Source organism: Lissotriton helveticus, chromosome 1_2 (genome assembly GCF_964261635.1).
Source record: "Lissotriton helveticus chromosome 1_2, aLisHel1.1, whole genome shotgun sequence".
NCBI lineage: Eukaryota > Metazoa > Chordata > Amphibia > Caudata > Salamandridae > Lissotriton > Lissotriton helveticus.
Genome location: NC_136058.1, coordinates 244,439,907 through 244,511,995, shown reverse-complemented (window position 1 = coordinate 244,511,995; position 72,089 = coordinate 244,439,907). Strand labels below are relative to the sequence as shown.

Sequence of the window (72,089 nt, the reverse complement as noted above, 5' to 3'; positions counted from 1 at the left end):
GTTAAGAATGGTGGTGAGCTGGTGGCTGATCTTGTTGCTTCCGAGGTTGAAGAGTCGATGGGGCATGAGTCGGTGGTTGCTCCTGAATGGATGAAGTTCATCAGGGTGGTTATTGTCGGTGTGCTAAGTTGTTCTCATGTAATGAGCGGGTTATTGGTGGCTGAGGTTGGAGGGTTGGGGATCAAAGTTTCTGTAGATGGTTGTTATCTTGTTGTGGAAGTGGTCAGCGAGGATGTCTCAGGGGTCCTGTGAGGGAGGGATTGTGTTTTCTGTGGCTGACAGGCAGGTGAACTCTATGATGATGGTGAAGATTTCCTTGGTTTGCTTAGCTCTGGCCTCAATCCGGTCAATCAGGGCCTCCTTTTTTACAGCTCTAAGCTTGGTCGGTGTGATTCCTGCTGGTCTACCATCTTATATCCTGTTGTTTACACCTGCATTTTGATGTGCTGGGTTCTGGTGTGTACCGACTGGCTGGTTTGGTGTGTCTGTAAGTTTTGGCTGGTTTAGTTGGGGCGACTGAGATGGCAGCACGGGTGATCCAGGTGTTAAAATTCTCTATGGTCTGGTCCAGTTTGGTGGTGATGTTGGGCTGTGTGGTACTGATGGTGTCTGTACTTTGCTGCTGAGTTGCCTTGGTCCAGCTGTGGTAGGGAGCACTGTGTTGGTTGGGGACAGTGCACTGCGAACCAGTGAGGGTGATATGTATGATTTAGTGGTCCGTCCAGGTGAGTTCCGAGGTGTGGCTGTATCTGATTCTGTTGCTGGGCATAAAGATGGGCTCTAGAGTGTGTCCTGCTTTGTGTTTGGGGTCAGTGACTATCTGCTTGAGGCCAATGTCTAGTCTTTCCAGGAGGTCAGTGGAGTTGGTGTTGGTGGGGTCGTCCAGGTGGAAGTTGAGGTCTTACATGAAGATTTAGTGTTTGAATTTGACGGCGAGTGAGGTGATGAATTCAGCGATGGCTTCGCTGAGGCCAGTTCGAGGTCTTTGACTGTGGTTTTGGTGTTGGTGCAAAGCAGGAAATTTGTGTGCTTCATGATTGGTGTGGTGTTGTCAATGGTGATAGTGCAGGTGATAGATTGCTTGTGAAGGATGGTGATGTCTCCTCCTTGCTTGTTGATGCGGTCGTGGTTTTTCACCTTGTAGTAGCTGGGAGTTGCCGTAGGTATGTCTGGGGCCAATGTGGAGGTGAGCCATGTATTGGTGATGAAGGTCGTGTTGTGGTCAATGGTGGAGATGGTGTCCCAGATTTTCGTGACATGTTTGCAGAGTGATATAGCATTGATCAGGAGGCAGTCGAATTGTTTCAGGGGTGTTGTAATCAGGGTTGGCATGGGTTATTCGATGTGGTGGTGGTGGCCGGTTTTAGGGTGGCGGTGATTCAGCAGTGGATGCAGGTGAAAGGTCCAGCTGTGAAGTGTGGCAGCAAGACAGCAGGTGTTGTTGTGTGCGGGGTCCAGATCACAGACTTTTTCAGCGGAGTACCTGTGGGATTGGGTTTCTGGCGCTGGCCTTGATACAGGCGTGGACGGGCGCAGATGACTTGGCTTTGAAGTACCAGCAGTGTTGCCATGCTGTGGCCTCAATTAAGTAGTCCCTGGAGGTGGGAAGGGATGTCTGGATGGCTGGAGGGCAGGGGGCTTGAACAGTGGAATAAAAAATGTCACAATGGGCGGACTGGAGAAAACAGGAAGAAACCGTCACGAACAGCAAAGCAGGGGCCAACAGCAGTTGTACAAAATGGGTTACACAACACAAATCAATACAATACACTACCTGGCATAACATAAAATATTTCTCTCAGCCAAATGATACTTTCATGCAGAAAATCACTTTATCTAATAATGGCAACAACAAATTCAGTGAGAGACAATGGCTCAAACCACGGTTCAAGCATGGTAGAGGACCGGGATAGTGCCTCTGTGCTATGTGGAACAGCAGCGGGGGAGTGGTGAGCATGCCCTAATAGTACCCACTGTTACTGGAATACACCCCTAAAGAAAATAATGGAGGTAGGTACATACTACAAAAGAGTAAGTTACTAAAAAACTGTGAGTTGTTATAAAAGTACAGTTAGTAAATACTAAAAAGTAGTACTCAAAAATGTAAGTTACTGCAAACAAAACTTACAACAAAATGCATCTTCTGAATCAGGCCCTCCATTTAGAAATAGTACCGCAATTATTTTTTCATCAAGGTCAGTAAAACATTTTGACATGCAGACTTAAGCATACTTTTAACAGTAGCAGTAGTCTTCCTAGTGATAAACTACAGCATCCCATAGTGGTCCAATGAAAAACTAGTGTACTAACAGTCTATATTTATGACAAGACTCTGGCACACATGAAGTGGTCTTGAAGCATTTCCTTGAGAAATTAGCACAATGTGTGAGTTTTTTTGTCATAGAAATTATTGCAAGTGGTTTAGAAAGCTAAACAACACATCTTCTATGAGTAATCAAATATCTTTCTCTTCCATGCCAGGATAACATTCTGACATGCAGACTGAAACATAGGCTTTCAACACCAGCAGCCCTCTGTCAGTTAACTCCCCCCTCCAGTGTTATTCTGCGGCTTCTGACAGAGTTCAAATTAACAACTCGTATGCTAAGTATCTGTATTTATGACAGAGATGTGGCATAATTGAAGCTATCTTGATGGAATGAAGGCTGTAAAACCTTAACTATTTGCTTTAATAGTGAACAAAATGAGGAGGTTATTTTTGTCTTAGAAACTACGATTCATTTTCTAAAAAACTAGAATGAGGACACATTTTCTGAGTCCTCAAAAATCTTATTCATCTATTACAGTAAAGCATGTTGACATGCACAGTGAAACTTGTACTTCCAACACTAGAAGCAGTCTGCCAGTTAAGTCCGTAGTAACATTATTCTAATGAATAACTAGAGGGCTAATATTTGGTATTTATGACAAATGTGTGGCGTCCTTGAAGCTATTCTTGATGGAATAAAAAAAGTTTCGCATTTTTTCAACAAAATGAGTGGTTCTTTTGCCATAGAAATGATGGTTACTGCTCTAAAAGCTAAAACAAGGAGACTTTTTGTATGAGTTCTCATATATCTTGGTCATCCATTTCAGTAAAACATTTTTACATTCTTACATGCAGACTGAAACATAGTTTCATCACAGCTTCACCCTGCCAGTTAACTCTCTGATCAACTGCAGTTTCACCACAAGTTTCTTATGAGCAACTATAATGCTAACATTCTGCATTTATGAAAAAATGTGGTCAGCCAAACGCCACCTTGATTGAATTAAAGCTATAAAACTGAAAGCATTCATATAGAGTATATTGCTATAAACGACAAAATGAAGTGTTTCATTTTGTCATAGAAATCATGCTTAGTACTAAAGCTAATTTTTTATAAGTTCTTGAATATTTTTCATAATATCTTCCTCATCTATTTCAGTAAAACATTGTGATGTAGAGTCAAACATGTACTTTCAACACCTACAGCAGTCTGCCACTTATCACCCTAGTGATCAACTGCAGAATCACCACAGAGTTCCAATGAACAACTAGATAGATAATATTTTGTATTCAAGACAAAAGTGAGGCACTCCTGAGTGCTATTTTGTTGGAAATGTAGCAGTTGAAATTAAACTCTGTCCTGAAGAGGCCCTGAAGTAAATGAGCACTGAGCTGTTAGTACAGGCATGAAGCCAGGGGGAAACAAATATGAGGGGAGATGTTTGTTGTTATTTATCTGAGGCATAATGGATTTCTAAAAGGGCTAAACCTAGTTAAAGAGAGAGACTTCTGCATAAGTACAGCACTCCCTTGCCACATCTGTTTACTCAGTCTACCCATCTACTTGACTAACAGCTCCCTAATTCTAAAATAGTAACATTCTGGTACACCTATATGTATATTTAATTAACAAAATGTTATAGTGAAGTTTTAGTAATGTATGCTAATACAGAAATGTAACATAGAAAGTCAGTGAAAAAAACAAAGGTTAAAGTGTTGTTATACTTAAGTGTTGAATGAGTAAAAATCTAATATTTAAAACCCAAAAGCCCTCTGAAAGCAAAAGTGAATACCGATCACGGCTCATAATTTCAGGAAAGATGGCCGTTGCCATCAAAGGACTGGAAGACCAATATGAAGACAAGGACAGCTTCCTTACCAAGTCCATCAAAAAAATATAACCCAAAAACTTCTTCATCTCATCTAGATTTGTGGGAGTCCACCAGGTAGCTCTAGAGAGAACCCTCAGTCTGGGACTGTTGCCCCTCAAATACTGTTCAGCATACAAATTAGTCTGCTCAGCAATCTCAGTCAAAAAATCAATATCCATAAACAACTGAAAAAACTGATTATCCCAAAATATTTCACAATTCACTTTACACACTGCATCACCACTTAAGGCAGGCAACACCGGCTGCACCATGTTTGGATCAACTCAGATTTCAGCACTTCCAATGGGAAGCCATTGAGCCCAAGGCTGCAATCCAGAAGCCTCTTGCTGCACCATCGACACATCAGTGTCCTCCTCTAAAACAGCAATTTCTTCTGTACTGAGAGTAGCTTCATCCGCATTGAGAGGAGCTTCATAATCAGAAGATTCCTTGTGGACAGAAAACACACTGCCAGAATCTTGCACTTCCTCCTCTGTCTCAGATGCACTGTCAGTATCATAATCACGTTCAGAGGAAGATTCAAACAGCATACCAACAACCTGCTGAGCAGTAATCCTGCAACTAGCCATATTCCTTCCAAATAAAGGTAACTTTATTAGTCAACAACAACAAACACTTAGTAAAATAAGTAAGAAACAAAATCTGGATTTATCACAAAGACCTTTATACTCCAAAATGACATCACTCACTTACCAGTAACAGCTAGACTCACCTCCATCTACTCTGCACAGAGGGCAAACAATATCCCACAAAAAAATGTAATTAAAATAAAATTTCACATAAGACAACACAATACATATCATGTACAAATCCAAAAAGAATTTCACACTCAAAACATAAACTAATTATACTGCTATTATGACGCCACTTACAAAAAAATCATACATGCATTACAATAACACTCATTTAGAGTAAACGCAACAACAAAACATTTCTTGACAAACACATGCAAGTACGCAAACTGCAGCTCAACTACTGCCAAAACCGCAAACAGGAATCAAAAGCATTGCACTAGAATAAAAAGGTGAACTAAAATATTACAATCGCAAATAATGTGCCAGCCAACACACAAACACACCACCAGCCAAGCTGGGTGGCAGATGGCCCTAGAGATATGGGCAAAACATTCACTCCCAAAAGGGGAGTGACCCTGCACAAGGGGCCACTCCTCACAACAAAAATATTGCCCAAAAATAAAATCCCTGTTGTCCAGTGGCTTCTGCCCCCCTTGGGAGCAGGTGGTCCTAAAAGCATAAGGTCGATCTGCCCCTAATGGGGGCGGAAACGGCAATAATATTCACCCCCAAAAGGGGAGCGACCCTTGCCCAAGGGGCCGCTCCCCACAATAAAAATCTTTCCCAAAAACAAATCCCCTGGTGCCCAGTGGCTTTTGCCCCCTTGGGAGCAGATAGGCCTAAAAGCATAAGGCCACTCTTCCCCCAAAGGGGGCAAAAAGGGCCAAAATATTCACCCCTAAGTGGGGCGACCTTTGCCCAACAGGCCGCTCTCCAACAACAACATCTGCAACCTTACATCCCTGTTGTCCGGTGGCTTCTGCCCCCCTTGGGGCATCTGGGCCTATAAGCATACGTGTCCACGATCGCGATCTGAAATTCACCAGTTAAATTTAGGGGTCTCAGTTATATTGTATTTATTTTTTAACATTTCTGTCTGCATTTATCCATATTTAGTTTTTGCAAATTTTACTGTGACGATCAATGTTTACTTTTGCATTTTGTTAAAAAATGTAATGAACTAACATATTGCCACATTTATTTAATTGATACCCCCATACTTATTGCCTAACAGGTTTACTTTCAATGTTATTATTCCAACATGGGAGCCGATTACAATGTCGTTCAGAAAGACTCGAATGGGATTCAGTTTTGCAGAATCCGATTGAGAACCCTTTTTACTGAACGAATTCTACACATTTCCCAACGACCAATTACGATGCCCAGAAACTGTTCGAGCAGTCCGAATCGGTTCCGAAAAGCATTCGGACAGCCTGAGTCTTTCAGAGATAATTAGTACAGCTCTATGGACACCGTTTCCAGACAAAAGATTACAATGACCGATTTGGACAGCCGTTCCCATTCGGTCTACCAGAGATTAAACAGCTGTCGGACTCTGTCTTTGGGGCCTGTTACAGGCCCCCATCCACCGGGAGGCATACGAATGGGGCTCAGGGGGGTACCCAAGGGACCCCTCTTCCCAACCATGCACAATGTGGCAGGCACAATGGTGTGCCCGCCACAGGGTGCAAGGTTTTCCCCAACCACCCCTTTTTTCAATGGGAGCCTGTGTTATCGTTCAGAACACAGGCTTCCATTGAAGTCAATGCGAGTCCGACCAAACGATGTTGGGAAGCATCATAATCGGTCGTCCAGACCCGCAAGGCCCAATTCATTCGGAAACGAGTCCGAGACTGATTCATTCGGAACAGTTTCCTGATGACATCATAATTGGGCCTAATGGCTAGTGCGGTTGACCCCGAATCTGAGGAACCAGGTTCGAGTCTTGGCAATCACGCTGAACATACTGTGATTCATGTCAAATCACTTAATCTCCCTGTGCCTAACAAAAATGAATATGTCCTCATGAAATGCAACTGGTGTTATGTAAAGCGCTCTGATACTCAGTACCGGTCAAGTTCGCGCTATATAAAACTCTGTAAAAATAAAATTACAAAATTGGATGATAAATCAAACAGATTCTAATGAAAATATGCACATTTTAAAATAATACTTGTGAATATCTACACCATCTCTCTTTTTTCAACTCTGTTCCCTGTGAATCAGCACAGCTATTGGTATGTGAGTAGAATTAACAACATTTAGAAACACAGAAAAAACGAATTTCTATTTGTATTGCATATTAAAATAAATACAGCCAGGAAAATAGATATTATTCTGTCTGTATGCATCTGTAAATTCCATAAAAACTGAAAACTCTGAGCATTAGCTGTAGTTAACTGATCTCACTATAACGTGTGTCCCACCATGCACTGCCTATGACTTCATGTTAACACATCACTCCTGACATGGTAAATGACATCTTTGATGACAACACTCTTAACATCATACATTCATTGTGATACCGGACCAAATGTAGGTGAGGTAGCCGGTAAAAACATCAAATGGAGAAACTTGCGCTGTCTTGCTGTTCGTTGGAGTGCTTGAAATGTGCTTCTGCAGGTGATGGGAATGTGGGATGGGTATCGGTGGAAGTGTTGGATCGCAACGGGGTGTTGGCAACCTGCGATTGGGAGTTTCCCGCCTGTGGGCAGTTGATTGCAGGCTAGGCTGTATGGCTCACCCCCTACTGTCTATTCTTACATGCCGTGCACGCCTGGTGGCTGGCCACTCGCAGCTGGTTAGGCCACCCATGGGAAGGGGCTAGTTCTTTGGTCAATCTCCTGCTGCACATCCAAAGGCCATGCCCAGTGGGACGTGGGCCATTTGTGGTGGATTGGATGCATGGTCTGGCCAGGAGGACAACCCACCTGAAGCTCATGACCAAAAATCATGAACAATAGGAGGGTTGGCACACAGTAGGAGGGTTGGCCACCCATGGTGGGTTGGAAGCACGGCCTAGTTGCTAATTTTAACAATAACTTTGACACTGTTTGACTAATCTTTACCAAAGTTTCAAAACTAGTTTGTCACCCACTTCAACTGCTGTCTTGAAAGTATGGGGGTGATCCTTCAAGCAGGGGCTGAGAAAAATGGGGGGTCCCAAGACCCATTTTTCCCCATGCAATTTCCCTTATGGACTTTAAACACAACTACAGCCTCAACCGCTGGACAGAATTACGCCAAAGGTGGCAGAAAGGTAGCTCTTAATCCAAAAAGAGCCAGCGAATCCTAACGACCTAGTACAGAGATGTGATTTTCTGCCAACACTTCAACCATCAAGTCTTGACAGCCATCTTGGGACTCGCACTCAACTAGGTCCCAAAGAAAAACATTTAAAAAAAGAAAAGGGGGCAGGGCAGGACAACTCTGATTTCCTACACCAGATGGTGGGGTTCCCCAGGGACCCTTCCCCCCACCGGGCCAAAAACATTTTTTTCAAGGAAAATTGTGACAATTCGTGAATCCCTGCAAAACAATTTAAAAATCAAGGGCAGTCTCCTGTACGTGTTTAAAGATTAGCCCCTGGGTCAGCCAGTTCCCAGGTGCTTTATGTTTAATATGAAGTAGGAGAGGGACACACGTGGCCCCCCTCCTATTGCTCTTCACCTACCACCTCTTTGGGGCTTTATTTAAACAATGGAGGGGGCTGCACAGACCCCCCTCCTTGTGCTCGTTAGAGCCCCTGTTACCACCACCTCTCCGGGGCATTAATTGAAATTTTGAAGAGGGGGCCACTTAAACCCCCTCCTCTGGCTCACAGGAGTCCTGGGTACCACTGCCTCCCTGGGCTTTGAAACTAAATGGAATGGGGTCATTTGAGCACCTCTTCTACTCCCTGTAATGCCCCGGGGACCGCTACCTCCCTGGGTGTACAAATCTAAATAAAGAGGGAGGAAGCCAGTAATGGCCCCAGGGATTGCCAGCCCCCAGGGCTGGCTCCCAATCTTTTGAGGTGCCCACACTCAGGAAACAGCAGTTTTCCTTTGCTTGCCAGGAGCTTTGACAGCTCCCACCAAGCGACAGCAATCTATAAGTCCACTCACAGCAAGGAGGGGATTTTTCACGTGAAAACGGATGAAAAAATTATCCTCTCATGCTAGATGCGGGGAGCTGGCAGTGACCGCAGGGGCATTGAGGCTCCCTCTGTGGTCCCTGATGTTGCACACTGGGTGCCTTGGGCGGGCTCTAGGGCACCCAGAATCAAAAGGCAGGGCCCGGGGGATGGGGTGTTTGGGGCTGAAATCAGCCCGGGGAGGGGGGCTCTGCGGCCTACATGACATCATCTCCTCAGGGGGTGCATAGAATCAATTTGGTACCATCCAAAAGTTTCTGTTCCCCGAAAAACAAATGTACAGTTCATATTAGAAAGTGGAAACTACACCACATAGGTTTCTTGCAAATCTGATGTAATTCCGTTCAGCGCCTCGGGCTGTAGTCGTGTTCAAAATCCCTGTGGGAAATAGCATGGGGAAAACTCATTTTGGAATACTCCCTTTTCTCCGCCCTACTTGATGAATCACCATGAAACTTTCCAGACAGTAGCTGAAGGAATGGAATATGAGTTTTGAATATTTTGTAAAGATTCCTTAACCCCTTCGCTGCTAGGCCTTTCCCCCACCCCACCTTTGCTAAGCATTTGTGGCTATTTGGGGTAGTTCGCACTGGGGCCCCTGTAACTTTCTGTCCACATAAGGTATACACGCCAACTTTAGTTCCTTTCCTTCGAACATCTTGAGGATTCTAAAGGTAAGCTATTTTTTGATTTGTGGGGGGATATGCAGGAGAAAGTGTCTGTTTTTTTTCCTGCATTGAGTATCAACAAAGAGTCTGTGATGCTAAAATCTCCATCTTCCCAGCTTTCAAGAAAAGTTAGACTTTTGTAAGAAAACCAACATTTTCTACACAGTTTTAGCATTTTACTGGGATATGGCCTATTTGTCCTATTTTTGTGATTTCAACCTCCTTCCAGATAGTGGTAGAAATGGGTGTCCAAGCAACAATGAATCCTGGAAAGCTATACCTTTCTGGACAGTAGACAAAATTCTAAATTCAGCATGGGGTCATTTGTGTAGATCTATCAAGGTTTTCTTATTGAAACTAACAGTTGAATAAAACATATTGAAATTGAGTTAAAAAAACAGCCAATTGTGCCAAGGTTTTCAGCTGTAACTTCTTCTAAGTATGGCACATTCTTGAAAGAAATATACTGTTACATCCACTGGACCCTTCTGGTTGTGGTGATATTTAGGACTTGTGGGTTTACCAAGAACCCGGGATACCCAGAGCCAATGTTTGAGCTGCACATTTGAATGTTTTTTCATCATCGGGTATATAGCAATTCATGTGGTAAAATATAAAGAGTGAAAAATGGGTATCAAGTGCACCGAAAACGTGGGGGGTCCATCCAAGCCACACCTCCCTGGACTCCCCTGGGTGTCTAGTTTTCAGAAGTGTCTGGGTTTGGTAGGCTTCCCTAGATGGCCCCAGAATCCGAGACCAAAAACACAGGTTGTTTTGTGATTTGTAATTTTGATGTCTCCACAATACGTTTTGGGTCCTTCCCTACCGTGGGTACTTGGTCCACCCACACAAGTAAGGTACTATTTTTATCAGGAGACCTGGGGGAATGCTGGTTGTAGGAAATTTGTGTAAGCCCGGTGATCCCACAACTTTCCCACACAGAAATGTGAGAAAAATCTGATTTTTTTTCCAGCTAAATTTAAGGTTTGCGGGGGGATTGTTGGCAGGTAAGCATTGGGGGATCCAAACAAGTCACATCTCCTTGGACTCCCCAAGGTGTCTAGTTTTCAGAAATGTCTGTTTTTTTAGGTTTCCCTAGATGGCCGCCGAGCCCGGAACCAAAAACGCAGGTGACCCCCTTGAAAATCCTGGTTAATTTGTGATAGGTAATTTAGTGTCTTCACAATATATTTTGGGCCCTTCCATGTCGCAAGTACTTGGCCCACCCACACAAGTGAGGTACCATTTTTATCGGGAGATCTGGAGGAATGCTAGGTGCAGGAAAAAAGTATTTTTTCTGAATCCAGACGAATATGGCACAGTAATGCTAGGAAAATGTCTGACCATAGTCACATTTTGAGGGCTGCACGGCATTGTGGGTAAGAAAACTTTTTGGCATCCAGGAGAGGCACACCACCCAGTGCTTCCTATGGTTTTTAGTTTACAAAAATATCTAGAGTTTGTAGATTTTCCCTAGAGACAATCTACACCTAGGCAGAGAAAGACAGACAATACAAATATTACTCCCCCATCCATCCGTTTCTCAAGTACACACACATACTGGCAGGATTTGGCATGAGGGTGAGTGAAAGGTTCCAAAATTATATTTTATTAACAAAAAATTACACAAAAGTGAAATGGATTGCTAACAATTAAAGGTTAAACACCTGAACCAAATGATTCAGACCTTGTTAGCTGTAAAGCCACGTCAAGGTATCAACCTCTTTACATGTAATTCACACACCTTTCATGCTTGACACCCACATTCACACCACCAGCCGCGGATACAGCACATTACAACACTCGCATCTGACAACAGAGAGACAATGTACACCCTGACAGAGAAAGACAAAAAAGACACTTTTTGATTACTTCAACACTAACTATTCCTTAAGTACATACACATACTGGTTGGATTTGGCAAGAGGATGAGTAAAAGGTTCAAAATTTATATTTTAACAATAAGACATTTCACAAAAAAGAAATGCACTGTTAATAATTAAAAGGTTAAAAACCTGAACCAATGAATTACAGCTCATGAGCTGTAAATCCATGGCAAGGCACCAACCTCTTTATATGCCATTCAAACACCTTTCATATGTGACACACACAAGACCATTCACACCGCCAGCGTGGGTCCAGCACATTGCAACATTCTCATCAACAGACAGCACCATTTAATGGCCCATCACTTTCAAATGTCCATGTGACTGACACAGCAATCATACCAGCTGTCAGTTGACGTAGTGAATGCAGGGGCGTTTAGCTAGGAGTGTGTGTAAAATCCCAGCAGCAAGTCACTACTCACACACCACCAGCCAAACACCAGTCCACACACACCACCAGCCAAGTGCCAGACCACACACACTAGTATCCAAGCACCAGTCCAGGCACACCGCAAGCCGAGCACCAGTCCACACACACCACCAGCCAAGCCCCAGTCCACACACATCACCAGCCAAGCCCCAGTCCATGCACACCGTCAGCCAAGCCCTAGTCCACATACACCGCCAGCCAAGCCCCAGTCCATGCATACCACCAGCCAAGCGCCAGTCCACAGACATCACCAGCCAAGCGCCAGTCCAGGCACACCACCAGCCAAGTGCCAGTCCTTGCACAGCGCCATCATATTTTTTTAACAAAAAAGAAAACACAAACCAATGAAAGTAGATACAAAACTATAACTACAAACACAACAGCTGTAACTAAATACATCACACTAATGCCAACTGTGAAAGTGAAATAAAAATATAAAACAACACAGACCAGGCCGTTCACTTTTGCACTGACAGTGGCTCCCAAAAACTCATTTGTGTGTGATACAATCTGAAACACGTGAGCACAGACAGCTCAAGATTAGAAGGACATGCAGCACAGTACATTCGACTCTCCTTCTGCGTACCTCTTTGCAAACAGACCCTACATCTTGGCTGAAGAAGGAACGTAATCAAGAAAGTGGTGTTCTTTGAATCGAGCCACATCCTCTACCACTCCAACTCTAGGAACACTTGCCTGGTCCACTACAGCAAGGTTGCCTATCACAGACTCCTGAAACTGAACAAAAGTCATCCTTGACACTAGAGAACAATCCTTGAACACAACAAAAGCATTAAAAGATGCAGAGATTGATAGCCAACTTCTTTTACCAAATGCAAGCCTTACGAACAGCAGTGTAAGGTTCCAACCCCTGATCTACTCTATCTACACCACCCCAGTGCTTATTGTAGTCTAAAATGCATACAGGTTTGCGAACTTCAGTAACCTGACTACAAACAGTCACAGGTGAAGTACTTTCATCATGGGTGGTAGTTAGCATGTAGACATCCCTCCGGTCTACAAATTTCGCAGCTAGCATTACATCACTAGGCAAGGCCCTGTACTTTCCCCTCTTGAGTTTTTTTCAAACAAGCTCTATTCGGTAACCTTTACAGTTAAAGTGGATTGTGCCACAATCAATGGTGTCCACTTTAAAAACTTCCCTAAACAATTGCACAGCAATGTAGGGACAAATGGTGACCTTTTTTAAAAAGTCGGATACCAAGTTCCCACATAATTTTCTTACTAACTCCAAAATTAGACAGACAACTATGGGGGTCAATAGTGGAATCCCTAACAGTTTACACCCAGAAATTACAGACATATCCTGTCCTACTCTTGGACAACATATACATAATAATTCCATAACGTACCCTCTTGCTAGGAATGCACTGCCTACAAAACAAATTGAACTTGAACAGAACCAAAGTCTCATCAGCAGCTATTTCTTCACCTGGAGCATAGATCTCTGAAAATCGATCTACAAAGTGATCAAGGACAGGCATATCTTAATCAGGATGATCTCGTAGCAACGCTAAAGCATTCTCACCAAAATGCAGAATCTGAAGCAAAAGTGAATAACGATCATGGATCATAATTTCAGGAAATATGCATGTTGCCATCAAGGGACTGGTAGACCAATATGAAGACAAGAACAGCTTCCTTTTCAAGCCCATCAAAAAAATGAAACCAAAAAAACGTCTTTATCTCATCCAGATTTGTCGGAGTCCACTGGGTAGCTCTAGGGAGGGCCTGAGTCTGGCACTGTGGTCCCTCAAATACTGTTCAGCATACAAATTAGTCTGCTCAACAATCTCAGCCAAAAACATATCGTCCATAAACAACTGAAAAAACTGATTATGCAAAAATAAATGACAAATTCATTCTACGCCCTATATCACCAATAAAGGTAGGCAACACCGGCTGCACCATGTTTGGATCAACCCAGAGTCCAGCACTTCCAATGGGAAGCCTTGGAGCCACAGGTGGCAATTCAGATTCCTCTTGCTGCACCATTGACACATCAGTGTCCTCCTCTAAAACAGGCACTTCATCCGCACTGAGAGATGCTTCATCATCAGATGATTCCTCGTGGACAGAAAACTCACTGCTAGAATCTTGCACTTCCTTTTCTACCTCAGCTACACTGTCAGTCTCATAGTCATGGTCAGAGGAAGATTAAAAAAGCATACCTACAACCTGCTGATCAGTAATCCTGCAGCTAGCCATAATCCTTAGTAATAAAGGTAACTTTATTAGGTAACTTTATTAGTCAACAACAACAACAAACACTTTGTAAAATAAGTAATACACAAGAGCACGGGACCCACGTCTGGGCATACGCTTCCCACATAGGGTGAAAAGCAAAACACACAAGGTGATGGACGGAATATTGCACAATGGCAAAACATTCACCCCCAGTCACAGATCTGGGTTTAATCCATCGTTATTTTGCTCACCAAGCCACCCCAGCTCAGACATGGCCATATGCAAATCAGTCTTGACCCTGTGCCTCATGGGAACAGTCCAGCCCGAACTGCCAAGCCATGTCTTCCCTGGACCGGAATCAAGCATCCTAGGACGGGTTTCTGGCTATCAGCCATCTTCAGCCAGGATAGCTTGACTCCAGTGGCTTAGTGAGCACGGGACCCACGTCTGGGCATACCCTTCCCACATAGGGTGAACAGCAAAACACACAAGATGATGGACGGAATGCTGCACAATGGCAAAACATTCACCCCCAGTCACAGATCTGGGTTTAATCCATCGTTATTTTGCTCACCAAGCCACCCCAGTTCAGACATGGCCATATGCAAATCAGTCTTGACCCTGTGCCTCATGGGAACAGTCCAGCCCGAACTGCCAAGCCATGTCTTCCCTGGACCGTAATCAAGCATCCTAGGACTGGTTTCTGGCTATCAGCCGTCTTCAGCCAGGATAGCTTGACTCCAGTGGCTTAGTGAGCACGGGACCCACATCTGGGCATACCCTTCCCACATAGGGTGAACAGCAAAACACACAAGATGATGGACGGAATGTTGCACAATGGCAAAACATTCACCCCCCAGTCACAGATCTGGGTTTAATCCATCGTTATTTTGCTCACCAAGCCACCCCAGTTCAGACATGACCATATGCAAATCAGTCTTGACCCTGTGCCTCATGGGAACAGTCCAGCCCGAACTGCCAAGCCATGTCTTCCCTGGACTGGAATCAAGCATCCTAGGACCGGTGTCTGGCTATCAGCCGTCTTCAGCCAGGATAGCTTGACTCCAGTGGCTTAGTGAGCACGGGACCCACGTCTGGGCATACCCTTCCCACATAGGGTGAACAGCAAAACACACAAGATGATGGACGGAATGTTGCACAATGGCAAAACATTCACCCCCAGTCACAGATCTGGGTTTAATCCATCGTTATTTTGCTCACCAAGCCACCCCAGTTCAGACCTGGCCATATGCAAATCAGTCTTGACCCTGTGCCTCATGGGAACAGTCCAGCCTGAACTGCCAAGCCATGTCTTCCCTGGACCGGAATCAAGCATCCTAGGACTGGTTTCTGGCTATCAGCCGTCTTCAGCCAGGATAGCATGACTCCAGTGGCTTAGTGAGCACGGGACCCACATCTGGGCATACCCTTCCCACATAGGGTGAACAGCAAAACACACAAGATGATGGACGGAATGTTGCACAATAGCAAAACATTCACCCCGAGTCACAGATCTGGGTTTAATCCATCGTTATTTTGCTCACCAAGCCACCCCAGTTCAGACATGGCCGTATGCAAGTCAGTCTTGACCCTGTGCCTCATGGGAACAGTCCAGCCCGAACTGCCAAGCCATGTCTTCCCTGGACCGGAATCAAGCATCCTAGGACCGGTTTCTGGCTATCAGCCGTCTTCAGCCAGGATAGCTTGACTCCAGTGGCTTAGTGAGCACGGGACCCACATCTGGGCATACCCTTCCCACATAGGGTGAACAGCAAAACACACAAGATGATGGACGGAATGTTGCACAATGGCAAAACATTCACCCCCCATTCACAGATCTGGGTTTAATCCATCGTTATTTTGCTCACCAAGCCACCCCAGTTTAGACATGGCCATATGCAAATCAGTCTTGACCCTTTGCCACATGGGAACAATCCAGCCCGAACTGCCAAGCCATGCCTTCCCTGGACTGGAATCAAGCATCCTAGGACCGGTTTCTGGCTATCAGCCGTCTTCAGCCAGGATAGCTTGACTCCAGTGGCTTAGTGAGCACAGTACCCACGTCTGGGCATACCCTTCCCACATAGGGTGAACAGCAAAACACACAAGATGATGGACGGAATGTTGCACAATGGCAAAACATTCACCCCCAGTCACAGATCTGGGTTTAATCCATCGTTATTTTGCTCACCAAGCCACCCCAGTTCAGACATGGCCATATGCAAATCGGTCTTGACCCTGCGCCTCATGGGAACAGTCCAGCCAGAACTGCCAAGCCATGTCTTCCCTTTGGGAGATAGCATTTTGCTTTCGCTTGGAGGAAGCTGTGACAGTTCCTGCTAAGCGAGAGCAAACACTAAGTCCACTCCCAGCAAGCAGGAGCTGTTGAACTGCTTCTGCTTGCTGGGAGCGGAGATTTCATCTGTTTCTCTGCCCGATGTCATGAAGGCAGAGAAACAGATCAAAGAATTACTCACACTCAGGGAGCTGCATATGTAGCAGCTCCCTGAAAGCGGGAGTAATGCTGGCTCCCACAGGAGGGAGGGGGAATAAGCTAGGACCATGGAGGCATTTAGGCTCACCCTGTGGTCTTCATCAACGCACATTGGGTGCCCTGGATGGATTCAGGGCACCCAGGTAGATGTGACTGGGCCCCAGAAGCTGGGATCACCAGGGCTGAAATTTCACAATTGCAGAAAAGGCAAAACAGAGGGCAGAAAAAAGAGCAGAAAAGGCCAAACAGAGCAAAACAGGGCAAAACAGGGGGCAGAAAAACTAGCAGAAAAGGCCAAACAGAAGGCAGAAAATGAGCAGAAAATGCTACAACAGAGGGCAGAAAAACTAGCAGAAGGCAAAAAGGAGGGTATAAATACCCATTCAAACATCCATACAATCACTCAATCATCCGCTCCCTCACCCATACAGCCATTCACACAGACACTTACTCAACCAGTCACTCACATGCCCACTCACCCACCCATACAGACAATCACACAGCAACTCACTCACTCACACACCAATGCAGCCAATTACTCATTCACCCACACAACCACCCACACACCCACTTATATACCAATACAGCCACTTACACACCCATTCACACACCCATATAACCATTCAGACATATATCTTGACATGTATCTCACACAGATACACACAGCCACTCATATAATATAAGTTAGAAATAGTATCACACATTAGTAGCATACAAAGTATACTCATTTAATTTTTTTAGCACTCATAAACATTTAATAAACACTCACAGATGTGTTGGTTCTGTTGGATCCAAAGACTTGCTGGCAGAGCACCTTGAGTACCACTTCCAAGGGTCCAGGATTGGGATGGTACTACTTGAGAGGGCCGTACTCACAGATGGCATAGTCCAGGAGCTGGGTTCATGGTTGTTAAAAGCCTATTATGCCCCTGAGTTTTCTGATCAGATGACCAGCCAAATAGCCCACGGAGTCAATCTGGGGTCCTGAGTTTAGAGGTGCAGGTCCAAACCTTCTTATCCAGGCAATTAGGCTGTATAGCAGCAGGTCAGCACATCAGGGCAGCAGTCCATCAGAGTGGCAGTCATTTCAGCAGCACAGCAGCCTTTCTTCCTAGCAGAGTGTGCAAGTCCAGAAGTGTCCTGAAGAGTTGCTCTGAGGTCCAATATTTATACCTGGTTCCCACTTTGAAGTAGAGGAAGCTTCTAGAGTTTTCCACCCACCTGAAGGGTCAGACATCCCCTTCCTCCCAGTCCTGTCTCCAGTTTGTCTGGGGTCACAATAGACTAGTGACAATCCCTTTGTGAGTGTGCTCACATAGTGCCTTTGTAACACGCAAGTTTGGTAGGTGTCTGCTCCTCTCCCTCATTACCTCAGAGTGGACCCTTTTTCCAGCACCTATTTCTCGCTGTCTGGGAGCACAACACAAAGACCAACTGCTAGCTACACCTTGTCATGTGACCCAGGAACAGGCTGTAGGCACCAAACAGTTATGGCAAGAAAATACCAACTTTCTAAAAGTGGCATTTTCAGAATTGTCACTGGAAATCCAACTTTACCATTAAAGAGGGATTTTTATTATAATTATTTAGACAACCAACTCGATCTGTCTTCCTGTTCCAAATTGGACGTTACAGCTTATTAAATGCAATAGGGTAACTCCAATGTTATCCTATGGGAAAGGTACACCTTGCTGTAGTGAAAAATACATTTTTTAAATACACTGCACCAAGCCCTCTATGCTATTCAGGGCCTACCGTATGGGTAACTTATATATATTAAAAAGTAAGGTTTGGGTCAGGCAAAGTTTTTTTTTGCCAGGTTGAAATGTAAGTTTAAAACTGCACATACAGGCTCTGGTGTCAGGCCTTAGACATGTTTTAGAAGGCTACTTAAGTGGGTAGCACAATCAGTGTTGTAGTCCCACTGGTAGCATTTAATGTACAGGCCCTAGCCACATCTAGTACCATTTTACTAGGGATTTGCAAGTAAATTAAATATGCCAATTGTGTGTAAACCAATCCTACCACACCTAAAGGAGAGAGCATAAGAACATTAGCAGTGGTTAGCAGTGGAAAAGTGCTGAGAGCCCTAAAAGCCAATACAAAATGGGTTTAGAAAACAGGAAGGTGAAGGCAAGAACTTTGGGGATGACCCTGCAGAAAGGGCCAAGTGCAACACTACCCCCTTCCAGCTGAAATCCAGGATAGACTGATCAATACCTTGGTGGGATTCACTGCTTAGGCAATAGAACATGGACAAAGGCCCAGTCATGCAGGGGCACATGTCAGTTCTATGCCTGTCTGAACTCAGTGGGATCCCTCTGTCTATATTCTACTGAGCCATTGGACTGACCCATGGGGAACCTTTCTCCTCATCTGTGGTCCCCAACTTAGCAGTTCCTAACCTTAGATCGCTTTAAATGCACCCCAGTAGGCAGACAGTACCACCAAGTGATGTGGCACATTCTGTTCCTTGGATAAGACTTATGTCCTCAACCCAAGGAAACCTCTGCCCATAAGGACAGCAACCAAGAGAAGACTCTGACAGCTGTAAGTGTCAAGAGCCAGCCCCGGACCATCTACTACCAGGTGGAAGCTCTAAGCGGGACATTGGGTAGGCATCTCTTCAAACCTTGGGGCTGGCAAAGGGGGTATCTATGGGCTCCTGAGGTTTCTCTGACCTCTGAGGTTTCTCAGAGTCAGGCCAGCAGCCCTGGATTTAGGCACCCTACTTTCAATCTATCTCCGACCAGTTCAGTTGTGAACCAGGACTTCCAGTGGAAGACCACCACCACCCTCAGGAGTCACACACTCTGTCTTTATCATGCTGGGGTTTGCCTGGTGCAGATCTCTAGCCCTTTGTCTCCATCAAAGTGCAGGGAGCACCTCTAGGTCAGATGTGGCCTGACCAGTTTCAGTCTTGAGGTGCTCTGGTCTAAGAGGTGGTCCTTGGGCCTCTGGTTCTCTTACTGTGGACTGTTTACTCCTTCTTCCCCTCCATCAGGACCTCTGTACTCTCTCATTGGGAATGGTACTCTCATAAAACTCCACTGTGAGCGCGTCCTCTGAGGCTTCCCCTCCCACTTCTCCTGGCACTGTGGAACTCCCACCAGTGGATGGTTTATTGGTGCAGACCAAGTCGCCATGCTTGTGCTTCACCTGGGAGCAGGCACTAGATTTAGAAATAGGGTACCCGAGGCCTCTGCCCACTAGAACCTCCCCTCATATTATTATGAGGGATTTGGGAACCCTTTCCCCCCACTCCACACTGTACTAGGACCTGTCTGGGTCACTGTGTACATCTCCCTCACTCTGTTGGGGTGAACCTGAACCACCTTCCTTAGGAGCACTCCCAGGTAACTTCCTAGATACTCTGGTAATTGCCTAGATGTTTGCCTCCTTTGCAAGCTCCCTGGGTTCAGTAAGCTTGCAGTCAACCAGGTGATGGTGTAGCTCTGGAAAACAGTGACTGAACATGTGCTCTCTGGCAATCAAATTGTACAGCCCCCCATAGGTGTTTATCTCACTACCCCCCTCAACCATCCAGTGCCTTACACAAGCAATCCACAAAATCCCTTCAGGACGGGTGTGACTGTTTCTGACTGCCCCTAAACCTCAACCTGTACTTTTCTGAGGTGAGGCCATGTTTCCTAACAAGAGTTTCCTTCATGGGGGATATCTCATCCTGTCTCATTTCTCTAGGGCAAATAGGGGGCCCCTCCCCTCATTAGGTATATGGTTCCAGAGGCTAGCTCTCCAGTCCTCCTTAGGGATCCTATGCATCTCTAGAGGTACTTCATATGCCTCTAACTACCTGACTGTCATCCCCCCACCTCAAGGTTAGGTGTCAATTTCCTGGGTGGGTGGATTTTTCCTCCTTCGCTGGACCCTGTGTTTATGCTGCTGCCATTTCTGCTGAACTCTGACAGCTGTTTGGCCTTCAAATGCAAGTCTTTTAGACTCCGTTCATGAGCTAACAACATTGTTGGCTCTTCCAAGGCTCTCTCTGCCTCAGCCTTTATTGCCACTTTCTTTTTCTCCATCTCAAATGTAGGTATCTGCAGCCTAAGCTCCCTATCAGCTTCCTTGTTGCCACCTTCTCTGGAGACAGACCTTGGGATGACACACTGCTTTCCACCTTTGGTAGGATTCTCCAACTAGGGAAGCCAATAGAAATGGGTCAGAAAACAGGAGGGTGAAGCCAGAAAGTTTGGGGATGACCCTGCAGAAAGGACCAACTTCAGCACAAATATTGATGACAAGTGATTTTAGATTTATTCCAAGTGATGCAGTTGATCCTTGTATAATCTGACGTGAAAATGTGTTGCTGCTTTTCATGGTGTGCAATAATTTCCAAATTTGATTAGTAATGTTTTAGATTTAGTATGTCATAGATTGACAATGCTACAGTCAATAAATATGAATGTGTCTGTCCCGGATACCCACCATTTATAGTAGTCATTTGCTTCACACTCTTGTGTTGAGAAAAATCGTTTATTGTAAGAACATTTTCCTTCACATATTTCTACTATTCTCCCTGTTGTTCATTCCGAACCCTTCATTTTATGTCCACTTTTTTCTGCAATAACATATTCCAGTTTTGCATCATGTGCATGATTGTATATGTAATTTACATAACATGCACTCTAGTATGAGGCAGTGCACAGGTCTCGTGCCGTCCCTGATGTTAACAAAGTTGCGCCTGTGTCAAGCTTTCTTTAAAGGCAGTTGACATGTAGCATGGAATGTGGATTGGACATACAATGTAATGGACATCAGCGTGCAAAAATAATGTATTTCGCCAATTACTATTAAAGTCTTGAAATGTAATTTGGTTGATGATATAAATCTTTGATTATATGACATTACAAAATATGATGTTTTTTAAACGTATTATATACTCTTGCCACCGTAGGTCTGAGCCACCTTGTTGCCCTGCTCATACATAAAGCAGGGCATTTTCTAGACCCTATTGAATATTAAAGTAATTTTTTTCTACCTGCCCCACCACTTCCTCTCAGTAGCAATTGGTAGAGAATGATGGTGGAGGGGCAGGGGGAAGTGAGGTGGCGGGGCACAAAAAAAATGATACCACTTACCTCTGCCGCCAACCGCGTCTCTCCTCCTCTTCTACGGCAAGTCCCAGATCCAGGAAGCACCCAGGCTCCCCTAAGTAAATCACAATGCTGCAATACAACATTGTGATTGGTCTGAGTGCTGTGGATCGGTGCGTAGATGGGGGCTGGGCATGTTCTGGTGGGGAACATGCAAAGTGCGCATGACTGTTTATCTGGACCCAGACAGTTGGCCAATAGGTCATGTGCACTTGGAGTGTGCAAACCACTCTTCCCCTGTGCCTCCAGCCCCACCCTAACCTAGCCCCGAACGTGCGAAAAATAAAATGATAATCTATATGTTATCATCATTTTATTTTTCATGCTCAAAGAGCCGTGGGTCGATGCTCCTACGCATTAGCGGAAGAGCCGCCCCTGCTTCCTCTACCCTGGATAGATCATTTTGGGATACTTTTTTGTCTAAGTTTCAATTTTTCAGATGCAATAGTCCCAAATTATAATCAGCCTGGTCCAAAGTTACTGAAACCAAACCTATGGAGCCCTGGCATGCCGCTTCCTTTCTGTGTGCCTCTGTACCTTATACTGACGTGAACATGAGGAGAAGTAATGATTGGATAACTAGTGCACAGGATATTATTGGTACTCAAAAATAATCTCACCTTGGTATGCGGAAAAGTATGGGGCTGCTTAAGGGCACTAAATGATTTAGGACACTAGAGAGTGGACTGTAGTCCATCTGCTATAATCACTTATCTGTGTCAAATAAAAGATTATAAAAGATTACTTTAACAAGTGCTCTTTAAACTTGCTATCATTGCATCAAAGAAATTATTTTTTGAGCCTTTGAGATTGTAAAAAACTCTTCTCCCCTGATATTTAGACCTTGTTTTCTCTTGACTAAGCCCCTGTTGGATCAGTCGTTTGTAACCTTGCTTCAGTGGCCTGATGGGATACGGGTTGGAAGAGGAAAGGCATTACACTTCACAATGTATTTAGGGTGGACAGTGTAATGTCTTTTTGTTCCTGTCCCTCACAGCTAAAGAAATACCTTGCAGTGAAAAACAGAAAAACAATAATGGTCCCTACACTCTGGAAGTAAACTCACAGCGTTAGGGGACATCCGTCAGGGTGACAGAGGTAATGTCTCCTGCAACCCTGGAGGATGGAGAACCATCCACCAAACAGTAAATCAGGCCTTAAATGTATTTTGACATGTACTTCTGTTTTTACATAGATAACAGAGATAGTTATAAGATCTGTAAAGAGAGACAGAAACAGACACCCAGGCCCTAATTCTGTGGGCACAAGTCACATTGCTAAGTCAAACTTAGACAGGGCAAATATGCAAATACTTTCTAACTTACCAGCTCATCTTCAAGTTTCATAATAAAAACATAACAATACAAAATTAAATAAGGCAGTCACATGAATGAGTGTTGCTATTTTCTCTGTAAGCATTGGCATCCCTGCTAGGCAGGAGGGGATCCCCAAATGAAGTGAGCAGTCCCATGCCAGGAGGTGGAGAATACGCCCGAGTGAAATTCAAACTACACCACTGTAATTTGCGTAAATGTGGGAATTTATGTGATATAATATTATGTCTTTACGCCATGCCATGTAATTACGCTGCTATTCGTGGCAAAATTATAGCAAAGGAGCACAGCAACAACTCAGACACCCAGTGAGCAGCTGTTGTTCACAGCAGATGTGTTTTTCACCCTGTTTTGATGTTAAATGTTCCCTCACATCAAAAAATGACTAAAGGTCTTTTTCATGCTAAAATACAGCTTTAAATGACGGATTTGCATTCACGTAATTTCGCATAACTTCCCCAAAATTTCATGTAATTACTTAAAAGAAAATTAGGCACATTTTTCATACCTATAGTAGAGGACAGGGGCTCTGCTGACTTATAAATCTGGTGGCCACACACCAGGGCCTAAAAAAGTCCCTCATTATTATAACCTCCTAAGGTGGTGACTGATGTGTTGTACTGGTTAAATGTATATGGGTCTTTCTTGATGCACTTCACATATGTCATCTTCGGATCTTTGTTATTGGGTGGCACGACGATAATATTTCTAAAACAAGAACAACACCATTTGTTCTTCCATCCGGTCCTCTACTGAAGTCAAGAAATAGCTTAATGATTACTTTTCAATACCAAGGTATTATGAAAAAGTATCTACAATATTAATTAAGCCCTAGTACGATAGTGAAAGAAGAACTGTGACCAAAAATGGTGCTTGGGTTCTGTCAAGGTAGGGAAAGAGGGGCTTTAGTTGAAGACACTAAAGGCGATTAGGTGCGTTATTGCCATGATCCTATTTGTAACTAGTTTCATATCCTCCTCACACTCTGCTTAAATACAACACAAAATATAATACTGTTTGTGAATTAAACATATGTAAAAAATAATAACGAGTAATTGTGCGTAAAGAATGCTACCAATCCTTCTAAGACATGTAAGGTAATTCAATTATTCCTGGATGTAACCCTATTTAAACCGGTAACATAGTTTTTATATACATAATGCACCTAAGCAGTGAGAACTTAACTTGCTGGATAGCCTCATCAGATTCATTGAACACCTATGAAAGCAGGTACCACAAGATAGTTCAAATATTTCACTTTTTAGGTCTGGTTTAACTGCTTTTCTGTTACCAGACCTTAATTTATAATCAGAAAAAGAGTTTTAAGAAGTAGTGCTGAGAGAGGGCTTACAATACTCCCACATGGTCACCTTACACTCCAAGCAAGCTATCTGTTGGGCAGAAGGTGTGTAATTCCCCCAGTTGTGTAGCAAGGTCAGGTGGTACCCGGTGCGGAAAGTTTCTTGTCACCCCCGGCTTGACAAAATGGCAAAAATATGTTTTAAAACATTGCCAATTTGTCACTCTAGACACTTGTCACCCCCGGCTTGACAAAATGGCAAAAATATGTGTTTAAGAGCCAGTGGAGGGCTCTGAGGTGAGACGTGGTGCTGGCACTTCTGGGAAGGTTGAAGATGAGTCTTGCTTCCGAGTTCTGGATGATTTGAAGGAAGTTAAGGAGCTGTTTGGTAGTTCCAGCGTCTACTTCTGTGCTGCAAGCATAGGTCCATCCTGTTTAGGGACCATTTTGTTTCTATTTTTACTTTTATTCTTTTATTTTCATTTGCAGATGCTTGCTGGGTTTGTGTGTTGTACTGTGGATGAGTGAATGCAAGAAGGAGGGTGGATGCATGCATTCGCAAGTGCAAGGAATGACACGGAGTATGTATGGTGAGTTCATGTATTCCATACACAAATAACTTTAGTGACATCATCAGTTATAAGCCAGATGCACTGCCATTGCCAATGCAATGTCAAGATATGTTTTGATTTCACACATTTCTGTTGGCAGATGTGACAATTACAGACAATTTTCATTAAACTAGTCAAGGAAATGAGAGTACAACTGCTATATGAATTCAGTTTGAGCCATACAAGCTTTTTTATTGTTACATTAAACATACTATAAATTTCAAATGTAATATACATAATTTATAAATAGAAGAGTATGTATTTAAATTGCGAACTTTCTTCAATCTGTATGGTTTACAAGATCCAGTGCTTTCGTATAGTTTTGTCACTGACCCTTTTAGACTTTTTTCACTAGAATTTTTCTAAAATGGGAAATGAATAGAAGTGCTTAAAAGAGGCATTCACTAGGCCACAGAAGTGCTACAACAGGAAAATGAGGCAATGTAATTTCTTGGTCTCCAGCTTTTAACTTTTCACACAGATGGTATAATTGAAGTTTGAACTAAAAACATTCTGTGGTAAAAGAAATACATACATATTTTCATTTTGCTGAATAACACCACCTACACATCTGGGATACCATTCAAGAAATGTCATTTTTGAGAAAGAGCCAGAAATAAAATCATACAGAGTAGGTTACCACAATGTGCATAAGGCAACACTGACATTTACACACAACTGGAGGACATGGCCCACGTTTTATTCTATGTACAAAGCTGCAGATACATTTTTAAAGGAAACTTGTACATTAATCACCATTGCACACAAATGTCTTCTCAGTCCAGTTCTTGAGAATATGTTTACCCAAAATGCTTCGACTTTTTTCATTATGGGTACAAACACAACTTGAATACATTCTTCTTGCCTTCTCTACCAATACTTGCAAGGGAGTCAGTGCCTGAATTGTGCATAAGGCTTCGCAGAACTTGGTCAGAGACTTCATCATCTAAAGATGGCCTCCATCAAGAAACAGCACTAAGAGGGCTGTATAGTTTTGAAGGAGATCGCCTTGAGGGCCAGGGTACTCCTTCCAATGGCCAGTCTTAAGACCAGTCCTACACCCTGTCTTGCAGTCAGTTAGGTAAAGTGTCGAGTCCAAGGGACGCTGCGTGTTGCTTGGCTCTCAGCCTCAGGTTCTCAATGCTTGTAGTTTTACTGTTCAGGCTTGGGAGGCTGCTAGAGGCCTGCAGGATAGGGCTAGACCAGACCTGCTGGGCATGGGAAAGTGACTGGTAATACGACTGACAGTGCAGGGAGCTTAGGGGTGCCATGTTGACATTCATTCCCAGGTACGGTACCGCAGGAGGGCTCCCCATATCGAAGGAAGAGTAATGGACCAAGTTATTGGTGGCCGCCATGTGTTGCCGGAACTGCTCCTGGAGGCGGAAAAGACTCAGGGGGGAGGAGGCATAGGAGTGAGTAGGGGGCATTCCACTGCTGGAAGAAGGAGTCACTGAAGAGCTCACTGGAGAGTCTGCAATACAAAGAAAATCCATTATCACTGATATAGCAACACCAATAGGCAAAATCTTGCACATACACAAATCTACTCAGCCAGATGGTAAGATGTATGTGCTGTGTTGTGTCTGGGTTTTAATACTATGCTGCAAACTCCCATGTTCGTGGCATCCCTCTTCACATAAAGATTACAGAGTGCTTAGATGACAGTGCGGTTACTGAAAAATGATGCCATCCATTTGTTCATTGATAAAATGCAACAACTCCATGATTATTCAACACTTGATCTCTCGGCTGAGTTCACAAAACTATATTCCACTTGCTGTAATTGTATATAGACGGCAGTAGTCAGAGGACAAACATTTCAACCCACCATTAGGTCTGAGAATAAGAAAATCTTACACTAAGGGGCACCAACCCCACATCTGTAACACCAATGTATGCTGGAGACATATTTCCCAGGCTTTTTCACAAGTGGGTGGTGCCTGACTCGCATGCTCATTCCCCAGGTAACAGGTAGAGTTCACATTCTACAGTCACATGTCCCATTACAGAAGATGTAACAATGCCAGCATGTCTCTTGCTTTGAACATCTCACATGGGCAGATTACAATGAGGCGGTCCTTTAAAATAGGGCCTGATCTCATGGATCATATGTATGAAGTGTAGCAAAACTAGACAAAGGTGTTTACTAGGTCAACAGACATAAAAGGTGTGTGTGTCTGTGTGTAGAACCAGTGTGCCAGCATACACAGTGTACTGAACCCAAGTGTTTGTGGTAGGTCGAGTGCCTCCATGGAGCATGCCCCTGAAAAAGCATGGCGGACACACAACAACATCTGAGTCAGTATCTTATGCAGGTAACTTACCACAAGGAGCCACACTTCTTCCTTGGCAGCAGACTTTGGAAAATATGCCCCAGTGTATTTTACTACACCTCACATAAAATAGATAATGTGCAGGTGCATCAACATGCCCCTTTTCACTAAGGACATTTTGGTTTAAAAAGCACACACAAAGACATGGAAGCACAAGTGCTTGTAAAAAATGATTGGTCATTCACCAATTTGCAAGTCTAAAAAACCTCAGGGCCATATTACGCAATGTGTACCCTGGGGTACTCTGAACTAGGGAAAACACTTTCCTCTGCTCCTGGTAGACGTTAGCCCAGAGCACACTAGTTGCTAGTGTGCGCTGAGCATATGTTTAAGTGTGTATGAATATTCCCTCTAGAATGACAGCCACGAGAGGCTGCCAGCTGTTAAGGGGTGATCTGGGAACCCTATAAATGCATAGGCCTCTTAACTGTGTCAAACCTTATGCGGGTTTCCAGCCCTTCACCCACCACCGCAAATATTGCAACCAAGGGTTTATGATGTAGTGCTACATTGTGCAGCCAAAACCATATCGCCTGGCAAGGGCATAAAATATTTTTGCTAGTTCTTTTTAGGTATGGCTAGAGGCAGCTTTAGCTGTCCCACAAACTGCATGAAATTAAAAAAGCATAAATAAAAATACAAACATAAAAACATACATAGCGGGACTCTGGCTAAGCTCTCTTCATCCATTGGTCTGATCAACTGCCTTTCAAATGTTGCTACTGTCCACCACGCGATGCAGCATGATTAATATTATTATAAACATGTGTTGAGCACATGGAGGCCCGTGGGCATACCAGCGCTAGTTGAGCAACGTGGACTATGGTAGTAGGCTCCATGGAGTTTCATTCTCAAAGACAGAGTTTTAAGCCGTTTTCTAAAGGTCAGTTCATAATCAACTGTCCGAGGCTGATGGGCAGCGGGTTCCACAGTTTATCTACATTATACCTGGACAAACTGCCTCCACTCCTAGCCCTTTTTGACGGGAGGGACCACAGCCCGTAGTGTATTAGAAGATCTGAGCCTTCTCCGGGGTTTGTTGCGGTTGTATAAGCTTTATTCGAGAGAATTCTCATAAAAGCACATAAAATCAAACAATACACAAAATACATAATCAGAGTAAAAAATCATTAAACACAGTGCAGCTCATACAAAGTTAAGCATAAAACAATTTTGTACATTGTACATAAAAGCTATAAAAAGGGAATCCCTAATTACCCGCTGCCCCCCAAAAATCGTCGTCGTATCGCCCACGCCCAACCCATATATTTCGCTACCCCCATAATTATCGAATCCTGAGTTGTTGTACGCAGGATTCTTAGGGCCACTACACTATCTCGTGTCCCCAGGTTTCTACATACCGGCGAGAGCCATTTTCTCCTCGGATTTGCATAAGCCTGACATGCGAAAAGAAAATGGCCTATACTCTCCTCCGCATTCTCACAAACGGGACATAGGTTATTAGTGGGACTGTGCCAGCCTGATGTCAATTTCTTAAGGGGGATAGATCCTGCCCTTAGCTGAAAGACAAGTTTCCTGTCCATAGGTACAGTAATGTTGACCCAGTATTTTTCTAGGACAGGTAACATTTTAGTCTCCAAGAAGCGGCCAGACATAGAGCCTGCCCTGGAGTCATTCAGCATCTTGCCTCCCACCCAATCCCAATATTGCTCCTTGATGGCTTCTTTACTTGGGAAGGTTTCTCCCTCGGGGTTATTCCACAAATTCGAAAACCCTATATTAGCCAACATGGTCTTCAGATGTTTTAACCATTTTATCTTGTGGAAGATATCTTCCTTGATTATCCACAAAAGGCCCTCCGCGTACTGTCTTATTTCTGGAGTCGTCCAAAGGCGTCTCCAGTAGAGAACTGGTCGCAGTCGGGCTCTGTCGACAATCGTACGTCTGCCTAACTCCAGGAACAATGGGATTAGGGGGGTACTCTGTGGAAGTCCGGTAATCCCGCGCATGAACTTGTTCTCGGAAGTCTGGAGAGCCACCAGACTGTTCCATGCCCAAAGTTCCGCGCCGTATAAAGTGGCACCCAGGACCTTCGCATCGTAAACTGTCATTACAGGTTTTATTGGTTTTGTTTTTGATTTACGATGCTCCCCCCTTAGAGCACCCGAAAGCTGCTGGTGCTTTAGGACTACTTTATTCACGTGATGCGTCCAGCCATCCCCCCCCGCGATCTGCACTCCCAGATACGTAAATTCCTTAACTATATCAAGCCTGCTATTATTTAGTGTTATATTTGGGTTGCTCTTACGTCCTGTAGAGAAAACCATTAATTTGGTTTTTCCTACGTTCACCTCTAATCCATGCTCCAAGCAGAAAGCATCAAAAATGCTCCGGGGTTTGTGTTGAACGATCAGATGCCGGGAGATGGAGGTGCCTTGATTTCGGAAAGCTCTGTGTGCAGTGCACAGTGCTATGAAATTGATCCTTTGGAAAGCACGAGGCTTGAAGAGCGCGCCATTAGGGCCCGGCCTCCCGGCTCCTTGCCACGTCCCTTCTACTCGTGGTGGCCGGGTTAGCCCAATGGGCGACCAGCCGGGTTAATCCCTTCCGGGGCAGCGGTAAGGTGTGTCCGGTGCAGGAGGGGGTGGAGACGGAGGCCTATTTAGGCCTTGGGAATCCCAGGCTCAGTCTCTTTCTTTCCTGTGCCAGACGGACCACGGGACTGCCCTCGTGTTTCAATCTCCTACCCACCCGTCCATCTGATTAGTGGTTTGAGGAGAGGTTTTGAGGAAGGAGCGTGGGCGGAAAAGAAGCCACAGAACATTGATACATTGATTTACAGGGTTAACGGGAGTCCTCCTTACGTACTCCCTAGGCCAGCACTGAGGGGAGAGACAGTAAGCTCTCCGCAGGGAGAATGGGGCCCCCTGCTGGGGAGGCAAGGGCACCAGGTCACGAATTAGGGCAGGGGGCAGCGGCCCCTTGGTATTCCCTACAAGCCTCCTGGGCAGCCTGGTGGTAGAGGGGTGGGCCCCGAATATGGTGGACAAGGACCAGAGGACTGGGGCCCACCACTCAAGGACGCAGGTGGGTTGTGCCTTGCGTGGGTTCTCAGATTTGGAGATGCGAGCCAGAGGGCCCCTTAGTGCTGGGGGAAAAGTCATTATTCACAATGGATGTTTATGATATTTTGAATGTCGATATTAAGAGTATGATATTAATTTCATCAATGTATAATATGTAATTTTTTGTCATGTTTATGATTGTTGATAATTAAACATGGCCAATTTACTCCCACTTTCTGGTAGTACTAAATTTGATTGTGGGTTGGATCACTTGGGGGGCAGGGCGGGGAAGCATCCTGGTGGGTCTGGGCCCTATGCACAACCGGGAGCAAGTGTCTAGGGATGTTCGATTGGATCCTAGTTGCCTCGTTCTGCACCAATTGTAGCTTACGAATTACTGCTTTTGGAGTTCTCAGATAAAGTGTGTTTCCGTTGTCCAGGAAGGAAAGAATCAGTGCCTAGACCACTAGTCTCCTGGAAAGAGGGAGGATCATGTGAAGAATTTTTCGCAGCATTCTCAGGATCCCACAGCAGTAGGCTGCAAGTTTAGTTGCTTGAGTATCCATGGATAGGCTTGTGTCCAACCACACTCCCCAAACTTTTTTAAGCCGTTTTAGGGGCAGGGGGAGACCCTAAGCAATCTGGCCCACCCAGGGACTTTTGGGGGTGTGCAGTGTTCCATGACTGCAGTGCAGCATGAGACAACGAGTTAGCCCATTTCAGCAATTGGCTCTCTTGCACTGCATGTGGTTGCATTATCCCTGATCACATAAGCACATCCACTTTGAAAGAACTGCACTTCAGTACCAGGGCTCAAGGACTTTTTTTCATATTCTTTAATGTTATTGGTTATTGTTTAGCCATCCTTGACTGCTTACGGTGTCTACATGTTACAGTAGTTACAGTAGTTCAAAGATGATAGCACCTTTTTTTGTGGCAATATGTATCCTTTTTTCCTTGATGTGTGTTAAATTTTAAAAGTTATTATAATCCTGTTTAAAGTACACATATTTTCTAGGAAGCACGTTTTTATTCTATTAAATACTTGAGCAATTTTTATTGAAAGCATATGGCTGACACATCTAAATTGGAATATTTTTTCTGCTTTTTATTTCTGTGGCTCATGATTGCAACAAAGAAAAACATCACATCCGCTTGCCAAGGACAGTCCTGTTGGCTTTGAGCATGCTGGTATTAAAGTAGTGTGAAGCTCACAATATTTTTTTTTAAGTGGCAGTTTTAAGGACCCCTTGAAATAGCAAGAAATGTTCCCATTGATATATGGAACCACTGAGGACTGCGGGCCTGGTGCCGATTGGCAGCCATCCCCACTTCTTCCCTCATGCCTCCAATGTACCAAACCCCCTGACAGACGCCACACACCTTGCAAGGCTTTGCATCTGCTCAGATAGGCTTGTCTTGTGCACGGCCACTCCCCATCATCAGCCACGGCCGGCAGTGGGAGGAAATGAAGGGCGGTGACGTTGGGAGGGGGAGGGGCAGGATGGGGGGTAGTAATGTATGGATTACAGAGTTTTACAGGTAAGAAAACATTTAAATAAATAAAACGAATTTCGTTGAGTACACTGCATCCCAAAATACGATGCAGTGCACGCAACGAAATTCATTTTATTTATTTAAATGTTTACTTACCTGCAAAACTCCGTAATCCATACATTACTACCCCCGCCCTGCCCCACCCCCTCCCCACTCATTGCCCTGCATTTCCTCGCACTGCCGGCCGCGGCTGCCCATCATGCAGTTCAAAGCCATGTACTCTTGTTTTTGGGACTCTGCACTATCTCGTATGACCCTCCCGGCAACTCTCACTGGGTAACTGTGGGAGGACTGCAGTCTTCATAGCAATTTCATTCTAAAGAATGTCACACTCTATGTAATATATTGCCTCTGTTAGGCACCCCAGAGTTGATCTGTAAATCGGACATAGCTTGGGTCAAAGAGGCCTTTAACCACAAGAGAGGTAATGCTCCTGGTGGCCCAACATAAAGACAGTTGCAAGCACTTTATGATGGTTAAATCTACAAATAAAATGGAAATGTATTTAACTTTGGAAATGTCAGCCCAACACAGAAGGCTGTTAATGTACTTTAGAGTAAACCTGTTTCCACAATTGTTTATAGGGTGTCATAAACCATCAGACTGCCCTTTTTGCACGTGTAATGTGACTAACGCACTTTACACATTATTTGTGTTTATCCTAACTGGTCTGACTTAAGACACAAGTATGTTCGCCCTCTCTTTGTGCCTTTGAATGTTAATCAAGTGAGACCAGCCTTATTGTATATTCAGTCTGCTGCTTTCCATCTCGGTTTCTGGCAGGGGTGTATTTTGCTAAATTGTGAAAATATTGGTAAGTCTGCGTTATAGCATTTATTAATATGTTTTCTTAATAATCTGCTTTTTATGATTGTATACACAAATGTTATAATTATATTTATGATGATGATGATTAGATTAATGGTTTTTGGTGGCCCCCAATATTTCCTACTGCCGTAGCAGACCCTACAATTGAGGCATTTGTTTGTTAATTTTTATTAGGATGAGCCAATACACTGCTCATTCACAAACATGTCCCCCTTTTTATTTGATGTTTATCATGAATTTGTAGCATCTGCTTTGCTCATGTATTCATAGAAGTATTTTTTACAGTTTTAATTGTTTATTCTGTGCTTTTATGATTGCTATTGCAAATCGAATAAAGAAAATTTGATGATAATGACATATTGGAGCAGGAAGTCATCATCGGTGGGTTAATGAGACTTTAACTATGCTCCAGTAAATTAGGCACAGTTGAAAAGCTCTGCCTTTGCCCAAAGGAGACATTATGCAACTTAAACTAGCTTGGAATAGCAGTGAACCCACCCCTATCAACAGCATGGTACTGCAAAAGGTCTTCCATTCTCTCCTCCCCAACTAAATATTTGTGGAGACGCTGTCACAGACTGGTTCTCATACTGGGAAAGCTGATTCGTGGGACTCTCCTTGCGCTCTTCTGTCAGAGAGGGCCAACAGTTGCCAAAGTGTGGGTAGTGCATATTCTGTGCCACTCTATGAGGAGAGTGTCTCATTTGCATGGGTGACAAACCCATGGAAATGTGAGGATGTTTCTCCGAGAAATCACCTGGGAAGCTTTCACGCATGATATCCTGAAATGTAATTTTACAGATGCACTTTGAAGACCCATAAAACAACAGCTGGGTCACTTAATAGGTCCGGCAGACATGGCATGGTTAACTCTTCTGAATGATACATTTCTGAATTGTTTTAATTTGAAGCTACCAACATTACAAATCACACAATATAGGTTTTGGGAGCAAATGTCTGAAAAATTAGCAACATTCAACCAAACAGCATTTTTGGAAATACTTTGCCATGGAGCTTTGCTGAAAAATTATTCTTTAAATGGTGAATTTCCACCACGGTATTGTACTGTCAGACCCGCCAACATACATGGTTCCACCGTGTGTCACGCAATATTGGCTCCCTTCACACCGGTACCTGGTAAGAAACTGTGGATCACACAATGGATCAAAAGGTGGGCTGGAAACCCCACCATAGAGTGGGTTTCAAGCTCATGTTTTGAGCCTCTGCACAGCCGATGTCCATACATGCCAGCAGACCCAATTCAGGCAGGAGACCTGTCTCCCCCCTGAAATTGCCTGTGCTTCAAAATAAGTAAATGGGGAAAATACAGTCCCACGATTTCTTTTTCGAAATCTCCTGTTTCTCAATATCAAAATGTTGGCATGTATGGATGTCGGCTATAACATGTGAAAACATCCCAGTACATTGGGGACAGAGTGAGACGTTTTAGGTTGCTTTTTGGTGGGGGGGAGGGGTTGTAAAAGTACCTCACAAGCAGTGCTCTGCACAAAGCACTGATCCTCTGTGGCCCACTCCCTCTCACAAGGTGAAAAATGTTTACAAGATTGCAGGTATGTATCACTTTTGGTTGGAATATTTTGTGCAGTCATGGGATGAAAACAGCTCCCTCTGGTCCACTCACCTAATTTTGGACTTGTTCTCTTGCTGTGGAAGGACTTGCTCTCAGCACTAGTGCTTTTGTCTGGCTTGAGCTCTATGGGAGGGGTCTTGAAGTCTTCCTCTCGGTCTGTATTGTCTTCTGCTGCTGATTCGACGCCAGACTGGTCTGAGAGAGTCAGGTTCAGTTCTGCGCGTGCCTCGCTCTTCGCACTGTGTGGCGTTTCCTGCTCCGATGGAGAGGTTAGTGCTTCCGGTGCAGGCTCATCATTCTTTCCTTCACTGTGACTGACCTCAGAGTCTTTTTGCTTCTGCAGCTGTTCTTTCTGCAGGCTGCGCTGCTTCTTCCTGAACTTAGCGCGCCTGTTCTTAAACCAGACCTATGTAACAGAAGGAATGAATGAATAGATGTTAAAGAGAGACCCAATTCATAAAAATATCAACTACAAGATGTAGAAAACTAGAAGAGCAAAGGTTTTCACTATACTTTAATGTAGCTCGTAATCCACCCTAACTGTGGGCTCTGTGTGGTAATGTATAGGAAAAAGTAAAAAAGTTTATTTAACTAAAAAAACAGCAAAAATATTTTTATGTTCAATATTAAAGTAAATTAATGCTATATATTTATTTGAAATATACCTGCTACAGCTCTGTAACTTAATTTGAATTACATCTTTAATTCATTTAAATATATTAAATATAAAACATTTTTTAATAGTTTAAATAAAAAACTAATTCCCACTGTGAGCAAAAATGTAATTTTTTTCTTAGGCATTAATATTTATTAATAGTGATGTACAGGAGTAATTAATTTAATTTAATGTAATAAAAATTAATATTACACAAGAGGTTATTAAAATATTTTATAATAAAATAATAAATATGAATCATTTTTAGATATTTTCCAACAATAAATTATATATATTTATATGTTCAGCTACTTTGAACAATTACATTTAATATTATTTCCTTGTGGTTATTATTTCAAGTCCCTAGCTCCATTATTTCCTATGGGAAGGTGTTGCAGTATCAGTTGTTGGCCATGTGTAATGCTGGACTTACTCCAGCTCTGAGCTGGAGTGATTTACTTACTTTAGAAGTGTACTTTGTGAATATCAATGGGCCTACTCTTTTTGAGTGGTTCCATATCCTTCCCTAAACCCCTTACCAACCTTCCCTAAATACCTCTGTAGTTCTCCCTAAACTCCATCCATTTAGTAATGTGTTTCTAGCTCCTTCCCCGTGTTCCTTCCATATTACTGCTAAGGCATAAACGTGCATGTGAGAAGATCTCCCCATAAAAAAAGGTGAGAGACGTGGAGATTTGAGGGCATATGTATGAAAATCCGTTTTTGCGATTCTCAAATAGCGATTTTTTGAGATGTGCTATTTGAGAATTGCAAAACGGGATGTATTTAAAAATTTGCTATTTTTTTGCGATTTCTTAGTATTCCTTAATTGCGATTAGCAAATTGCAAAATCGCAATTAAGGAATACCTTCCCATTCATTCCTACGGGTAGGAGGCCCATAGGAATGAATGGGAAGTCATTCTCAATTTGCGATTCGCAATTTGAGAATCGCAAATTGAGAATAATTTCAAGGGTGCAAGGGTGTCATAAGGACACCCTAATGCACCGCTCAAATGAGCATGTGTGTGCATATGGCGCACATACGTGCCCTAAGGGCATGTTTGTGTGCCACATGGCACCTTGAAAAATGCCAAAAAGTGCATTCTTGAAAGAAATCGCAAATTACCACCAACTTGAAGTTGGTGGTAATTTGCGATTTCTTAAGGAGAAATAGCACAACTTGGGTGCTTGTTACATAGCATTTAGGGAATCGCAATTTGTGATTCCTTAAATGCTTACGCAAAATTAAGGAATCGCAAAATTTGCGATTCCTTAATATTGTGATGCGATTTTGCTCATACATTGCGTTTTGCGAATTTTTTGTCGCAAATGCTGTTTTTTGCAATTTGCAGCGTTTGCGACTATAAATTTGTTTCATACATATGCCCCCAAGAATCGTACATTTGCGAATACCATTTTGTAATACGTTAGAAGTACTGCTGAAGTATTACTAAAGTACTAAAAAATGCAGTTTGCGAATCGGCCTCAAAGTTTTCTGACTTAACACAGGATTCCAGTTTGTTTTAGCAAAGGAGAAACTATGGTGACTCAAGCCTGGAGAGTTTCTTTTATCAGCCATAGAAAGGTGGTTGCTGTATGTAATGCTGGATTCACCTATGACCTTCAGATATGACACAGGCTCACATCATATAGATAAATGTAGGATATTGCAATGCCTTCCTATTACACATAACAATATTTTTGTATATATATATCTCACTCAGCTCTGAAGCGATGATACACACAAGTAGTCACAATTTAAAGAACCTAACATATGCAAAGTCTACAGTGGCGAGTAAACATGGAGGATGTGGGTACCTGCACTCGCGCTTCGGGGAGGTTGGTGCACATGGCCAGCCGCTCCCGCATCACCACGTCTGGGTAGTGCGTCTTCTGGAACGTCTTCTCCAGGGCCTCCAGTTGCTGGGCGGTGAAAGCTGTCCGGCTGCGCCTCTGCTTGCGATGCTGAGATCCATACCGGGCTTCCAGGATGATGTCTTGAAATGTACAGCCGTTAGAAAACAAGTCAAGTGGCCAATTTAATTATTGGAAATAGTGAAACAGCTCAACACAAAAGTTCCTGCAGAGAAATATCTAAAAATAACACATTGCTACCAAGTCATCAGTTTCTTACATGACCTTCACAAATCAATATGTCCTTAAAGGACTTAAAATGTTGTGATCACCTGATGGATTTCAAATGCAATGCCCCATATTACTAAATATATTTTCCTTGCTTAAACTTTTCTGGTAATGTAGTGGAGCAATAGAAATATCTGCTTTCCAGGTTACAGATGCCCTGAATTGAAGGTTTGACAATAATTACAGGTAATACTCAACGACTAAAGGACAGTGTAAAATTCTTCTATAGAGATGTAGAATTTGCTGTCTGTACCTTGTTATCAATGGTTATTCTGCATCTTTGTAGACAAACCTCTAAATACCTCTGCATTACCTTGTGGTAGTGATATTACTGCTGATGGTCATTACTCTAGCACTTTCCTGCAAACCCTCCTCATAGGCTCACAAAGTGGCAAATATTAGGCAGTAACTGATTTAAAAAAAAATCTTCTAGTGCCAGAAATCAGATTGATGCCACTGATATCGCATAAAACTGAGGTTGTCTTTTACTCTGCAATGGGCAGAATTATGTGGAAACGTGCACTCATAGGCACGTGGCATTTTCACTGTTCAAAGATACAGAAGGTGATGCTCACAAGTGACAAAAATATGTCCAATATCCTTTGGAACAGAACGTGGGGAATGATGGGAAGGGTAGATCACAATTCATATAAAATAAAAAATTAAGAAGAAAAGAGCACACCCCTGGTCATTCAATAGTAAGTGTGGTATCAATCATGTCGCCTTATATTATTATTATTTTTAAATGGGAGTACCTGAATTAAAGAAGACACAGAACCAGAGCTCAAACGAACTACAAGAGATACAAAATGGGGGAGCAGTTGCCCACTAGGCGATGGATTACAAGTTTAGCGGAGCAGAATTCGTGTGTGGAAGTACCCTCTGCACAACTATGAGTGGGCTGTTGTTCCTGCACCTGGATTTACCAGGTGCAGGAACAACAAACCTGATTTTGCTACCTGGAAATGTCAGATGGTAAAAAGGCAGAGCAGACCATCTTTTACTGGCCGCAGTACAAGCCCCTTCAAGGCACAATAGGAAGCAGGTAACACTTCCTCTGCAAAGAAATGCCATCTTCCCCTGTGCCCCATTCTCCCTGTCCTCCTGCACCCTGCCCCCTCATGCCCCAGCACCCCACCCCCCTCCACTCACATTTACCACCGGCTCAGAACTGGTAGGAAATGGGAGCACAAATAGTAACATAAAACTGAATACCATGTGGAATTCTGTCTGGTAAAACCAGGTCTGAATCAGTTATTCTCCATTACGTAGGGATCGCCCCATAATTGGACAGTACTGCTACATGGTACTGGTGCATTCAGGTGCAGAGTTACCACCCTCCTAGTACTGTGCAACTTATAATTGACTCTTAAAAACAAGTGATTATTGTTCACCAGGTTGGATCACCTTTGTGTAATCACTTCCTCAAAGAATTCAAAGGCTGTGTCCACATACTATAGTAAATATACATGTCATTTTCATATACTTATTACAAGAATACAATCCCATAATTTAAAATTACAGTGTTCTGTGCTGTCACAGAAAATGTCCAATGGGACATGATGGGTTTTAAAGTGCTAACCTACCAGTGGATCAACAGAGTGTTGAACGTCAAGTGTTAGTGGAGGATATTTGACATGCCATATATTTGGGTAAAAAGTAGAGAAATGGGGTCTCTTTGTGGAGCGCCCATGGGCGGTGGGAACAGGCAAGGTTTTCATGATTGACAGGAGAGATGCCCCTTGAATAATTAATCCTTCTTGTTTATTTTCCCAGAGTTAGAACGTGTTGTTCTAAGTTCTCTTTCTACCTTTTGATGCACTGAGGGGTAGTTTAATGTCAAATAGTTGTTCTTACCAGCCAGTCTCTCTGCCAAAGTCAGGGCATGCACAGAAGGTCTGTAGTCAGGTGCATGTTGCTGCTGAGCCTGCTGCGCCGCCTGCTGGTGGAGATTATACATTGCACTTAAAGAATTCATGGCATGGAGAGAGTAGCCGTTCACTCCATAGTGCTGCATGATGACCGCACCGTGCGCCTGCAAACAACAAAAAGAGAAGAACAAACCTGGTGAGAATTTTGCACCACTCAAACATCATAGCAGAAATGGACGGTGTTAAAATGAATTCGAAAACAGTGGCACAAAAACATCTGCAAGAACTGAGTGCCATGAAAACACCCTTGACATGGAAAATCATGTTACACCTGGGGAGACATTTTTACTTATGCATTTTATGGTTTGTAATAGTAATAGTTTCTCCATATACAGACTTCCCTAGTGTCTTAGTGCACATTCTCAGAGTCAGACATCTTTAGTTTCTTATTGGATAAAGTCCTCAGCAGCAGACATTGCTTGTATAGTGTTGCATGATGTCCACAGTGACAGACATCTCTTGTGCTTTGATGAATAGTGTCCTCATGGTCAGACATCACTTGTGTATCCCAGTTCTAACCATCTGCTTTGAGTCAGACTCCAAAGCGTCCATGGAGCAATTAAGTCATCATAAATGTCCTCCTGTTTAATCCAGAGTCTTTTATTATATAATTACTACGTTGCATTCTTATTAGACCTGAAGTGCAAAGGTAGAAAATATTAATGCTAATGACAGTTCTAACTGCGCAGAAGTGCAAAAGATGAATATGTGAGTGAGTGAAAGCTATTAAAAAGAACAACAGGTAAATCAAATCCTACATAGTGAATACGTTGACAGAAGGTAGAGAGAGCATGTGTGATTTGCATTATCGCAGGTCAAGGAATACAGTAGCAGAATAAGTGGAAATAAAATGTAGCTTTCACGTGGGAAAAGTCACTATTGCTATATTGAGTGGACTTAGAACAATAGATAGGATTTGGAAAGGGTGGGAATCCCACATATGTGTCATGATGCTTGAAGGAGAAATCTGCTACATGTCTGAAAGGACTGACCATCTACTCAATCTTTGGTGTGTTAATTGCTCAATGCACCGCCATTTGTCGGACATTGGACCTGGAGGGCCAGAACCATGCCAAATGCTCAGGATATCATCTTCTAGTGATTCTTATTTCTATTGTTTGTACATTTTTATCCTAAAATCTGGCGCAGCGCTCCTTGGCTAAAGCTGGACATCCTCAAAACATCTAAATTCCAGAAATCGCATTGCAAATTGAAAGATATACCTCTTTTAGAGTGAATCTTTTCTTTCTTACTTTTCTATTGTTACAGTGCCCTTGAGTTGTAATCTTTTCCTTGCAGATTTTTGTTTTTATTTGCTTATTTTTACCATTTCTTCGTATCTTTGCTCTCAAAATTAGTTTATCGAGTTTCTTTTTCACACCTAAATACAGAATAGTTGGTGAAGTATTTAGCCCAAGCTGAAAAAGGAACAGAATAGTTGTATTGTACAACCTACCAGTGTTACCTGACTAATAAGCCTTCCTAGCAGATTCGATTACTCATAAAACTGACAGTTCCGTATTTATCTTATTAGCTTGAGAACAACTTTGTAATTAACACACTAAAGTCAGAAAATACAGTAATCAGTAAACAGGCGCTCAAATTTAATATGAAAATTGGTGTGTTGAGAACTAAAGCGAATATTTAACATAAGCAGAATTGACTATACAGCTGAAATACATTGAGGCAGAAGATTATTAGCAATTCGAAGACTAAATACTTCATTTCCCAAATCTGCCCTCTCCAGCGTTCCCAGGGAAGTCTGTTGGCTTTTAGCGTCCTTATGAAATGATGAAACATTTTGTGTCCTGTTCTTGGTCTTCAAGTGTTCCAGAAACGACGCTGATTGGACCCCCCAATAAAACGAATACAAGTACTCATGCAGGTGAAAAAATGTATGACGCTCAATATTCATTTGACAGGTGTTTACATTTGTCCCGGAATCTTCGATTGTAGCTCTAGCTGCAGGTGGGAAACTGATTAGGTATGCTGCAAAATAATGTTCTATTCATACTTTGTGTCTCTTTGCTAGTGTATAAATAAGTTGTATCTGAATGATGTTGATAAAGACCAGTGGTTCAAATAATTATATCACAAATAAAATATACATGTTCAGAAACTCGCTTTTAAAGTGTTGGCTAGAAGAGAAAACATGTACATCATGTTTGCACTGGTGGCGATTTCTTCTCAATCACAGAAATGCTAAAAATCAATGAAGCCCTTTTTTCCTCAATATAATTCACAACTCCAAGGTAATTATACTGTTGCCACATAATGTTCATAAGGGCAATCGTCATTACTGAAATTGGGACTTACAGAGTGTTGTAGAATTTCACGTTTGCATTTTTATTTTTTGTCTTATGTATCACTCTTTTTTGTAGGCTATCTCAGTGGGTTAGGCACAGATGCTGAGATTTGTGGGCAACTTGCATGGCACCTCTATAAAACCCAGTGGGTCGCTTTCCTCCTTAGGTAGCTTAAATAAGTACCACTAGCCTGCTATTTGCAGGACCTTTAGTTGGGAGGACTCTATACATACAACATTTTAATATATTTTGTTGGCTTAAAAATTACTTTTCATTTTAGTTTCCCTCCCCTTAGCCCCCACCCCCCACAGCCCTAAAAGGCACTGATATAAGAATAAACATCAGAAGTGACCCCAAAAGCTGCTGAACCTACGGTACTGGAGTTGGGTGGAGGTGGAAAAAAGAGAACGGTCAAGGACAGCTTTACTCGCCTTGCGCTATCACTACCTCACTTCAATAAGGACCAGAAAGTCCACTTCTAGTGAGTACCAAATCCACCACTAGTGCTGTTGCCCGCAGCTCCTTCTGACCTCCTCCCAAACCTATAAGAGAGATCTCTTGTTCAACCTTCATCTACACCAATCTTGTTACATTGTTCCTTCTCCCCTTGCTATGTACAGCCCTACATTGCTCACTAGTTAAATGTACACTTTATAAATATGAACATGTGAATTAAGATAGGCCTGAGTTATGATGCATAACGCATCTCTCCGATACACTGCTTTATAATTAGGAGTACACTGTAAGTTTTAAACCATAATTCATACATTTGCACAAAGATAGGAAACGGATCTTGACTCTTGATATTCAGTTACATTTAATACAAATGTAATCTTGCATGAATCCCTATAAATGGGTTTTATGTTTTGCAACATTTCAGTTTTTCTTGTTCTTATGGTTTTTGCATAATTTCCAATGTGGAGGACTGGTTCAAGAAAAAATATAATGCAGGCGAGGGACCAATATATTGAGCAGGTATTTTTGTGTGCTTTTTGTACCAAAGAACAACATCAAATGCAATAACTGCCCAATACACTTGTTAAGTATCTTGCATGAGTTTCATACCCAAGAGAATACCTTGCTTACAAAATGCAAGCAGACAACCAACCACATGTAATCTGAGTGATACTCATATACATGTTTTTTTTAAGTTGTGCACATCACGAGTGGGGAAACAAATGTCACAATGTTGTCCACTCTTCGTTATGCTGTGTGACTTAACACTTCTCATCTTAAGGTTGCTGATTCTTCTGTGTACCTGTGGCCCTGACCTATGCTCAAGCTACTATTTTACTAAGCACTGTTAAATATATTGTCTAAAGTTCCTGGAGCTACTAAAAGCCGTAGAATCCATGCTTAAGTACGTGCGATGCAAATGGCATGTTTATGCAACAAGATATTGCTAGAAAGAACAACACTGTTGCAAGACCTTCGTTCATCCTACAGTGAGATCGGTAGAGGTGCTTCAAGAATAAAATTGGAATCAATCCTGTCCTATTTTCGCTCCACTGAAACAATGCAAAACACTTTCTAAATAGGGTACTAAACTCAAAACGTACAAATACCGTGAAATATAGTATTGTATCATTTTAACATTGAAGTAAATTTGCCAAAAACAAAATGGGTCAGATTTTAGCCTAAAATTTACTCTGATCTAAATTGCTAATTATCATTGCAGTATATTACAGAAATTGACTCGAAAACATGGCCTTGAATGCAACAGTCTGATTGGGTACAAAATCCATTTGTGGTAAAAAATAAAATCATTTTTGAATAAAAACTGTCACAAAAGCTAATAGATTCTTCAAAAATGCAATTGACTCCTCAAAAATCACAATAAGTGTTCTACAATGGAACATCAGTTAGAAGAGTACCAAGCAATGTATTACTCTTCACATTTCTCAAATGTTTATTTCCATTTCCTAATTTTCAGACAAAAAAATGTAAAATTTTGCCAGCACTCGTTTTTGTGCAATAAAATAAATATATCGGAGTACATTTGTCAGTTTCAAGCCAGGGGACCCTCTATAGATATTTCTGTCTAGAGAATCGTGTTAACCAGCAAAGGGGTTAACTGGAAATTCACTCGTTGCTAGCCTGTATGTGCTTTTACGCTAGGTCAACCTAGAATAAATTAAACACTTAAAAAATCCTGTGTAGCCATTTTTTGTTCAAGTAAGAGAGTCATTCATCAAGTCAGCGCTGTGTTGTACAAGCTGTCGAATTGTGCTTACATTGGTTAAAATAATCTTTATATTCCATTAAGCAAACAAATAAACCGAGCATGCCCACTGGCTCCGCAGAGCACCTTCATTTCTCAAATCTGCAAATACACCTCTTAGAACAGATCATAGGCACTGCATCTTCCCTGTCATGTGGCGGGTACCACATTTTGCATGCCTGATAATAGACTCTGCATGTTTCCTATCAGGAGCTGGCACTTTATATTGTAGGCCGGCTCTTAGGCACTGTGTCTCTCATGTCTGGTGTCGGGAACTCCTTCTCATAGCTCTCATTCTAGGCACTTCATTTCTAATGCCTGTTGGTAGGCACCTCTGCTTTAATGTCTTTCAGTGACCTCTGCATCTCTTATGTATCCTATAGTGGATGTAACGAACTATACAGTTTGTGCTATGTATATGTACTTTATAAGCATGCCAAAGCCTCACCCACGCAGTGTGGCTTACTTCATCTTTGAGTCTACTCTTGCTATGGGGAAAGGACATCTACAGAGAGTTAGCACCTTGGCGGGGTGGCTCCAAACAGTGTGTTCCTTCAGTATGATGTAAGGGTGCTTGCATATGAATACTACCCTGTTCCTCTTGCAGTGGCATACCCTTGCGTCTCCCATGCGAGTGCAGCGCACAGCCCAATCATACCCTGACACTGTACCATCTCAAACAACCCAGAGCTAAAATTGTGCAAGGGTTGCTCTACCACATTTATTGTCACATCCTTGCTGCAAAGTGAAAAACCAAAAAGCAGTGAGATACGAACTCTCATTGTCTAGCTGTGCAAATCAGAGGCCAACAAATGGAGAACCCTCTGACACAAATTTTGAGCCAATGCAATTAGAATGTACTTGTCTTGTGGATTTGCCTTTTCTTTTTATATCATGTGCATGACTTTTGCATCAAAGGATGGAGGCACCCTGTTCTGGGGCCCAGAAAGAGAGAATGTCGAATAGGTACAAGCAGTACACCAGCTAAGTGAAAGAAACAGCGGCCTTCGGGCCTTGCTTTGCCCTACCAGCCCGTCTTCCCCATTTAATCCATACATCATGACCCTTTTGTTACAAAGCAATTCAGTTTGCATACCCTTATGTTGCTTGAACCTTTTACTAGGATTTCTCCAAGCAAAATAGATTAAATGAATTTGCAATTCAGAATTCAGATTTCAGAACGAGGCTAAGTAATGACACAGTGAAATGTATAGACTAAAGAACTTGTTGCATTACACTATATTTCCATACATGTCATACAGGCAGGTCAGCAGGCATTTAGTTCATTAGTTCAATTGTTTTGCTTTTTTACAAAGCTCATATCAATGTCCTTTAGCAAATAAATTGACCTGCAAATGGACTACCTCTTGGTACACGGGACAACGACAAGATTGTATCAGAATGGCAGTTAAGGGCAAGGTGGCAGCTCAATGAGCATTTGAGGCACAAAATGTCTACCGACCAAAACTATTTTCAAATGTTTTAAAAAGAAATAACAGAATCCAAAATTCGCCAAAGAGCCCTACAAAGCACACATGCCAATCTGTTTTTCATTTACTACATTACAAAGAATTCTTTACACTAAGCAAACGAATGTATGTTACTGAGACATGTGAGTGAGGTAATTTTACATATAAGTAACATATGAGGTGCAAATGAAAAGAGGAAGTGTTGATCAGATGTAAGAACAGAAGGAAGAGAACTATGAATGTGTCCTGATGTAATGCAACCGGTGCTATGGAAAGCGCTCTGATACCCGATTCGGGTCAAGTATGAGCTATATAAAACTCTGTCAAATTAAACAAAGAGTCAGTAAAGGCAGTCTGTGAGCATTTTCTCTGGTGTTTTCAGGCTTGCACAGCTGGTTGCATGTCGCCGTCTTGATGAAAGGTTGTCTCAAAGTTTTGAAGTTTGAGCGGATAAAGCTAAAACTTTTCCTTTTTGCAAAATTGTTTTTTTTCTTACTACTTTCCTTCGTGACCTCTGGAAGCAGGGTAGCAAGGTCAGTGGCAGAGATACCAAAGGACAAGCGATGGGTAGCAGTCGGTAACATGATTACTCTGCTTATGCCCATACATAAATCAAGAGGGTGCCTGCAGAAGGCCTGTACAAGGATGCAGACACTTCTAGGACATGGGCACATTGTAATGTGGCTTTCAACATGTCGACTTAACAAAACATGACATAACATAGAATAGCATAGCAAAACATAACATATTCAGTGAGGAAATAGTCAGCCTTTTTATCCCCAGTATCCCTAATATTTAGGTGCATCTATCCACGATCACTGAATTTTGTAGCAACAAGTGGTCTAATTGGGGTGTATTGCTGTTGGAAAATCTGTGTGCAGCCTCCAGCTCATGGGTTTGATTCTAGGTTCACATGGTTGTGCGGTACCCCATGGCAATTGGGTCTACATAGCTCAGTGGTTCGAAGCGTCTAATAGAAGCCTTTTCAGGCCTATTTTAAATTAAGAAAGATGGCCACTAATGGAGCTTACTTTTGCAGAACATCAACAATGTCTTTGAAAATTGAAAAAGGCTACTGTTTGCCACAAAGGATTTGAAAGTGCAGACGACTTTTTGAGGGTCATGTAACAGGGGCACGTGAGGAAGACATTTCCTCAATCAAGACAAGACAGTGACTACATAGACAGCAATAAATGGTCATTTGGCAGGCAACAAGGGCCTTGAAAATATTTATTTATTTATTTAAGTTTTTGTACTGCATGAAATAGACCCATGGGGCTGTGAGGGGGCTAAACAAGGAATCTGGGAACCTAATACAAAAATATTGCCTGTATTAGTCGAAAAGGTGTGACTTTGTGACTTTCTAGTGACAAAAAGATTATTTGATGAATTTCAATGAAGAGTGGCGAGGTTGGTATAAGCAGTGAACCCTTAGATAGTTCTCAACTCTGTTCGGAAAAATGATGGTACTTTAAGCTTAGCAATATACACCCAAATAGACTATGAGATTCCTATTTACATGGTCTTATACGCATAATGCCGTTGCAATGTTTTATTCCAGAAACTTTGTAGAGAATCCAAAGAGGGCAGAAGGTAACCACATGGTGAAAAGATGTATAATCAGAGAGTAGCGAAATGAGAGAGGGCGGTCAGTTAAAATGAGATACTGCTGCACAAGCAATTTTCCCATCTTTTCCCATCTTGCTTGTGAAGATGTCAAAGACATAGCTGATGCAAGATCAATTGAGTTCAATAGTTTGTGAGCAGTTCCAGAGAAGGGTTGCTTGGGGGGGCTTCTTTTGTATACTGCTGGGGAGCTCCAGATGAAGGAAATGTGCACTGCGTAGTTGACGTTGTCTGCCTGAGATGACGCGTTTCCTTGAGAGATAGTTCGAGATTTGGAGTGGAGCTATTTGTGGATAACGCAGGCATATTTCAAGGCACTTCCGGCTTCGACTGGTAGTCAATTCAAAAACATCAGGTCAGATGTGATGTGGTTAAATTTATTGGAGCCTGAGACCAATCTCGCACAGACTGTAGGTTTGGAGAAGTCTGGATCATAAGCTCTGCATTCTATGGGGTCACTTAATAGGCTCTAATTTTTAATGTTTAATTTTTATTTTGACTGTACCATGGTAGAACAAAATGAAAAATGCTGCAACAGGGCGTATATGCGTCCAAAGTACGATTTTTTACAGGCTAATACGCTTTTGAACAGGCGCTGAGGAAAGATATGTGCTCAAAATACATTTTTTGTATAATATGACATTACATACTGTATTTCCCATAATCTTGTAATTTGAATGTACAGTCACAAGTAAGATTTGTTATGGTCGTTCAGTGGGCTCAGCTTAGTTTCACTTCCTGTGCTGTTCAAACCATATTAGAACTTCATTTGGCCATATCTACTTCACATTATGTATTACCATTTTCAGTCTTCTTATTTCCTATTGGTCATGCCGCAGCACAGAGGCCGGGCATTGGTTGGGAATGGATTCCAAGACCTTTTCTAACTCACCAATGAGGGCTACGTCTGCTGAATTAACTCGGTTTGTTTTGGCACTCCTAAGCATCCGTATTTTATCATAGACAACTCTCACAGGCAAGAACTTTAAACGACAAACTGCATAAATATTTGTCAGCCGAGATGTCCTCAAAAGCCTGTCATGCGCCCCACTCACTCGAGAAAGAGTCCCCCGCTGATGCCAAATGCGCAAATCCCCCCCAAAGCCTTAATGCCGCGCGCTTCCATTGAATCAGCTAATAACGGATTTATTTCCTCGTTTACTCAGCGCTGCGAGCGAAGAGGCGGGAACCCCGCCCGGGGGATGGCGTCGACGGCTCCCAGGCCCGAGGAGAAAAAACTGTTATCCATTAACATCCAATTATCACTTGGTCCGAGCCATTAATTATAAATCAGCCTTCTAATTGGGGTAATTATCCCCCCCTTGGTTAATGTGCTGTGACTGATGCGTTTTGAAAGCGGTGTAATCACTTCATTTGTGGGGGGGAGGGGCTCCCACCTCTGCCGTTTCATGTTCTCGCCCTCCCTCGCGTCATATTAAAGGCTCCTTAAAACCTTATTAATTGTCCCGGTAGAGATCTCGGGGGCATTTTTCATGTCTTTAAACAAGTCTACCCCTCACTAACAATAATGCTGGGATTCTTCTTCTTATTATTATTATTATTATTAATTATAACGATATTATTTATTGTTACTATTAGTACTAGTATCATTATAGTATTATTTCATCGGAAAACCCATTACTACTGCTTTTATTAATAATAACCATTATCATGATCATTTTAGTACTGCATATACAATTAATGTTATTATTAGTAGTGTTAATTGTATTAGTAACATACAACTACCATTAAAACAACAATGATAACAATAGCATAGTAATATGTAAAAAATAGTCATTTCCATTTAATATTACAGGATTGACATCAAATATGAATTTATGGTTTTATGTATGCTTAAAAAAATAACTTTCTTCAATTGCATTATAGAAAAATTACCGTAAAGAAAATTTTTATTAATATAGTAGCAAACAATTTGTATACCTTAAGATAGGAACACATTTCAGCTCATGCCAGGGGTAATACAATGGATTCATTGAAATCGTTTATGTCAGCACCGGGTGAACCTACACAGTCTGTTTCAGTTCTTCCGACCTAATTACAATTTATGGCGGAGTTTGCAGAATAATGTGCTGTTCCTGGATTAGGGGCTGAACGCTCTATTTTTTCTCCTGTGTCAGATAATTCATTAATGGGTTTTTCGCTTAGACGGCTGACATAGCTGCAGGGTGTGATTAGATATTTATGACTATCATTTACATGGAAAAAATGAGGGGTCAGCCAAGTGGAAACCCCACCTCCCCCTTACAAATACATTGACAATGTAAACTAAATGTGACCAGAAAACGTAAGCAGATCAAACAAAGCCCATCGGAAGAAAAAAACAGTCAACACTAAGGAAAGATATTGTGTTATTGAAAGAGCCTGAAATGGAAATGTAACGTGTGGGAGTTCATGTGTGAGTTTTTTTTCTCTCACCTAATGCTATTGGCTATTTGGGTGTATTCTCTGCCTCCACCTAAGTCTTTGTATTAAACTGCATGAGGGGCTACTTTACAGTTCAAACCCTCTTAGTCCCTGCTCTGGTTCCCCCAGAAGTGTCTCATTGTAATGTGCTAATACTGTGTGTGTGAGTGCGTGAAACCCAGACCTATTGGCCTCTCCATGGATTGTTGTGCAGGCGACTATTTCCATGACTTCGAAGAGGCAACAAGGGCAGTACAAGTGGTGCAAAGCAAGATGCAAGTGGTAGCAGATTCTACTAATATGTGATCTCCATGGTAAGCGTAACACAACTTTAAACAAATTAGCCTTTTTTTCCTCCTGGTTTTGTACTAGAGTGTACTATTGGTCGCTTTTACTCCTACCAATTTTGACTCATTTTTCCAAGATCCATTTCACTTAGTACTCTCATGTATGTATAATATCATCTTATTTTTACACATATGCTATATGTTGATGCATATTTATAATAACTTGTTTTAATGTAACACTGCATGGCACGTTTTTGCTATTTCAAAGCACTGTAAATACCCCGTGTTGCTATTACCCAATTTAGAGGTAATTGGGTTGTCTACTTTTGGATAAGTGAGGCCAGGATTTGAACTTGTGAACTGTTCATCAGCACTTGTGTCAAACAGCTGGTGTTCAACTTGCTGAGTGATCCACCTGCTGACCCGATGAAGCATAGTGAGGCCTAGTGTTTCCAGGTCACTTAAAAATGTAATGGTAAACTTTAGGAGGCACAGGCCATGCATGTGACTGACTGTGACTGGGTACTATTTCCACAGTAGTCAGGCAAGCAGGTGAGAGACCCTTCCAAGCTTTCCGGTTCTGTTGACTCCAAGTGGCTAGATGTCCTTGCCGTGCCAAATTTAAAGAGGTAACAGCCTGACATGTGACTGACTCTGATCCAGCCCTAACTGACTTTCAGAAGTGCTTAAAAGACAGTGCCCAACTCTGCTGTATTTGTACTGGTCTTCCTGGGTGCAACTGACATGAGAGTGCTATGTTCTAACCCTCAGGAACCGGAAGCCTACGATTGGACCGAACCCTCACACCACCCAAACGAGGTACCAACAGGACTTGGGACGGGCTTAGTTTAGTGGATCATTTCATTCATCATTAGCATAACAAAATTGTGCAAAGATTGTAAATTCAACTTAAATATCAGAATGGTAAGTGAGAAGCATAAAATTATATATACCAATCATATATAAAATGACAAAATCATGTGCAAACAAAATACACTCTGGGTGAAGAGGTGAAGAACATTTGCCAGATATCTTGAAGAACCCTTCCGCCCCAGGGGCCACCTCACAATCCTGGATGCCATTGGACCCCCCAGGTGCAACCACCTGTATTCATGAGGGGGGGTCCCATGCCTCTGTACCATTGTTCTCAAATGGGCACCGACCCCAAGCTCCCCAGAGGCTGCGACGAGGTGGGTAGGAGCAGGGCACCCCGTGCAGACCCCAATGATCTAATTGCACACTAGCCCACGAGGTGGTATACATCCTCTGGTTGGCCCAGGACAGCAGAACCTTACCCCTTGGTGCTGTCCTGGGGGGAGGGGGAGCTGCTTCTGGAGGACCCTCCACCCCTGCTAACTATGGGTGACTTTTGGAATCTGGACCCTGCTGACCCCCTACAACTCCTAAAACTAGGGTCGAGTGGAAGGGAGAAGCTGCTGCCTGTCCACTCCGTCGTTGCCGGGATGGCCTGGTGAGCGAAAAAGGCCAACGGTAAGGGGCCTTTATACCCCTTCCTGTCCACCCTGGCGGCGGCACGCAGCAGTGACGTGCTTCCCGCCGCCCACCTATTGCGAGGCACGATGCCAGAAAGCGTGGAGGCATGATCTGGCTTGAGCCTCCCGCGGCCGGCACTCCGGATAGCGAGGGGCCCGGACGACGGAGGCCCTGGATCCCAAGCATCGCGCCCTCCCCCCCATTTAGGGGTCCATTGTATCCTTCATTGTGAAGACTAGCATGTCACTGACTCATCCCCGTCGGCCATCGCTACTTCTTGGCTGAGCTTATAACATACTCTGTCTCAGATCTATTTTAATTTAAGCTGGAAGTCTAAAGTTTCTCAGCTGCAATTTGTTCTCCCTAAACCTCACTCACCCTCAACAGCATGCTAAAGCATGTGCCAGGCACTGCTGCCCAAGGGATACAAGCAAAGTTAGGCCGGTCCTTGTGGCCACACTTGCTGCAATACAAGCACTCCACATTTTCTTGACTAATGCATTATCCCTGTGGTCTTTTATTTAGTGCAAACCAGGGTGTAAGAACAAAGGAGACAATACTCATGATGCTCTTTTTTTTAAAGAATTTTAATGTTGTTTACAAACACTGCTTTTTTTAAAGAAGTATTGCTGATTGCATTTTTGATATATAATTGTTAATATTTATTACTATTGCACATAGGAAACTGTTATGTTATGTTGTTTACATGTAATGATTTTAAGTATTCGAACATGAATAAAATTAATTAATTCATTTAACATACCAAAGTATGTGCTAGGCACTGCTGCCCAAAGTCTCTAATCAGCCGAAAGCATGCCATAGTATTAGGTGTAATTAAATGTAACTTCTTAAGAAATGCCTCACTTATCCATCCACAAATAAAACAGGAAGGTTGTGTACCTCAAATTCATAAAGTGTAGATGTAGCTGCATTTGTGAGATTTATTTTATTTTATTTATTTTAATTTTATTTTAAATGTTTTATATAGCGCTGGCTAGACCCGGAGGTATCAGAGCGCTTTACATGAGTATCAGGTCATAGTAACAAGTTACATTGATTACAAAGGTTACAAAGTTATAAGAGCATGGCGACATCTGCAGTGGAAGGTTTGCCACAGGGACTGACCGACAGACAGCCCTTCCTCAACTGTCTGAGGGTGATCAACACCCGATGTGCATGGCCATCAGCCATGTGCCGGGGGTTGGCCACAGGGTGCAATACATGAAAAAGGACTCTTACTAAAATCTTACCAAGTCGAGGAACAACTGAACGAAACTGTAGAAACAATGATCAAAAACTGTAACTGATGAAAACCATGCAAGTCACTCCGAATACCGCGTAGCAAAAGTCCTTTTTCGTGTATTGCACATCAGTGACTTTTTAAGCACAAGGTAGCACGCTTGTTCACTGGACATCTAACTAACAGAACAGGTTTATCAGTAGGTGAAGGTTGGTTGGTTTGTCATTCACATGGGGTATTACTGGACACCTTTCAGTGCACCATTGCATACCAGTATGTTATCTATTTTTCACACTAGGAGTTGGGTCACATTCTATAATCTGATCATGATGAGACTCTGCCTGTCTGTTAAACCAAGATTCTATGTTTTCATTTCAGTTCCCCTGATGAAGGGATATTGCATCCCGAAATGCATTGGGAAGGGAAACAACCATGGAAACTCATCGTTGTTTGTTGAGTTGATGATATGTACATGATATATCTTAAAGAAACACATTATTATTGTACAGTATGTTCATGTACAGTGTGATTGCGGAGAATTATCCGCAATAAAGCATTCAACATTTTAAGATACATTTGTGTGTATAATATTTTGAACGTGCAAATTGTTGCCAGTAAAAGGTGCACTAATTCAGCAAGTTTTTTGCATTCACAGCAGTGCGGGTAGGGGCATGTGTGCACTCACACTTGCTATACACATATATTTTCTGTAGCGGCTGCCACAAGGAAAGCGCTGGGATGCAAAAGATCCCCTACGTGATTTATGAGAGTGTGCATCCTTGTATAGAGCAATTTCAGTACACTTTTGCCTTTTCACCTCAACACACATGAGAATCATACATGTGGTCTGAGGGTTTTCTCTGACAATGGAATCTGACGTGACTCTGCAGTCTGATAAACACATCATGGCACCCTCCTGTTCTGACAACTGTGCACCCAGATTGTTAAAACGCTCAGAGAGGATCGCCTGATAGATGGATGACCCTTTTATCCAGTTGACTAATGTTTCCTCAACCAACCTCTTGTAAGGCCAGTGGCTATAGTCCCTGGCATGAGAGCAGTCCTTGCATCGCTTTGCTTCCTGTCTAACAGGTTTAGCAAGGAGTAAATAAAAAATGTCCACATAAGCCCCTCTCCTTTTCTTTCACCTCAGCCGTGTATGCCTGCCAGTTGATCATTACCTGACCATCCTTCCCCTAAACCTAAACTCAGCAACAGAGCTGTTGAACCTGCATTTTGAGGGTAATGAGCCTTTGGAGTCATACCCGTCACTGCTAAACCACCGTACGCACTTTCTGAAAGGGTCTTACCTGTCACTGATGGCTCCTGGCCAACCGACTGGGTTGCATGTATGACCTGGCTCACTAATGTCCCGGTGCGGTGCCCGGTCCTCCTGCCGGAGCAGCAGAGCACCCATGCACCATCTGCACCCCTGATCTCTAACAGTGTTCAACCAAACTCCTGGCCTTTTCCAGGTCATCGATCTGTGTGACAAGAGCCCCAATCCCCCTATCAGAGGCAGATAACATTCCAAACTTCAAAAGCCATGGCAACACACTGGCCAGATTGGCCACTAGATCTGACTGGCTGGGGGCACCCGCCTGCCTCACTCCCACCGCCACACAACTATTGCCACTCTGCATATACATCGCTGCCCCTAACCCTCTGGGCTGGTCTGGCTCAACCGCCAAAAGCACACCTCATCTGATTTGGGTGCCCCTCAGCAAGTCAGTCTGGAAGACCCACGTAAACAGGTCCTTTGCTCCATCCCTTTGGACATGGATGACTGCAGGTGTGTTTGTAATCCATTAGTGTACATAGGATGTCCGTGTAGTGTCTGTTACATATGTATGTGGCCACTCAGGAATATTGAGATGGAGGGTTGGAGACAGTCCCTCGAAGTCCGTCTCATACTGTTTGATAATGGACATTTCTCAAAAATTATCAAAATAATTCAGACCAAGCCTAGTAAAATTATAGTTTCAATTGAAGAATGTTATCATTCCATTCAGCAGTATTTGCTGAAGCTGAATGCAAAATATCTGTAGGGAATTAATAATGAAAACGCCAAAAGTTTCACTCACCCCGTTTACTTTTTCTGATTGGCCATATGTGTACAAAGCTTAACATGCCTAAACTTTTGAATTTGTGAAATATAATTGTAAGGTTTACTGTAGATTTGCTGAACAACACCAAAAATAAAAGTAAACCAAAAAAACAGAATAACTATGGACAAAAATCCTAACCATATCAACATGTGTCGCAATAACTTGTTAATTACAACACATTCATTAGGAGAGCACAAATATCAAATTTCAAGTTATTACCAAAGATCAAAGTAACTAGCATGCAAAAACACTGCTTACACTCACTGTGTTAGAACGACTTCACAAACGAAGATGATTTTGTTATTTATATACATGGTTTATTCAGTGTGCTTTTAACAATGTGCCGGGATAAATACCATCACTGTAAGGCTCGGCTATATTGTAAATAGATGTGAACTGCATCAAAATGATTGTGATATTTTGTCCAATGATTATCAAAAAAAGTTTATTCCACTTGTTCTGTATAGTGACACTATTGGTTTTAACTTTAAGACATGGTAGTGATATGTAATTGTTCTTGCAGAACATACTGTTTTGGATGTGGAACTCCTGAGCGGCAGTGTGGGCTGCCGAAACACGCGTTGAGATACAACTTGGAAACCACCAGATAAATCATGTGTTCAATGGATACTTTTTACAACAATATAATCTGCTGATTAATGAATTGTATTCTCATCTAAAGAATACTTTTCTGCAGATAATCATTTTGATAGGCTTGACGAATGACTGAAGTTAAATATATTGCTCAAGTCAACATTCGCCTAGAGATGTATAATGATTAGACTTCTCTTTTTTAGATTTACTACTATGTATAATAAATACATTTTTGTATTTTTCTATATATTAGTGTCACTAATTCTCATTGTGTATCGTTGAGAAATTGTTGAGCTTTTCATTTGATTGAAGTTGCCCTAGCCCATTTACAACAGGGATAAATACTTTACATTATAGTTCTATAGATAGGTAGATGGATGGATGGATAGGTTGCATTACCCAGTAGCAGTTAGGATCGTGTTTCGATAGCAAATACATTTTTTTGTGTTCCTAATAACTTTGTTGCTGTTTAACTAATCTCCATGGAACTTTTTTTTAAAGTGCTCTTTTTGCCTGGTTTGTGCATGGAAAGTTTGGTGTGAACCGTCAAGCAGGAGTCGGGAAAAAAGGGGGGTCCCACAACGCATTTTCTCCATTCATTTTCCCATAATAACATTAGACACAGCTACAGCCTCAATCGCTGAACAGATTCACCCCAAATTTGGCAGAAAACTAGATCAAGGTCTGTAAAGAGTGCTTTTTGTTTTCTGGTGTAAATCCATTAAGTAATGTTTGAGCAATCAATTAATGCAGGCCAGCTCCTCTACATATATCATGCATAACTTATAGGTAGGTCAATTATCACATATTTATGTATGGACACTTACATTTTGCCAGTGCTTCTACTGCAAAAAGAATTGCTATTAACGTCTATATAGGTGACAATGAATTGTATGAGCAATGAAAGCACCCTTTCACGTCTATATAAATAATCTCCAATGAAATCTAGAAGTTGATAGTGGTACTGCAGCCTTACAACATCCTTTAACAATGATCAAGATAAGTTTAACTTCTGAGCAAAACAGCCTCAATTGACTGTCCCCTCGCCTCATTCCCCATACCGTCTTAACCCAGAGCACACTCATGTTTATGGTAGGCACGGACCATGGGGCATGGCCATCAACCACACTCTGTGTTCAGGTTCCCTGAACCCAGTGCTACTCCCAATTCTGAGATCCCTGCTTAACACTTCTTACCCTGTGTTTCTTTAACCTCACACAGGTGTCGTTGGTAACCGAAGTATAAAAGGATTTGCAAACATTTGGAGAGTTGGTTGTGAATGGGGTGAATTCTTCCTATATTTTCCATCTTAACTTTACTTAAACTTAAAATACTCTGGTTCCCTTTGGAAATTAGGATGTGCTACATACCCAAAATATTTTTTCACGTGAGGTTCATTAACCAGGAGTTTGTGGTCGAACCAAAGAGTGGAGGAAGAGTCTCAGATCTCATTGAATCAAGATTATGAATTCAGATTCAATTTTAATTCTAGGCTCTGGTTCACAACCCTAATCTAATAGATATCACCAAATGTTTGTAGTTTGATTTCCTCCAAAGCAGTTAAACAGTTTTGTAACAAACCTCCTCCAATAAGTAAGTTACATCAAGCGCTATCTTCTTGCCCAAGTTTGGATCAACTTCCAGTGGTTTTAGCTGTTTTGTTGATATTTGATTTTCTATACAAAATAGAACTTTTGGTTCTCCTTGTATAACTAGTTCTCCTTTTAATAATATCCTGCAAGAAATGTTAGTTGGCCAACAATAGGTGTATGTAAAACGTTTTTAAAAACTGTGTGCAGATTCAGCAAACTGGATTAAAGTGTTTTACAGTCTAAAGAGTATCTATTAAGAATACTATCAGTAAATATCTAAAAATGTATTTTGAAAATATATTTAAAACTATAAGGGTAATATATTCATGATCGAAACCTCTGAAATGCTTCAATAATTTTGAGAAAATATAACCCGACCCAAATGCACTGCCTATGATGTCAGAAATTAAAACACAATTGAAATTGCGGATGTATTCTCATATGATACATTACATCACCATTGTCTGCAAGGTTGAAGTACTACTGTCAGAAATTGTGTCCTTTGAAAGAACATACAGAGAGGAAATACTGCTGCTATGTGAAAGTTTATGGGTTAGGTCATGCCACCAGTTTTGGAATTAATGGTGTCATTTTGTGTCATCTGTGTTTGTAGATACCATTATTTATATATTAATTATGACTCCATTTACAAGGAATCCATATCCTCGTAGCCATTAATTCTAGTCAGTTCCCTGCAGTACTACATTCAACACATAGATGTCCTCACGATAGGCACAAGAAGTACTTTTGCATTTCACGAACTGCAAGCAGATGTGGAAAAATGCATTCTTTTGCTGCCTTTAATAGAAACTTGTTTTTATCCATGGAGGAGGACAGGCCCTCAGCAGATCGCAGGTCCCTGCTGTTGCTAATTTTTGTATTTTTGTTTTCCCTGAAGGAGAGGTCATGCACTTTTTCCCCCTGTCCCATGATGGTGGATGACAGGAAAAGCTATCAGCTGTCCTAAGCCTCCTCCACCCATAGGTTGTGTTGAAGAAAGACCCTACAAACTGACAGGCCTACCGCCTCTAAACTTATCAGGAATTTTGGAGGCTCCCAAACAAACTTAAAGCATGGATTAGATGGTAGCTGTCCCAGCTTTTCTGTACCATAAATCTATGTTTGATGAGCAGACCAAAATGTGCTTCTATTTTCCTAGCAAGGCTTCTAGCCTGTGCTTGATGCTCCGCCGATGAAGGGTGAAATAGGAAAAAGTCTGTCATACAAAGAGGTTCGATTTTCACAATGTCACATTAGTCACAAAATTGAGGTCTTATTACATATTTTAACTTTTTTTTTTTAAGTACTGCTTTGATTGACACTAAAGACTATCTCCTCGTCCAGTCAGTGTGTGAAGCTTTTCAGCAGATTTTGCGGTGTGCTTGACCAAAACATTCTATCAAAGTTTGAATGGGAAATGCAACTTTTGGAAACCACCACCTTAAACCTCCCTAATCAGCTACTTTTTTCCAGAATCAACACTGAGTGCATGTATACTATTTCTGGAAGCTTTAAACAGTTTTGTCCCACAGTGCCAAAGTTTTTTATTGGTGTAAAAATGTGCTCTTTCAATGGTGTGACGGCATCGAAATCCTAATACTAGAGCATGTATTGAAATTATGTAAAAAAAAAAAGTGATAAATGATCTAAAATATTACTTTTTTTATGTCTGGTCTCATGTTTTCCTATAACAATATCTAAAAAATGCATGCATAGACACATACATGCATGGCTCTTAGGCCAGCCCTCTTCATCTCCTGCTCTGTTCAACTGCCGTTCACATTGTGCTATCATCGGCACAGAATACCGCATGGAGCCGTGACTCGGCCCACTTCATCACTGTGAAGAATTTAGCTAATATAATGTGCACAGCTGTCTTAAAAGGAGTGCACGTCCGAGACAGGGAAGTGTGCATCGGCTGCTGAGCTGCTCTCTAGTTTTCCTGCATTTTTTATTACTGCCCGCATTATGTTTTCTCCAATTTCCAAAGTTTGCAAAGAATACATGTAAAGAGACGGCATTCTTACCAGGGCCAGACCTGTTGGCTTTGCCAATGCTTGTTTAGAGCAGCTACTCTCTGTACCCTCCCCCTGGTGACATTCCGTGCGCGCTCCTTTGCCTGATGGATGGGGGTTCAGAGATGGCGTACAGTGTTGATCACTCAGACAGAAGCTGCGATGCTAAACATTTACCTTTCTGCCTATGTAAGTGGCTGCAGTGGGCACATAACGCCCCCTCCCACCCACCCCTTTTCTGTTATCCCAGGGCCTGAGGGCAGGCAGAGGCGGAGATGTATGAGGGCTGTTTGTGTAAAATATGCATCCCTATCCCCATTGGGCCCAGCATTTAATGGAGGAGCAAATAGGTTTCGACTTCAGAGCCCTTCATTCATCACTGGTGGAGGCGCGAGCTCCTCTCTTCCTCCAGGAAGGGAGCATGCGCACCCGGAAGACGTTCGCTTGTCCCATCCAAGGCACAGTTTCCTTACAGATCCATTGGCAGAAAGTATTACTGATTTTTCAGATCTGTTCATTTCCTAATCACGGTGCTCTCTCAAATATTTAGAATTGTATTTTTTTTTGTAAGAAACTGTGAAATTAATTACTTCTTTTCTCCTTTTAACATAACTGGAAACTGAGGTGAAAGACATGTGCACATATTAAACGGAAAGAAAGGTGTTAAAAAGAAGCACACGGTATGTGTTCCTAAATATGAACAACAGATGTAAATGTCCAGTTCTTACACATATGATAAACGGCCCTCGACTGTATGTGGTAAGGTAATTGCAAGCCACTGGGTAGTAATCAGACAAAACAGATGAAGAAGGCCGAAAGGAGCTCCTTTTTAGTGCATCAACTTCTTGCATGGCGCTGCTTTTCACACTGGGCTCTGGGTGCAAGCACTGTGACACCATGGCTCGAATGTAAAAAAGTATTACAGTGGAACAGTTTTTATTTTTTATTTTCTTATGACCATTGAGGAATTATATTACAACTAGACAGTATTCAGGCAAATATGTACTCCCATGGTTCATATGATTCTTAAAACATGTCCATGCCCTCTTCCTGAACACTAGCATATGGCAGAGAAGCTCACAAACATAACAAACTGTGCCTCAGATCACACATTCTGCTCTAGTGGGAAAACAGACCGAATCTCCAGCTGAGGGCCCCAGGCCCCCCATTGACTGCCCATTTCCCTGCCTCCTGACATGCTGATGATTCTGCCTCCGGGTCTGTGTCTGCACTCCGAATATAATTACTTCCCTGAATATGTCTCGTTAGAAACCGGGTCGAGATCGTGGTTATGTACTTACAATACTACAACCAACGCATCATTCCGTAAAATTGTGTTGGCCCGGCTGGGCTCCAGAGGGCAGAGCTAGGGAAGACCAGGGCATAGTGCAATAACATCATTATAATACCCAGAGTGTGCAGAAACAGTCTTAAAACTCGCATTGATACTGTCCTGTTGTTCCATGCCAACAGAGGCCACTGAGATAGATTTAGTATAAGAAATATAATGGTCTATTCGAAGAATAGGGTCGAGTTGCCTCAATGATGGGGCTTGTGCAAAAGGCAAACTCTCCTAAGCATCTTGATCCATCAGTCATAAGGAGCCATTCAAACATTTCACCCTAGTCGAATGGGAATATTGTGAACAGCGACAAACATAGAAAAAATAATTTGGTGCACAAATAAAAGGGAAAATCCGATGACATTGAGGGAAATCCTGTGGTCTTGCGACTGGGTCCCTGATCATAGAGCTCCAAAAATAAAGTTTAAACTTTGTCTTTGGCATGGGTTAAAAACGATTCTGATTGTGAATCAATACTAAATGTCCTTGTTTCCTAAATTAGAATTGTATGTGATGTGAAGAGCATCACAACTGTTCTGTGTGCTATCCAGTCCTGTCACAAATGTGTTTTAGCTTCCTCGACCCTCTCCCGTCACATCCTGTTTTCTGTATTCTGCCCTTAGCCTGAACCCCTTTACTATACACTTATGCACACAACCTCTGGATCCCGGTCATCTGCTACAATGAGGTCATGTTCCCCATAAACTTTTCTTTGGAATGCCTCATTTTGAAACTTAAAAATATGAAAGGGGAGAATCCTGAAAATTCTGTGTGGCTCAAAACACGACCATTGACGTTTTTTTCATGATACATAATGATTTTTTTAACAATACTTACATTATGTGTGTATAAGGTTGAAGCATACTGCATACTAAAAGAGAGGCTTATTGTAAAAATCTACAAATATGTTAGGTAGACATTGAAAGACAGGCCAATACTGAAGCAACATGCTTAGTCCAGAGAAGGGTGGAACGCTCTTTCTCCGAAGAGCAGTGACAGTGGTCTAGAAGACCCTTTATTCAGTAGCCAAAGCTCTCTCGTGGGCCAGGGCCAGTGCCATTCCAGATAAATTACAGGCCGTACTGGTTTTGAACCCTGCAGTATGACAAATATGTGCATTAGAAGGAATAACATGGGGATATTGTCATTCCGCTTAATTATGGATTGTCAACAATGCAAAACCCCATTCTTTGTTTTACATATAGTATAAAAATAAAGAACGAGTAACTCAGATATTAAAGACTGGATGTGTCATCTCAGATTTTGCAGATATTAAATTATTTACATTAGGCTCCCATGATTGACTATGAGTGTGAAAAAGAGCCTGCACAATTACTTACTCTGTGTGATTGTTCTAAAATACTTGGGAGCCGGCAATACCTCTATAAAAGCCTGTCTCTAATTTCCTCTTTGGAGGGAACCTGTGACATCTCTAAATACCTGTAATAATCAAATGACGTAATTTCTCAACTGTAATAACCTTTTTCAGTTGAGTTCTGATGTAAGAATGACTGCTGCCAGAGCCATCAGCCAAGGTCAATGTCAGGTCACAGAGCATAATTAGGGCTGCTGTATAAACAAGGAAACAGGAACTGGCTTTTCCTTCTCTGGTATGCTTTTCTAAAACAAACAGTGATGAGCAGTAAGGCGATATGCATGGAACTATGTCTACTTTTTACACAGAGTAAAAATAGAACCTGTCATTATTTTCCTACACATTCTGAGCCACAGTATAATTTTGATCTCACTTACATTACACTGATTTTTTTTAAAATAATCTACTAACTGCTTTTTGATGTGCTTAATATTGCACTAATTCAGCTATTATAATTGTTGTCTGCAATAATACTATCCCTTTCATTGAGAAAGCAAGTCACCAAAGATTTAAGTGGTTTGTAAGAAGTTGTTACCATGTGTTATAAGGAACAAAATACCCCATTTTGTAAATTATACGGATATTACAAGTAACCTTGGAGTTCTATGACCTTATAACTGAACTCTGCATTTGACATCATTGTTTTATATGGTTCACAGAATTCCTCAGTGTTTTACAATATCTTTACAATGTACGGCAGGGGATACTTTTTACTGTGTAGTACAATTAGGCCGTTGGGGGTGCACACAGCTATTTTTTATGTTACAGGCAAATTTAGCGTAACTAAAGTACCTTTTTTTTTAAAACAAAAAGTGTATAACTTGAGTTTAAAATTAAAATCTTTTTTAACTTTTGTTGCATTTTCATGCCCCATTTTGCACAAACTAAAACTTTAATAGTATCAAACGTAATGACTATCAGAGTCAAAAACAATCTGTAATTCAAGGGAAAGATATTATTCATAATGAATTTTGGGGTATGACGTATTCTAAAAGTACACATATGCATATGTAAAATAAGAAGAAAGTGTCATGGTGACAAATTATAATGTGTAGTGGAAGTGAGGCCATCAGTAATGGGATGCTTCCCATGCATTTGCTGAAGATAAGTGTTAAGACACAGATCAACACATGATCATTGCAAACTGACTTGCACTACATAGGTGCTACCTACATCCTTGTACCTACAAGTTGTTATGCTCACTATACAGACAGACGCTTGTTCGCCAGGTATAATCACTCAAGACGTACGACAGCCCATACAATGTTCATGCAATTGAGTTTTAAACGTATACCCATGCAAAAATATAAGTGGTATAAGTCAAGGTATCCTAAAGCGTGGTTAGATACACCATCATTGTGCGCATGATATATAATCACTAGTATGTATGTATGTATGTATGTATTGTGCACTTGTATAGCGCAAACAACTGCCACCCCAAGGGTCACATTATGTGATTTTGTAAATGTTTATAAGATTCATAGCTGTTATTCCTGCTATGAAATATGATTAAAGCCACAGCACACAAGCATGAAGTCCCCCAGTGCCAGACAGGTCATTCAGAACACCTCGGCGGGAAGCGCGGCCTAGCAGCTAGGGCTGCGGACTTTGGTGCCTGGGACCCAGGTTTGAATCCCAGTCCTGATGCTTGACTCCCCATTGTGTGATGCTTGGCAAATCACTTCATCTGCATGCGCCTAAACAAAAGTGACATGAGGTTATGAGTTGTATTAATTTGATTTACATTTAATGTACAGAATCTTGTAGATCGTCTCCCATTCCCCCGGGTAATGTGCAGTGCTTTGTCGCTTCTTAGCTAGGTACGTGCTATATGAATACCAAAACATAATACACTGGGAAACAACCAGGAAGGCTACGAGACAGTGGGCTTCTTAGATGGTGGGGTGGGCAGAAAGTTCCTTTCCTGGTCCAGCCTCAAGGGGGCAGCACTTCATTTTCTTTTAGGTATACACATGATTTGTTACAACAGGGATATATTGCCCATGGGCACTAAGGATGGTGCCGAAGCGCATACATAATGTTCTCTTCAGACCTGCCTATAAATCTTTGGCTTTTTATTTGGCTGCCCCTATTTATTTTTTAAGTCCTGCATCCTGTGACTCATCTTTCCTGGAGACGGCCAGATTCACTATCTCATGTGGGTGCGTTTTATTCTGACATTATTTAAAGCATTTTGAATGCCTACTGCGGGCCCCTAGGCCAGACTCGAATTCTCTCCTGCCCCTTAAAGTCACTGTCCATCCCTCCAAGCGCACCATGTATAGGAAAGCGCTATCTGGGCCCCAAGGATGGAGGTGCCGTGTGCGGCGGGTCACAGAATGCTTGTTTTACCCTCATGTGATGGTTTAAAAGTACAAGAGAAACTTGCCTGGCTCTTACGAACTTGGATGGCTCTTCCCCTCGTGTTCTGGGTTATGTCTCTGTTGCTTTCTCTGTCACGCTCATTGTAGGCACTGTCCTGCAATGAAGGGTCAGACTGGTCTATATGATGGTCAGGCAGTGCCAGATGGGCTGGTCTGAAAGGTCAGTGTGTGGGCCAGTTATTTGGCTATTTGTGGGCCTGTTTTATTGTCTTGTGGCCAGGTTTTTCCTGTGGAGGCCCCTGATATTACCTGAAACATTGCTTGCAGCAAGCAGAAATACATTTGTTCACACACCTTACAAAACTCCTCTATAGGGTGTCTTTACAAATGCAAAACGGACCCAATTTGCAAATGTGGGCCATTATTTTCAGCTATCTGATTTGCTAGTGCGGCGCCACTTTTATTCTGGTGCCTGTGCCTATTTTCTGTCCCAGTCTGATCCTGCCTCATTGCAGTGCGCGCAACGAAATTTATTTTATATATTTAATTATTTACTTACCTCCGTTGATCCATAGTCAGGTGTTTACTATCCCCCACCCTGCCCCTCCCACGCCCGGCCTCACCGCCCCACGGAACTCCCTCCGCTGGCGCTACTGATAACTCTCTTGCGGACTGTCCCTCTTTCTGTTTCTTTTGCCACCCTTCATGGAGAATTGCTCCCTTCTCTTTTTTTCTAACCTCTTTCTTTGCACAATTTGGAGATTTCTTTTGTTTTTTTCTTTTCTTCTATCTTACATCAGTTTGGGTGTTTCTTTTAGTTTCTACTTAAGCTTCTTTCCCCTTTTCTCTACTCATTTCCTCTATTCAGCACTCTCTTTCTCTCCCGTTCAGTTTTCCCTCCACCCTTTCTGAATTGAATCCTTTCCTTACTCTTCCCCACAATGTCTCTATATGTATTGTGCGGCCTCTCTATTGCTGTCTCCTTCCCCCAAACCCGTCTCCTTCCTTCTCTCATGCTGTTCTCACGTCTTTCTTATTTTTTGCAGCTTTATATAGCACGAACATGACCCGAAGGTATTTTCATGAGCATGTATGCATTTTAAGGCTTTACATGAGCAACAGTTACATTACAGAAAGACACTCTCTTTTTTTACGGGGAGATGAAGCGATTTGCCCAGAATCACAGGCCGTCGAGCCGGCGCCGAGAGCAGACTCTCTCTCCCCAGTTCCCAAGTCGGTAGCTTTGGCCCCAACCCGCATCCTTTCCCTGCGTTTGTTTGATTTTTGTTTTGATTGTTTAATGCCCCGTTAGCAAGCCTTCCTGGTTGTCGCTTTCTGCCTCCCTCTGGCTCGTGATTACTTCCAACCTTCTTTTGCCTCTAGTGGTTTACCGCATACTGGTTAGCGTATCCTTTGCCTGGCATTTCTATCTGTGCTGATAAGTAGTAAAGCAAGACACATACCCCTGCGCTGCGCCTGCAGTTTGTACCTGAAGCAAATTTTGAATGTTCTACCAAAAGTACGCTTCCTCCTCCACCTGTCCCTAAAACCCCACCGCCCGACACACGCCCCCTTAGTTTCTCCTGGTCCACCACGGCCTTGGAACTCCTATCACGCACACGCACCGCACGCACACACGCACCGGGCACACACGCACTCTCCCCGCCTGTGCGCCGCCGCGGGCTCTCTCCCGCCGGGTCTGTTTGTTATTAAAACATCATTATGGAGATGCGCGGACCCGCGCGCAGCCTGTGATCCCTATAAATTACGGACGCCTCTGTTCAAGATTGCGCCCCCGGGGCCCGAACACGAGGTCCCGCTCTTTCAGGGGCTCGAATATTAAGTAAGTCGGATGTGCAGGGGGGCCTGGCGCATCTGACACCCCAGGGAAACGCAGATAAAAACACATGCACGCTTCAGACTGCGCAGAGCAGGCGGGGTCAGGGAGGCAGGCAGGGAGGGGGCTGGAGACAGTATTTCACTCTTCGGGCGCCTAGAAGGTTTTCAATGAGCACTTGGCACTAGCTCGTTTTAATATGTTGATTTCTTAGAAACAACTGAAGCACGGGTGGATTGATAACTAGAGGGCTGAGAACCGGTAGTAGAGGCTGTGTGTAACCTACAAGTTGTATATCCTGTACGAGTTGCCTCAGCTTTTCATCCGCCAGTGGTTGGTAAACACGCGCACCATTTGAGGTGGGTTAAAATAGCGCTTAATAATTCAGTGCCATTTCCTTGCACGTGAAGGTTCCCGGCTCGTCGCTAGTGCCGGAGCCTTCTTACAGTAAACTTTCGCTAAACAATGCCGCTTGCAGGGTATTGGTACACGTTTTCCACACGCCATAAATTAAACAAATTCCAATATCCCCAAATCCCTGCAAAAACATACTTCTTTTGCTGTTTCCTCAAATGTAAGCTCCAAGAAACTTCGCTCCGTGAATGAAATGTTAGAAGGCCTACTCTTCAACAGCCCCCCCCCTCGACTTGTGGGATCTCGTGTGTGTGGATCATCACAGACCTCGATCCAGTTGGTCTTTTGGGATTAGAGGACTTCAGGCTTCATGGGTGGAACAGACATTAAAACTCAAACACAGAAAGTGTTCCTAAACAAAAAGTTAAGGGGGGGGGGGGGGGGCGGCTTGTTACATTGTAGGACATATGAAAAATAATCTTAGATGGGTTCTGAAAGCTTCCTGACATAGGCGCTGGAGGTAGGAGTACTGGGGGGTGCGGCAGCTCCACCCCCCCCCCAAAAAAAAAACAGTCTGAGGTTCAGAAGACCCATAAAGATGCCTTGATTTTTATTTGTATCTTGTCCTGTATGCACTGCGTTCAAACACAAGGGTCAAATGCCAGGCTATGTCTTCTGACAATCGCTGCTTATTCTTTTGACATGTGGATTGGTGTCCACTTTTCCGTGACTGCAAAGTGAGAGGACGTTGTACATTTAACTCTGCAGCGATCTTTCTTTGGCATGGGGAGTGCCAAGACAGCATCATTTAAATTCCTGAAAATTAACTATGTAAATATTTAAAAATATATCAGGAGCTAGGTAAGCAGAAACGAAGAATCAAAATGAATCAAGCACTTTATTTGGTGATGCACAAATGATCAATATTTGCGGAATCCAATTTTCCAAACATGACCGTGTGCGCTGCATAGTTTTATCAGGAAACTGTGTGTCTGTGCAAGTTTAGAGGCCATTTCAAAGGAAAGTGCACCGCCAGTAAATGGCTGCACCGCCGCACCATGCTTTAGGCACCTGTTTGGGACAGTGAGCTCCAATGCACCACCGAGCACACACTGCACCCTCACCCCTCCACTGCTGAATTGGCGTGACTTCATTGCTCCAATTGTGCAACGTTTAGATTCATCACAATCCCCGTGACTCCTGTGATGTGACATTGGTGGCAGTAACCCCGCTCTGAAAGCTGCCCCAGCACCACTGCTCCGGGCAACTTTAACCTTGTATTATAACCTGGTAGTTAACTAGTTACAATATAAAAGCTCTCCTTGTTGCACTAGTGATTGTAATAGTGACAATCACAGAAATAGCAAGTCCAATTAATATGTGCAGAACCACTAGCGCCTTTGATGTTCATTGGAAACACAATAGCAACAGTAATCATTGTAACAGTGACACCAAAATGTATCACCAACATCTGCCAACCAACAGGGAACTCACTAGTGATAGATAAAAGTACAGCGACAAGAGCACCAATAGCGACTGCAATGTCACTAGTAGTCGTGATACCGATATTACAACTCTCTGGCAGTATTAATAATTAAACTGATAGTGAAACCAGTGGGCGATGTGATACCAATTGTGAACATAACAACAACAGTGTTAGCTATAGTAGTCAGAGTAATACCGCTAGTGGTGACACTGGTAACCCGCAATAGTAAATTGTGATACCAATATTAAACACAAGTGTAAGAGTTATAGTAACAGTAGTACCAACAGTAATCGAGTCTCAATACCAAGAGTAAAGGAACAGTTGTAAAGTATTAGTAACAGTCACAATAGTAGTGATAATAATACCAATAGTAAGGACAGTACTATAGTACCCGTGATACCAGTAGTAAAAGGAGTGCACGTAGTAACTGCTGTCACTCTCATACCCTCAGTCAGCCAGCCTGCGGTACAGCGCTGCGTTGATGCCCAGCTAGGTGTGCACTATACAAGCACTACACATTCAGGGCGCCACCCACTAGGGACAGTAGGCGCTTTGATAGCGCCCACAGAAGACTTGACTGAAACAGCAGAGGTTTCTGCTCCCCGACACTGCTTCTGCTAACCCAGGGACGGCTGTTCTGCCTATTACACGTGATGTATGCTCGGACCTTTGGGGAATGTATTTGTGACCCTACGTGCACAAATAGGAGAGGGCGTTGGGGGCTACTTGGGGTCAGCTTGGCACATCACCCGGGCAGTGGGCAGAGGTGGGTGTAGGCGCCTCTGCTGCTGCCACTAACTCGAGATGTTTGTAGAAATGCCATTTCCTAAGCATCTTTGGAAAGAAGTGCGCGAGACGTGAAACGCCCCCAAGAAACGTCCACTTGTGACTTGTGCACATATTAGCCATGTGCAAACGGCAGAGAAGTCACGTTCAATGCACAAATAACAACACCGAGCTTATTTTGGCTTTTAGTGCACGCTTCGCCGTCTGACCTTCCGTGCTCAGAACTTTCTCTGCTACAAAGTTTAAAACTCTGCAAAATACTTCCTGAAAACAAAGATGCTAAAAATGTCACACGCGTCAATGGTTTCTTTAAAAGCTGCCCTTGCTTCATTTTAAGATACGCCTTGCCACGCGCTTCCTGACACAAAATATTGGCCCTCTAAGAAACTTCCGCGGTGCCCCCTCCGCGCTGCCAGGCTGCTGCTCTCGTGGGTTGGCAGGAAAGGGCGCGCATGCTGCAAAAGTTGCGCTGCGCCTGGTCATCCTGGGTCATAGCTGCGCTCGCGAGGCTCGGTCCACTACAAGGAAAGCGGGGGATGGGAAGACACAGTCTGCACCCCTACCTGGTGGCCGTGGCTGGCGGGTCCCCTCTGACGGCAGCCGTCTGTCCTGGGTCTCGCAGCACTGGACTCCCCGCTGCACTGCGGCTCCCACAGACTTGGCACACTCCGCTCTCACTGTCTCTCGTCACTCCATCCTCTCCGGAGCGCTCTCCGGGCCTCAGCTGTCATCTGCTGGAGGCCGGGCTCCGGACAAGGATTTTTAAAAGAGCTTCTCGGGAGCCCGGAGCAGCCCTGCTGCATCCCCACTGGTCCCTCGGCCTGCCAATCACAGGGGGCGGGTCCAGGGCATGCGCCTTCCCTCACGTGGTCCCAGCCATTTACTCGAGGCCAGCCAGGTGTGAAGTTCAATTATCTGACTGCAAGGTAATGGCAGCCACTCCTTGGATGCAGGGACGGGGCATGGTTGGCATCCGGTGCCAGGATGCCTCTGTCCTCATCACGCTCCATTATCCATCACCTGGAAATGGGGAAACGTATTACTTTCGGTTCATAACAGAGCGGAGCGACCAAGGCGGGCTCGTTTACACATTTTTAAATACCGCCAGTGAAAGCTTTGCTTTATCGATTGCATGTCAATTGGGTAATAATTGTATGACTTTTTTTTTATAAGTAAAGCGCTTTGGATGGAAGCGCTATAGTTATAAATCGTTGTGACACTTGCCTTTTTATAGTGCACTTCCGCCACTGGTATGATTTAATCTAAAAAGACATATGTTGAGGTTGTGAAAGGCCTCCCACTCAGAAGATGATTTTTTTTTGTGTACTTTAATAATATCTTGTTTTTAGATAGCACTTTATACTTCGTTTCTGCGGTCTTAAGTGCTAAATTAATAACCTGCAATTACTTGATAGCTGTATATATAGTGCGTGTCCGCTATTCGTATTTTCTAGAATATTATACTGTAAACGAAGATATTTGGCTTCCTAATACGACAGTGATCTCGTTTGTGAATACTAATAATAGTAATTTGCTTATTCCTGGCTTCTGCCATCTTTAAATTGTATTTAATTGTACTATATTATTACTTATAGAACATTTACCATGCTCCTTGCAAGGCCTGACGCATTATGTTCTACAATGCTATCTTACCTATGTTGTGCTCTGTTATCAAACTCTTTAAAAGTGTTTGCGCGCCTCAGAGGTTTTCAAGGCGCTAGAGTGTGGAAGGCGGCTCCTCGAAGGATCCCACTGGCTCGTTTAAAAGCGACGGTCATCTCCTATCGCGTACTTGGGGCTCCACTGGGGTGAGTGCGCGTGGGGCTGGCAGTGACCGGGTGTGTTGAGCGTTCTTACAGGCCGCGCATGCGTCATGAGGGCGGCTGCACAGGCGCAGGCACCGGACCGCGTGAGCTGCCCTGTAGCAGTGGCCCGCTGCCCGCTGCTCTTCTTGTCACTCCTTCACTTGGGCAGAGGGTAATTAATATGGGGAAAGGCGTGTGTGCGCCTTTCATTTCCAAACATCGGCCAACTTAAAATCCCCCATTCAGATGGTTTAATGTAAAGGGCCGCAGCAGCGCCTCAGCTTCATGCATTGAAGGCCCTCTATACATGGGTGATTGTGAGGTACCCTGGGACACTTGCACACTCACTCACGATTATCTTCGAGGAACGGTGCATATTTATTAATGACTTATGCATTCATCCATCCATCGTTCTCTGTGGAATGCATGCAACCACCCCCTCCCAGAGGACGCCTCATCTGCACATGGCGGGAGCAGTGGTGCCTATGGAGTCCATAGGCGCCCTATTCTCCCCGACAGACCCGAGCCCAAAGAGTGGCAGGGTCGCGATGTCCTTTCAGTGGGGGCGGACAGAGGTGTCTCTTAGACTGTCCCTCTCTCACACCTCAGAGGACGGTGAGCGCCCTCTTGAGACCCCAGGACTGGACCACCTGGAAGGGGAGGGGGCAGCAGCACCGTCATGTACAGTGCACTGCTCTGGGGGGCGGGCCGGGGGCACGGGGAGGGCTTCACCCGCAGGCACCTGCCAGGGTGGCCTCTCCATTAACCACCTTCAGATGGTCACCACTGGTTATATGGCCTGCCCGTCTATATGAACACCAGCTCCGTTACCAGCTGCAAGTAGAGGGCACCTCACTTATCCTGTGAAGACCGTCACTTGTTGACGGGCACGTCCAGTCAAATATGTCTAAACTCACCCAGAAGCAGAACACCTTGGACAAATAATGCCTCCCTCTTAAGCAGACACCATGGCATCTATTGTTTCCGGAGTTCAGGCGGTTGGTGAGCACCAAGGTCATCAATACGCATTTAATCAACTTCACAAGGATAAAAGGTTGAGCCAGCCCCATCGAGAATGAATCATATGCTCTCTCGGTGGGTGCTTGACCCACCGAGCTACTTTGCTTCTAGAAACGCATTGGACCCAGCATGTCCTGCCCCTTCAGAATGCGACATCTCAGACAAGCAGCACAGCTGCAGCACCGCCTTCCCTGACACTCAATGCTGCCCCTTCAGTCTTTGACACCTCAGAAGAGCTGCACAGCAGCACTACTGTTTCAATGCCATAGGCTAAAACAACTCCAGGCTGCGTGAGACCCCAGAAGGGCAGCACGGAAGCCAATGGCAGAGTTGGGGACCCGTGAACCCCGAAGCAGGAATGGGAAATGAACCCCAACTTGGTAGTAAAACAAGGTCACCTTTTGGAAGCGGAGGGCCCCTTGCTCACCGGTGACCTGGTGCCACTGCACCCGCTGCACCACTGACAGCAGCAGCACTACCCCTCCGGCTCCTAGCATGCCCCCCCCCCCCTGCCCGTGGGACCCAGCCGGGCTGCGGCGCAGGCAGCTCCGGCCCAGTCAAGCGGCGGCTCTGTTTGCTCTTCGGCTTTGCAGCGCTGCACAGAAAGAGCAGCGCGAAGCGCCGCGCACAGCAGCCTAGGCGCTGCCTTTTGAGTCGCTCGCAGCTCCAGAGGATTTGGGACGGGTTGGTGGGGTGGGGGCGACAAGACGCCATCTCAGGCTCCAAAACAGCCCTTCTTCAAATGACGGCAGCTAAGAGGATTAGACCAATAATGCCCTTCTCTCCTTCCACGTTTTTCTTCTTTTTTTTTCAAGAAAAGATTTCTTCTCCCGGAGCAAAACCGTTTAGGCAGGAATTAAGGTTAAAAAAGGGAGGGGTTAGAGGGCGGGAAGAGCTTTTCATTTTAGACAGGGCAAGAATTCGGGATTACGAACCGGTTGTACGGACCCGCAAAAGACTATTCTAAGGGCGAAGATGTTTTCCAGTGAAAGCCAAAATAAGAAAAATATATTTAAATATATTCAAAAGAGGAAACGCAATGAATTAAGACGAAGTGAGAGAGGAAAAGGCGCGAAAAATGCACATCAGAGAAGGGTACCTTAACTGACCCGAAGGAATACGCATATGTCTTGCATTACTTCGAAAAAAAAACACCCCAGTTACAAGATAACACGCCAATTGTGTTATTTTGCCTACCATTTGTGTCTTTTAAATTACATTCTTTGCGAATTTCTTTACACATTCAAATATAGCTCTGTCTTTTTAGGCGCTATAGCGCCCACTTTGTTGTGACATACTATAATGTCCTCGATTTTTGGTGAGACACTTTAGCGACCATGCTCTTTGGATAAACTGACATGTTAACGGTTTTTTGTAAGACGCTATACAGTCCATCCTTGT

At 43.1% G+C, this 72,089-nt stretch overlaps 1 protein-coding gene across 1 annotated transcript; it reads right to left on the bottom strand.

Annotated features, from left to right (window-relative positions):
• Positions 1-25,108: 25,108 nt before the first annotated feature.
• Positions 25,109-68,547, bottom strand: DMBX1 (diencephalon/mesencephalon homeobox 1). The gene is made up of 5 exons (XM_078673476.1): positions 68,427-68,547; positions 38,910-39,087; positions 36,729-36,907; positions 34,306-34,660; positions 25,109-26,390 (listed from the first exon to the last, which is right to left on the bottom strand). The coding sequence occupies exons 2-5, from the start codon at positions 39,067-39,069 to the stop codon at positions 25,990-25,992; spliced, it is 1,095 nt and encodes a 364-aa protein (XP_078529602.1). The 5' UTR covers positions 39,070-39,087; positions 68,427-68,547; the 3' UTR covers positions 25,109-25,989.
• Between the last annotated feature and the right edge of the window lie 3,542 nt (positions 68,548-72,089).

What these genes read in the sequence shown, in the direction of transcription:
- DMBX1 (XM_078673476.1), bottom strand. Translation starts at nt 39,069, where the DNA reads ATGCAGCACTATGGAGTGAACGGCTACTCTCTCCATGCCATGAATTCT. An exon ending in TCCCCGAAGCGCGAGTGCAG is followed by an intron (nt 34,661 to 36,728) that starts GTACCCACATCC and finishes TCTGTTACATAG; the next exon opens with GTCTGGTTTAAGAACAGGCG. An exon ending in GAGAACAAGTCCAAAATTAG is followed by an intron (nt 26,391 to 34,305) that starts GTGAGTGGACCA and finishes TTTGTATTGCAG; the next exon opens with ACTCTCCAGTGAGCTCTTCA.